At 38.3% G+C, this 60,948-nt stretch overlaps 2 protein-coding genes across 4 annotated transcripts in view; both read left to right on the top strand.

Annotated features, from left to right (window-relative positions):
• The first annotated feature begins 14,180 nt into the window (after positions 1–14,180).
• Positions 14,181–46,860, top strand: ccdc190 (coiled-coil domain containing 190). Of its 3 annotated transcripts, none has more exons than XM_077220500.1 (4): positions 14,181–14,472; positions 39,786–39,965; positions 40,039–40,168; positions 46,118–46,860. In XM_077220500.1, exons 2-4 carry the CDS (start codon positions 39,788–39,790, stop codon positions 46,614–46,616), a joined length of 807 nt encoding a protein of 268 aa, XP_077076615.1. In that variant the 5' UTR covers positions 14,181–14,472; positions 39,786–39,787; the 3' UTR covers positions 46,617–46,860. The 3 variants fall into 3 exon arrangements, with proteins under 3 accessions (XP_077076615.1, XP_077076617.1, XP_077076616.1); XM_077220502.1 differs by lacking the exon at positions 14,181–14,472 and adding an exon at positions 39,245–39,518; XM_077220501.1 differs by lacking the exon at positions 14,181–14,472 and adding an exon at positions 39,245–39,539.
• Positions 46,861–57,814: 10,954 nt separating this feature from the next.
• The window catches only part of echdc2 (enoyl CoA hydratase domain containing 2), a 17,250-nt gene continuing 14,116 nt past the window's right edge, over positions 57,815–60,948 (top strand). The window contains exon 1 of the mRNA XM_077220496.1: positions 57,815–58,402. Coding sequence (XP_077076611.1) covers positions 58,189–58,402 — 214 coding nt within the window. The 5' untranslated portion in view covers positions 57,815–58,188. The remainder of the gene's footprint in view (positions 58,403–60,948) is intronic.

The raw sequence follows: 60,948 nt of genomic DNA, 5'->3' as shown, positions 1-60,948 counted from the left end.
ATTTGAGAAATATCCTGAAATTAAGAAAAGAGAAAAAATAAACAATCAGTAAACAGCAAATACTTTTAAATTAAAAGTTAATCAATTTGCATTCACATTATAAAATTTCACTCATGCCAAATCATATCAAAAACATTAAAAACATCCTGCATGACCATACTCTCCTAGCCATTTCTTCACATTAAAGCACACAGCATACAGATACATTTATTTATCATGGCTAAGAATTAGGAATTTGAGAGTAACTTATGCCTAAGTTACTAATTTTTCACTCGTCTTGATTTAAATAAGGCAACTAATTATTGTCATTTACAACGTGGTCACCATTTAGTAAAAGCAGGGATCATTGAATAGATAGTATGCACGATTTAGTAAATGAATGAGGGAATGAATTATATTGTGCACGATGAGGGAACGAAAACCTGCTCACTTTTATGATGTGTTCACACCGAACGCGAATAGAGCGTCAAATACGCGTCTATTGCGTCTAGTTAGACGCTTGAACATTCGCTCGAGTTCAAATTTTTCAACTTGCGCGGAAGATGTTCGCGGCAAACGCGTCGCCCAATTCGCGATGCGTCTATTCGCGTCTTTGTATTGACTTTGTCTGTAATCTACTCACGCAAATAAGTTAATTAAAATCGCGTTCGGTGTGAACACACCATTAGGCCTATTGTTAATACGTATATTTACAATATACGATATTTGATACGATATTTGTCATCTATAAAGAAAATTGCACACGAAATAACAAATATTAAACGAAAAGATCATGATTTAAGTAACATATTCATGGTTTTTAGACGTAATTTACTTGTGTAAAACGTAAAGTTTAAAACAGAAGAAAAAATAGGCCTGTGGCTAACACGTCGAAAGCTAACGAAGCTAACTTGTCATTAAAGGTGCAAAACGCAAGTCTCTGAGTTTTTGCAGAACTACGCCCCCTCTGGCGACAAGCGAAACTGCAACCATAGTTGTGCACGCTCATGGACCACACGCACACGCACGCATGCACGAGCACGAGCTGTTCATAACTAAAGGAGCATCTGCCGCACAGATCTTTGGTGTACAGCCAAAATGTCTTCAGTGGTAATAAAGTTATAAATCTGCAAGTCATTTCAAAAATATGGAAGGAAAGACATTTGAGTAAATTACTCTTATGTGTGAGGGGAAAAACGGGGGTAGTAGAAAACTTTGTTTATGTTTTTACTGTATCCACCTATGATTGTATTGTTATGAAAACACGTTCATGAACAATATAATTGATTACTTCGCAAAAGCTCAAAATAATAATCATACCATACACAGTTGGTCAACAACGTTCACTCAAATGTCTCAAGGTAATAAACAATCAAATGTCACCATGACGTTTTCATAAAAGCCAAACAGGCTAATCCGCCGAAGACTTGCGGGGTTCAGCCTGTTATTGATCTGCTAAGTAGAATATTCCAATAAAAATACATCCTTTTTCTGTTATAATTTACTCAAAATTTCTGTCTAATTATCGGTCATTTTATCAGCATGTTATATCACACTCAAGAATCTTGAACTGTTTTGCTAATCACTAAACTACATGTAGCGCTGATTTATTTAGTAGATATTTTGACAGGGACAATACACACTGACAAACATTAATGTGAAATGTGTCAATACTTTATTTAGTAAATAGTTAGTCTGCTAAACAGTATGAGTAAAGTAAAAATATTTACCCCTTTACCATTGTATTTCCCTTCCTGCAATGTTCAGAATAAAACATGTATTTTATCACAATACCAAAATATTTTACGTTTTCCTCGTTTTGATAGAATACGAGCTCCCACATACCTCATATATACTACATACAAAATGTACCACATTCACGGGAACAATTTACTATTTTTACCGAAAAATACAATATAGCCAATGCAACGGCGTTCTTCCTTGTTGGTCAATGACATGAACACCTTAGCAAGTTAGCAATGGACACAAGGCTAACGTTACCGGTAGGCCATACACAAAAACATAGTTAGCATCTTTTATTGGATATGTTTTATGTTTCATGTTGTACTATTCTTCCGAATACAATTCCTAGTTTATGAAACTGTTCACTAACAATGGTAGTAAAACCAATTCTGATTGTACATGTATCTAGCTTACGCTAAAGCATTACACATTTTACGCATCGTCATTTGTTGTCATACATAGATTGGCCGTATCAAACATTAGAGACTGGGCTATATCTTACCGTTTTATCAAGAAAAAAGCCAACTGAGGATCCCGTTTGAGACCAAGAGCAGACCGGAGATCTCTCCATTTGTTGAATGCCTTCCCGAGGTAGACTCTCGTCTTACTCCGACGCCTGTCTGACTCCAATTTGGACCTTTTGGTGGCACTAGACGACAATTTTCTTTTCTTTACTTTACGTGGAGTTTGCGTTGGGGTTTGGAATGGACTACAAGCCGGTCTCTTTGAATCCATCTTCTACCTTTGACGCACGAGTTGTCTTCGCTGATGCGGAGAATGGCGGCGCCGGCGAAAACACAAACCTGCGACACATAGCCTGGTGAGCGTGAACGCGCATGACGTCACGCCCAGTCTCAAATTCGAACCCGAATCCCTCTTATTTATTTTACTGTACAGGATTATAGAGGCAATTGCAGTGATCAGAGAAGGGCTCATTCAGTCCATCAGGCAATTGTTTATGCATGTATGGGTTAGAAAACGTGTATTTTTAACATGAATTGTTGCGCAATGCACCTTTAAGAACATTAAACTTTTCAAATGTATAGAATTAAGTGATGAAAACACAATGGTTGATCGTAGTTACATTTACTGAATAAATTACATCTAAAAATCCGTAATATACTGCAGTTTTTGACTGTTGCTTAACTGAGAGCAGATGGAGTGCTGATTGGAAATCCAAATCCCTCAATGATCGCGGGTTTTCATCTTTCCGCGCATGCACAAATTCCTTTCTTCAATGACGTAAATTTTACTTCATTTTTTTTACATTTGCTTCAAATACTTAATTAATGCGTGCAAATATGCCAGAGAGTCAGAAGTCAAATTTACTTGTCTGTTGGATGTATAAAATTTACAAGTAAAAATTGAGTATATAATTAGGATTTACTTAATATTCTAAAGGTTTCATTTTTACAAAATTATTCTTACCAAAGATACATGATTTTTCCTGTTTTATTTACTTTGCCATAAAATCATTTTTTACAGTGTAGAGCGTTGCATTGGCAAGCCCAGTGTTGTGGGTTTGATTCCTAGGAAACACACAAAATGTATACTTTGAATTCACTGTAAGGGGACATTCACTTTAAATATGTTTATTTACTTATATAAACTTATTTTAACTTGAGTGCCCCGTTTTTAGAACTGCATATCATGATGTAGACTGCAAAAGACGTGAGCGCAAGAATCAAATACATCTGTGCATGTTTACATAGAAAAACAATAGAAAAGTAGTGCAGTGAAATGCAAAAACATGTTCTGTGTGAACCACCTCTAAAACATTTTAGAAAAATGTACATGTCAGTTGAATAAATATAATCTTGCAGAGCAGCTGTATTTGACATACATATCACTTTAAAATCCTATCTATCACTCAGCGCCCAGGAATCCTTTGTGGTGACCTGTAACGTGTTACAATTTGAGTTTAGTCAAATAATTCGCTGTATAATTGGAGCAGGGTCAATGTTGGCAGATACACATCTTGAACAAACAGCGACCACATTTATCTGACTGCTGCTATGTGTGTTATGCGGTTGCAATTGCCAGTGTGTCGTTCTGTTCCTTGTGTGTGTGTTATACACTGTGAGGTGAGGGATTTGTATCATTATCACTGAACAATTATATTCTAAATATAACCATGCGTGCACTCTGACGCACACACATGCACAGTGACCCTCGGGCCAATAAAGTGTTTTGCAGAGTATAGCGGAGCTGAAGTATGCAGATAACCCAAATCCATCAGCGTCAGTAAAGACAGAGGACTGGCTGCCTTAAATCTAAATGTTAAAGGCCTCAACTATCTACCCTTGCTTTATACCACATTTAAATTTACCTGACGCTTTTATCCAAAACGACTTACAATTGCTAGATTTGTCAGAGGTCGCACGCCTCTGGAGCAACTATGGGTTAAGTGTCTTGCTCAGGGACACATTGGTGTCTCACAGTGGATTCGAACCCGGGTCTCTCACACCAAAAGGCATGTGTCTTATCCATTGCGCCATCACCACCCCACCCAGCATACCACCCAGCTTACCACCCAGCTCTGTAACACAGTAAACTAAACTAGTGTCAAAAACTTGGCAAAACTTTATTTTGATGTCCCCTTTGAATATTCTGTTAAAATAATTAAAGTATTAAAAGTAAAGTGAGCTTTCCTGTAGCTCAAACAGTAGAGTGCTGGCACTTGCAACGCCAAGGTCATGGGTTCAATTGCCAGGGAAAGCAAGTACTGATAAGAATTTAAAATGTGTACCATGAAATGCAATCTAAGTCGCTTTGGATAAAAAAAAAGCGTCTGCCAAATGCATAAATGTAATGTTGCAACTACATGTCAACCAGCAGTCATTAGAATAGACTGTTTGCTTAATATCTACCTTTTTATTGTGATGCTCCTCCAACAGACATTATACTGACTATAAGTAACTTTGGCAACTACATGTCAACATATTCTACTAACCCTACCAGTCTATTAATACTCTAATGAGAGTTAGATGACATGTAGGTGCAACATTACTTATAGTCAACAGAATGTAAAAGGGACCATCAAAATAAAGTGTAACGAACAACTACGTATTAAATAGCATCCCACATAATAACATTCAGAAACTTTGGCCTGGCTTCACAGACAGGGCTCAGATTAATCCAGGATTAGGCCTTAGTTTAATTAGGACATTTAAGTAGCTTTTATAAACGTGCCTTAGGAAATAACACTACTGATCTTGAGACAAATCAATGGCACTGACATATTTTAAGATGTCAGTGTAAGTTGCTTTCAGTTAAAAAAGCTCAAATGTGCATTTTAGTCTGGGACTAGAGCTAAGCCATGTCTGTGAAACAGGGTTAGTGTATCTATCAAGCATTTGGTAACATATCAAATGTTTTATCCATGCATTTAGGTTAATGTATTAATATGTCTGGTTAATAATGCATTATTAAAATGAGTAAGTGTTGATTTACTTATTTACTTACCTTATGTCGTCATGTTCTTTCAAACCTGTACGCTGTTATTTTTTTCAGTGGATCACCCAAAAAAAATGGTGTACTATATATGTTAAGCAGGCAAAAAAGCACCCTAAAAGTAATGACTTATGGACATTACACACCTGAAGGTAGGTAATGGCATTTTGGTCAATTATCCCTCTAAGAATGAATTTAGTATAGTTTATTAAAGTCCTCACAGCATATGGCTTAATGTGATTTGACAGTATTTGTACTGGGAATGTATTTGCTCATGTCAGAACAAAAACGTGTGTCAGCAATTGGTCATCCAACATGACATCAGCTATTTTGTGGTTTACCACATTATCAGCAGTGTGAAATCATTATGAGTATAGTGACCGGATTACAGACGTCACAGATTTAAGATCATTACTGTTCTTACCCAGCCTGAACCCAATGCAGAGAGAGTGTATTGATGGCAAGCTAAGACAATACGACAAGATGCATGAAAACATTCATGGTATGACTAATGCATTAAGACAAAAGTGAGAACAGGGACTGGTAAAGGCACATATATTCTGCAACCTGGTGGACTGCATGGTGAAATGAGACAGATCTTACTGCACTAGATGTGCTGCAGTTCACTTGTGCTTTATTGCTGCATTGTGTCAAAGTGGGCGTGCAAGAGTGTTTGAAGAACTTTTGCTCTCTTATTTTATGCTCTCTTCTCTATAACTTGAAGCGCTGAATCAGCAGAAACTTCCAGCATAGTGAAAGACACTGACCCAATCTCTCTCTTAAGGGAGACCGAGGAGTGTTGAAACATGAGGTGAGTCGTAACACTATGTTTAGTGAATTAGAATCTATAGGGGTCAAATCAGAACATATAATCACCACCCTCCTGGGGGTCGAAATTGAGTATTAGAAAAATATATATAAGGGAACATTACATCAAAGTTTGAGACATATAGCACAAAAAATCCAATTAGATGTTGAAACAAAATTACTTTTTATTTTTAAAAAACACGGTATGGAATGAGTGTAACAAGCTTCCAAGAAACTTTACAGTTCTCCAATTATTGGATCAGTGTTTAGAGTTGTCTAACTAAAACTATTAAAAATGGCTTTCATTAATTTAAATAAAGGTTAACTATCAGATTAAAAACATACACATAGAGAATAAAAATTAGAAATGTTGCCAACCAACTGAAATATAATAAGTTTAAGTAGAACTAAAGCTAAAACATGACAAATGACAAAAGCACATAACAAAATTATTAAAATGAATATATAAAAAAGCCAATTCAAAATAATGATCTATATAAATAATGATCAAAATAAATACTATAATAGTATATAAATAATATTATAATATGTCAGGGTTTGGGTTGATGAAAGTCGCGAGGGCACAAATGCAGAGTGATGGGCTTTTTATTAACCATAAAAAAATAATTTTTTTTTAGCATATTTTTTCCTATATCCGTTTTACACAGCAACATTGCCTCAACCAATGATGTGAGTTTGGGGCGGGATAACACTGTAAAACATTATATGATCAATAAGTTGTGACAATATATGTTTTTACATTAGCTTTAACTCATCATATCAAGCAATTTTCAACTTTTTATTATGTTATGCAATATTCAACATTTTTTAAGACAGTTTAATATCATTTAAATTGAAATAGCTTAAACATCCAAGTTGATTGTACTTAAAATTGAAGGCAGCAACTTCTTTTGTGTATATAATATATAATACGTGAACACAAGTCCTAAAATTGCATTGCATGCAAGTCTTTTCACAGTGACTTCAAAAATGCATCAAATCAATCCATCTCTTTTAATTTATTAAGTACAGGCTATTAAGCACACAAGCCCGTTTCAACCTACTGCTTGGAATAATCTGTTCATCTCAGGCCCTTTTGGCGGAGATACTGTAATAGTGTATAAAATTAGCATGAATCTGTGTTCACATGCACATGAAAGCTTCTGGGGGTAGCCGAGAGAAAGAGAGAGAGGTGGGGTTAGAAAGCTCGCCCTGCGCTGCAGGCGTGTGCTAAAAACAGGCTTGTTGTTCCATGCTTTCAGGATCAATATGAGAACAGAGTGAGCTAAGAAGAACCGAAGATTAAAAGGCGTATATCCCACTGATGGGCCCATCACTCATTCTTAAGGGAATTAAGTATTGATTTGGATGAAAATATAATTGTTTTTGTGGGCGAGGCTGCGTGCTTGTGTGCGAGCGCTCTGCAACTTTTGGAACAAGTAATGGGCTACAAGTTTGAATAGTATTCCTATATCTGATCTTTATGAAAAAAGAAATACAGGTTTTAACTGACAGATCTGTACAAAATGTTTTACTTTATCTAATGAGCTCCTGTTATGTTTTAAGTCACTATGAAATCAAAATATCAACTCTTGTTTTTATAGACCAATGCTACTTTTGCGTCATCGAAAGGTAACGCCCCTTTTTGGGGGAAAACAAACGGTTTACAGAGGTGTCCCTTTGAAATGGTCGAAAACTGGATTAATGACCCCACGCAGTGGTCAAATATGGACTATTCAGACATACCACTATCTCGTGGAATCACCAAATTGTTGCCTATTTTTTTTGTCATTAACACACTCGCAGTATGACAAACTAGACGATGAGGCCATGAGGGATGTTCCATTGTGGCGGTTTGTATTTTGGTGAAGAAATGATTTTCTTCATCTTCCGAGAATTTAACACCCGTAAATACACTATTATCTCAGACCATGCCTCTGTTTGTTCAAGATAGCTTGTGAAATGATATATTAAAGATGTTAACCACACCTAAAGTGATGGAAAAGATGAGATGCCAGGAAAGATTAGGCTATAATAGTTTTTGCGTTTACTTGCATAACTTTTGTGTTGATATAGGCTATATATTTCCTACCAGCTCTTTATTTCATTCTCCAAAGTTTCTCTGGGGAAATTTTTCGTAGAAATTTTATGACCGAATAAAACTTTCTCGGGCAATTCAAAAGTTTTGCAAGTGAAAGCAAAATAGAGATATAACGTTAATTTGTTAGGATCATATAGACCAACGCTACATATTTTGCCGTACAATGTAAACCTTTTTACAACTTTCAGTGTCCTAGCACTCTAGACACAAGCAGAAACCAGCCAAGTGCACTTTAGTCCTAGCCTGCCATTATTTCAACAGTAAAATCAGTTAACAGCCAAGGTAGCGTGCCTAGTGAGAGCTAATCACATACCTGCTAGCAGCTAACTAGTATAGCTAGTCGACAACAAAACTATGTCAATCGCTTAAATCAAGTTAAATATGATTCATGGCGACATGGCCTCATCGTCTAGTTTGTCATACTGTGAGTGTGTTAATGACTGAATATTAGTGTGTAGATGTCTGAATAGTCCATATTTGGCCACTGCGTGGGGTCATTAATCCAGTTTTCGACCATTTTAAAGGGACACCTCTGTAACCCCGTATCCAGTATAGCTTCTTTAAATACCGCTCACGGTCCTCGGTCGGCAAAGAGAGTGTGTGTGTTTGTGCCATTTTTGCTATCAAGAAACTTTGCAGATCTAGAGCGAGTTCTGTTCTCAGAGGAATCTGTTTGTTTTCCCCCAAAAAAGGGGGAATATAATGTTTTATAATTGATTTATAAGTATTGTCTGTAATGATTACATGTTGGTAGTTGGTCCTTATTTTGGTATTTATTTGTTACTTTTTAACACAAATCTGCTCTAGGGTTTGTAATGTTGTTGTGGCATGAAAGTCCCATCCTCCTGAGTCTAATGTTATCTTTCCTAAACATGTGCTGTTCATGTGCCCTAACCCTAACCATTAATCCACAGCTTGGCATGACAGTGTTTCAGGCTGGCTTTCTGATAAACACTTGCGCTTTTGGCTTTTTCTTTTTTGAGATGCTCAATGGGACTAGAGATTTACCATTACAAGACTGACCCAAATTGGTCAGATCCTATTATAAGTTAGCCTGAGGCTGCTAATGTTTGAAGAGAGAGGTGTCACAGGCTGAACTTCATACCCAGCTCACTGGGAAACACATTGTGTGTTCAAAGGTAATATGGTCATTAATGCAGAAAATAACCTGAATTAAACTTAAGAGGGATGTTAGTAACTCTTCAGCTCATGAACTTTCAGCAATGTTTATGTCGGTTGAAAAACCCTCATACAGCTGCTGGAGTATCAGATTTTATCAAAGAGGATCAACAGAAAGAAAACTCTGTCATGCTTTAAATTAACTTACAAGATATTGTTAAGTTATCAGGAACTAATAATGTACTCTTACATTGTTTTTGCAAGTGTCAAAGACAAATTTACATCTATATCAAACTGAATGGACAAAATAATCGCACATGTTCAGGATCCAAAACTCTTTGCCACTGTGTCCATGCCAGGGTTATGTTAAGTCTGTTTAGTTTCATTAGTTTAGTTTTCTATGTTACCATTCTTCCTGTGTTCCTGATCGTTATTAGGGTATATTTACACGACAGTGATGTACTAAAAACAGACGCCAACGTTGTCAAAACGTTGCTCAACATTCAAACAAATACCGGTAGTGTTGCTTAGTAGTCTGCAGTGTGCTTCAGAAACCCTACACCTTCCCCAGCTCCACCTGTATAGATCTGCTACGGTGGTTAATTCATGGACAGTATGTTACATGTGCAGCAGCAGCAGCATGTCTTATATGCTCACAGAAATGTCTCGATACTTGCTCTGCAGCAGCGTAGCAGATTTATTCTGCCAAGTCCAAATACATTAACATTGCAACATGACATCATGACTTTGCGTAAACATACACGCCACTTTCAAGTCAAGTGGCGTGTTATCTATACGCATTTTGAGCTATCCGCGTGTATGTCCACGCCGAAATCTTTTGCGTGTATGTCTACGCCATTAAATGTCCGAGTGATTCCGCGTGTATGTGTACGCCGTTAAATGTCCGAGCGAAACGAAGCAAAATCTATATCTACATCTGTGGAGCGATCTTTTTTTTCCTAGGATGGTAGGAGAACACTCATAAATGGTATTAACCCCAGTGACGGGTAGGTTTAGGGACGGGGTTGGGGTAGGTCATATATCTATATATACATAATACAGTAATATAACGTTAAGTCAAAGGCGTTGATAAACACGCTGAAAAGCGATTATGCGTGTTGATAGCACGCCAAAAATGGAAATACGAATTGGCGTGTCATACATACGCCATTTCATGAGATCAGTCTGAACATTGCCATATCCATTACCATTCTAATCTCTATTACTCTATCAATCTCCGGAGAGTTGTCACGACAGAAGGACATTTATAATGTTACAAATATTTATTTTTCAAATAAATTCAGTTCTTTTGGACTTTCAATTCTAATAATAGTTTTCACAAAAAATATTAAGCAGCACAACTGCTTACAACATTGATAATAATCAGAAATCAGAAATAAAAGGATCATGCGACACTGAAGACTGGACTAATGATGCAGAAAATTCAGCTTAATCAATTGCGTTTTAAAATATATTTAGAGAGAAAAGAGCTATTTTAAATTGCAATAATATTTTAATGCAACAATATTTTAATCAAATCAATGCCGTCTAAGTGAGCATAAGCGACATTCAGAGGTGGAAAGAGTAATAAAATATTCTACTCAAGTAAAAGTACTACTACTTCAATGAAACTTTACTTAAGTACAAGTAAAATTACCGGTCTAAAAATCTACTCAAGTAAAAAGTGGCTCATTTAAAATTTACTCAAGTAAAAGTTACTGAGTTACTTTTTTAACAGTGGGGGGTGGGTGAACAGTGTAGGACTCTCCCGTGTAGGGTTGTAATGGTATGAGATTTTTACAGTATGATAACGTCTCAGAAAATATCACGGTTTACAGTATTAATCAATTATTAAATAAACGGTATTATTAAATTATGGTTATTATTATTATCATCAGTTAAAATGACAGTTAAATTAAAGAAAACAGTTTTTTGGGGGTTGAACAAATGCTTTTAATATAACAAACTTGAAACCATTTGTTTGTTTTGTTTATTAAAATTTCAATAGAACATGTCTAATCAATTAAATTCAATAATTGATAATGAATTAGATTAACAACTCATTTTTAACATTAATAATTTTTTTTTAAAGAATAATACAGTCCTCTGAAATGCATTTTATTCAGAAAACGAATGTTTCTTTTTATGATTTAATCCAAATATATTATCAAAAACGGTGGCAATCAAATGAAAATTTAAACTTGTGTCATTTTATTTTTTGGGGAAGAGCTGCAAAAAACAGATTTACTAAATTAAACCATGGACAAAAAATATATGCCTTAATTAATGTTTAAATAAATTGTATTATTATTGTTGTTGTCATTATTATTATTTTGAGAAGTACGTTCTATTGAATGCCTACAATAGTAATATATATCTGTCATAATTTCTCCTAGTTAAACCAAACTTTTATTTTGACGGGTTGTATTGAAGACCTGTTTCAAAGTGTAAGCCCATTTGACAATGACTACGTTTACATGCAGCCAATTTTCGGGTTATGGTCGGGTTAAGGTCACTATCCAGGTTTCTGAAACATTAGGAATAACCCGTTTACATGCATGAGCAGAGTGAGTTACTCCTGTTCACATGGAATTGCAATATCCCGATGTAAACGGCGACGTACGGACATCCTTAAGATGCAATATGCGTCATTTCCGATTCTTCTTCCTGTATCCAAAGACAACAGCAGCAGCACGCGGATAATGAATAGTTCGGGGCAGATAGTGATCGCCTTTGTTTGCGATGTGGTGCTGGTACTGACCTCGCTCCAAATGTATGCAGTGCTGCGTCTCGCCATGTTTACTTCCGGTATACTGCACGCGGGTTTCTGTATGCGCCGAGAAGTTCCTCTACTCAAAAGACCAAGATTCCTTGCGAATAGAACATGCGCAGAACACAAATCATTACGGGGATATGCCGATACGCGTTTACATGACCAAAAATTCGGGTTAGAAAAAGGGTTACCCCAGGTATCATATCCCGGTTTTTAAAATCCGGGATATGAGCATATTCGGGTTTTTGCCGGTGTTTACATGACCGTGCGTGACCGGGTTATTGCTAATATCCCGGTTTTGAACAGGTTATTGGCTGCATGTAAACGTAGTCACTGGTTTTTCTCAAATAAAATGATGAAATGCTCATTAGGCGTTCTCTCAGAGCAGCTCTGGAAATGTTCATGTATTCAAATTGTTTGTGAGACGCTGAAAACACCACACGAGTATGTAGTAGAAAAAGTGGAGCAGCTCATTCACACCGATTCACAGAAGCGCAGAACAAGCAGGTTATATATTTACATAGCAGTATTTTTGCGCGTAAATATTCACAGACCATGTCGTGATTCGATTTATTGCACAGTTCTACTTTCCATGTATTCATCCATCCATCATTTTGCGTGTTTTACGTGACATCTTCTGCGTTATGCAAATTCCATTTTCATGACTGGATTCCGGGATTCCCTCTGCATCCAGTAAATCATTCGGCCTTACGTTATAATCGGGACACACCTTTATCTGCAGGAGGGATGGTGTCCTATGTATCCTCCTTTTGCAGCCACTTTGTGTACACATTTTCTGCAAATTGGATATCTATCCTCGAGGACAACCAGACTTTTTTCCAAAGTATTTCCATACTGGCCATAATTCGCTTCATAAAAATTCGAGGGCGCATCGCTTTCAGCTTCAGCTGGGTCTGCGTCACCTTTTTTCGTGTTTGTTCTCCCGCCCTTCAATCAATGCAGTAGTTTCCGGAGTGGGATTTTTTTTTCTCCCTTGAATTATTATTTTTTACTCAGTAACGGATATGATTTCAAATGTAGCGAAGTGCAATACTTCAAACAAAACGTACTTAAGTAAAAGTAAAATTACAGATTTTAACAAACTACTTTAAAAAGTAGAAGTACACAAATAAACGACTCAATTACGTAACGCGAGTAAATGTAATTCGTTACTTTCCACCTCTGGCGACATTTTTCAACAACATGAAAAAAAAACTACTTTTTTTTTAATAGTTTTGCCTCTTCTGGTGACCCTACTTATGGCAATTACATATTAAAGAATAGCATATGACCAAATTTATTACTTTTGTAACTAAACTGTAACTTTCGTAGTCATATCTCATTACATCCAAGTAATAATTATCTCCTACAGAATAAAGAGTCTGTGAGAAGGAACCCATCCAGACCAGATCAACCAGATCAGATTAGACATGTTTCATCAAGCCTTAGATGATAAATACAAATTATGAGACTGCACTGTAAAAAGTGATCAGTTGACTTACTTTAAAAAATGTAAGGAAACCCATTGCCTTATAATTATTAAGTAAATAAACTTCATTAATTATTAAAAAACATTAAGTTATGTGAACCTGACAATTCCACATAACTTATCTTTTTCAAATACGCATCCCGTTTCATTAATCATTTTAAGGCCACGGGATTCCTCACTTTTTTAAGTCAAGTCAACTGATCACTTTTTACAGTGTGGAGAAAATGAGTGAAAACTCTATTAAGAATTGACCCACCTCAAAAACACTTTTTTTTTGCTTTGACAAAAAGGCACTCAAACCAAACAATTAATCTTAACTTGGGGTTTCCGAGTAAGGCAAATGTGGATAGTACAGTTTACCAGATTTGTACAATTAAGTTAAGACATTAAGTAAAAACTAAAAAAGTGTTAGTTAGAATTATTTGGACTTTACAGTGTTACAATGGGTCAATATTGGGCAGGAATTTGTCACATTAGATAATGACATTCACTTAAAGTGTTAAATGCATTGTAGAACATTTATGCACACTTATAATACAATTTGTAAGTTACTAAGCATAAACGTTTGCCAACATAAAAGCTTTGAATTAGATCTGTCTGAAAAAGAACAGTCTATAAACATGCTTTGATCTTTACACATGTTGGCCAATATACATGTGTGCTGGTATCCATGGTGAGCTCGTCATTGTCACTGGTCATTACTTTGTCAAGAGCCATAGTTACCCTTAGGAACCGTCTGGGTGACAGAGGAGTCTGAATAACAAACTAAAGAGAAGACATTGTGTGCATCTCAGACTAACTGCAACCCTGATGGCTCACGCATGCTCTTCATTTAGTTAAAACTAACACTAACGTGGGATTATTTGCCATTTTATTTGCCATTGCTTTATATTAAGGGTCAATGTGTTCACTTTTTTTACTTCTCCAGCACTGGAGGATGAATCCTATTGCTTAGTTAGAAATCTGCCGCTTTTCAGGACTGACATCAAACTGGACTGACCCTTTACAGTAAGTTATTATTTTCATGATTTTTTCCCCACATTATGAACTGTAATGCTACAAATCTTACCATGATTTTTATGCAAAAAACAGGATTTAAGGTAGTAGGATAAATATTTTATGAGAGCACTTCAACAACTGCTGTGGTTTCCCAGCTGTGCCCACAAAGGCCTTTTTAAATGGAGTCTGTCATAGAAGCTCTTTAAGCGCGTGGGGGGAAGCCAGTTTTTCCTATTGTTATGTCTTTGTGCGACTAACTTGACAGGTGAAAGATATGATTGCAAATGAGGATTATATTTTGCATGTTTGTAATGATCATTAACTAAAACAGTTGAAAATGATTTTCCTGTTCTTGCTGGTATCCATTCACGTTTGAGATGAATTGCTCTTCATGGCCTCTTTAAACATAATTCAATCCGCTTGTGCCATTTTCACTGATGAATAATATGCTCTGTTGGAAAACAAAACAAAACTCAAATCATTATCATGTTTCATAATCTTTATCTTTTCATTGCTGTAGGTTGGAATTTTTCATGCTTTATGGTCAATTAATTTAGAGTTGTGAGTGTGTGTTAAAGTCAACATGCAAACAGGACTGACCCTATTTTTGTCTTATTGTGAACATCATTCCAATAACAAAATAAATTAAAGCTGCAAGCAGCATTTAGCGGTGTTCAAGCAGTTAAGGCCTTTAAGGCCGTAAAGCACAAAAGCATCAAAAGACATTAAGTTTTATTTAGCATACATTTAAACACTGACATAATAGATGGAAAATACCATTTACAGCCAATACAGGCAATTTTAGCATGATTTACCATGATATACCCCATTTCAGTGTGATTTTCATGATTTACCATGAATCTAGCATGATTTACCATAGTTTACCATGGTATACCAAGTTCTAGTATGATTCACCATGATTTACCCTGTTCTAGCATGATTTACCACAACTGAACACATTCTAGTATGATTTAATATGTTTCTAGCATGACTTATCTTAGTTTACCTTGATTTACCATGTTATAGGATGATTGACCATGATATACCACATTCTAGAATGATTTATCAGGATTGTAGCATGATTTACTATGATTCATCACATTGCTAGCATGATTTACCATGATATACTGGTGAAAATCAAGTCTGTCAAAATGAGAGTGAGCCAATAAGTGGTCTTCTACTGCCCTCTGCTGGCCATTATACTTATCAATAAAGTGTTTTCACAGGTGTTTTTGTGACTCATATCTAGACACACACACAAGTCATTATGAAAATATATGAAATGCTTATAGACCATTAAAATATATGTTTTTGCAAGCTATTAATCAGATTATTCAGGATTTATTCAGAAACATGGGACTACACACACACATTCCGTTGTAGATAAAGTGATCTGAACTGTGTCTCATTCAGGATTAACATTTGTCCGTGACACAATGGTCAATAGTAATACTTCAATAGATGAATTTTGACAAAATGTGAGTGTAAATGTTAAAATAGTGATTATATAAACTCTAAATAAGAATTATAGAATATTAGTAGTTAGTAGCTTGACAAAATGACTATTTTAAACAGCAGGGGGCAGTAGAATACCACTTATTGGCTTAATATGCCATTATGTTATAACTTTAACCTTTTAACTGTTATAGATGCATTATTTCTTATCTTATTTAGAGTCACATGTTCTGACTTGTTTTTAAGAAGATCTGAGCTTTCATTGAAGAGATGTAAGCTTTCTTGGTAAAGGCTTCATATTGAAGTGACCCTATTATAGCCATCCAAATGAAGAAGTTATAACTTTTCTGATAATTATTGATCTAGAGAGTCCAGAGAATTGTCCTAGACTGGTCTGGTTCCGATCAGGCAAAAAACCAGGGACTAGTTCGCAAAAGTAGGTTTTGGACAAAATTGGCAATAACAAATAATAACACTTCGTGCTTGAACACCTAATAATAGGCGACCTTTTTGACAGTTATAGCGCCACCTATGGTCCGATCTCCATGAAACTCTGCATGCTTCTTCACCATGTCATGACACATGTGCTCATCAGTTTTTGTGAAGTTCTGAGTTTTTATTTATGATTTATAGGCTTTTGAGTGTATTTTGACACGCCCCCTTTTCTAAACGACCCTGTTACAGTGAACCAAAGGGCAAAGTTCAACTTTATTTTGATAATTATTGATCTAGAGAGTCCAGAGAATTGTCCTAGACTGGTCTGGTTCCGATCAGGCAAAAAACCAGGGACTAGTTCGCAAAAGTAGGATTTGGACAAAATCGGCCATAACAAATTTTTTGTTGCTCAAATCGAGAATCCGAGATAAACATATTGTCCGCCTTGAGCCAAGGAACACAGTGGTGCAAAAAGCTTGATTCCAAGTCAAACGGTCTAGGAGTTATGAGCAATTTAGTACTTTTGGTTGCTGTAGCGCCACCTATGGGCCAATCGGGGTCATACTCTGATAGGTTCTCCCCAAACTGAGGCCCTACCACCTGGCCAGGTTTCAAGTCTCTAGGCTAGCGTTTCTCAACGGGGGCGGTACCGCCCCCTTGGGGGCGCTTGGACAGTGTCGGGGGGCGTTGGGAACGAGGCAGCTGAGAGGGGGGCGCTCAGGCACAAATGGGGGGCGTTATGTCTGACTGTGGCACTATATACTCACTGTTATTATCACAACTTTTTTAAGCCTCTGACAACACATACAATGTTAATTTGAATGCATGGGCGTTTTAGGTACAGCATTGATTTCCACGCTGCTGCTCAAATCCATTCCACCTTCATTCGGAGTACCACCAGGCCAGACGATCCAATACGCACGTGCAGTCCCAAGCGCGAGTCTCAGGTTCCTATGAGAATATTAATATAATATATCATATCGTAGAACATGTAGCCTACCGGTATATGAAATAGTAGCCTAGGCGTCATTTAGCCTACAGGGCGGTTTTGAAACACTTTTAAAACATCTCGCGGCACGGATGTACCAATACAAATAAAACATATCCAGTTAACTAGCAGCATTCGTTTCATTCGTTTGTTAAATATGAGACGATCTAGCGCTGAAATGTGTTGTCTTCACTCGGACGCGCACTTCAGTCCGTTACGGAAAGTGAAAGTCTCCCTAAAAGATGTAAGAAATAAAAAAGCGAAACGGATGTTTTTGAATCCCTTTCTTTTTGGAATTTTTTGTAATGTTTCCCCTTATAGTTTTTTTTTCTTTCTGTCTATTGTTTCTTTGATGCTATTATGAATGTAATAGATATAATACTATGTGATCCTCCGTATGTGTATGTTATATATTGTTCTTGTTATGCAATAAAAAAAAAAGAGAAAAAAAAAGAAAGTGAATCAGGACATCATCACATCTTTGTATACTTTTTTATTTATTTACATCAGTAAGCTAACGTTACAAGACATCGTCTTTCAAAACATTACCTGCGCAAAAGAAAAAAAAAAAGAATGAATGAGTCATTCGCACTTTTGAAAATGCCCTTCCGAATGCGTCTCTGTCCGACATAATTCCATAGCGTCCATGTTTTAATGTAAAATAAAATTATGTCTGTGTTAATTAATTAATATTTAAATGTTGCTTGTAGCCCACTCAGACTTGTCCCGGCTAGTTACCGGCAAATTATCTCCATGGCAACGCTTAAAAACAAATGCCGCAGCCGGCAGAGTGGTAGAAAGAATGTGTCCAATCAAAATGTACACAAGCTTCGCGGTTTAAGATTAATGTGTCCAATCAAAATGCACACAATCACGTAAACTAAAACAATTTTGACATCAAAACACATTTAAACATCATGGCGGAAAACAAGAAGAAGTGCAGACAGTATAGTGTCGAGTATATTAAATATGGATTTATTCCCTCACCCACGAACATCCAGCTCCCTATGTGCCTGCTTTGCCAGCAGGTTTTTTCTAACGAGGCAATGAAACCGTCCCGTCTTAAGGAGCACCTTACTAAAATTCACCCGGATAAGGCATCCAAGGATGCTGCGTTTTTCCAGAACATCAAGGAGCAGCTTTCGAAACAGTCCATCTCCAAGATGTTCGCTAGGAAGGTAAACCAGACAGACAGTGGGTTAGTGGCCTCCTATAACATCTCTCTTATGATAGCGAAGTCCGGGTTGCCATTTACAGCGGGGGAGAAGCTGGTTATCCCAAAAGCACATTTTCTTGTTATTGTGAGTTTAAATAAAAGTTGCAAATTATGTTTTTTTTTTTTTTTTTGTATGACCAGAAATTATATAGCTAGTATTTTCAGTTGTTTCCACTGTTGATAGGAAAATGCACGTGATCGTGCCTGCATGCAGCAAGCGCCACACTCCGCACACACACTTGGATATGCGTAAACATCTTGTGTTTATTTGTGATAATCTTACTACTAACTACTAACTTGTATTGTGAGAGACATTTGAAGAATTGCTTTGTTGTTCTTCTTTTTTTTTTGGATAAAAGCGTCTTCTACATAGCCCAAATGTAATAATAATAATGGTAATAATGGTAATTATTATTATTTGCGTTTATAACTATAAATTAGTTAACTGAAGACATAATATGTTAACCGACGCCTCGGTTGAAAACATCTCAACTTTTCAGAATATGCCGCAAGTGCACAGCAAGTCATAATGACAAAACCCATCTGATCAGCTTCGGCCTTTCCGTAACAACATCGAACGCTCGGCCGGACAGCTGATCATAGCTGTACAGGGCAGGTTTTTTTTTTTCTCATCTCCATAAATATATCTACTAGTAAAGCTAATGCAAGGGCTAGAAATCAATCAATCCTTTGTATCAAATGCAATGAATCCTCGTCATCATGTCATGGAGAGCGCAGTTCATGCTTTCTTAGCAACAACAGACGGGAGCGCAAGCGCTTGTGGAAAGGAGAAAACGATGCGGCCCTTATGTACACTTATTAGGTGTACTTTAGTAATTCAGAATAAGACAAAAGCACGGTTTTGAAAATGGATATACTGACTCAATACATAAATGTTTCACAATTTAAATACTTAAAGTTACGGATTTCATAATAATAATAATGATAATTATAATTTTAAGAAGAAAATAAGGACGTCAATCATACACATTATTATTGTTTTTATTATTATTATTATAACAGAATGATAATCAGCATACATTCAATAAAGACATTTAGCCCTTTTTTGGTGGTGGTGGGGGGCGGTCAGGGTTCTGGATCTTGGAAAGGGGGCGCTGGGCCAAAAAAGGTTGAGAACCACTGCTCTAGGCCTTACGGTTTGGGCTGCACGATGCGTTTTAGGTTTTTTTTTTTTTTTCAAATAGCAATTACAATAGGTTTTCAGCACTTCGTGCTTGAACACCTAATAATAGGCGACCTTTTTGACAGTTATAGCGCCACCTATGGTCCGATCTCCATGAAACTCTGCATGCTTCTTCACCATGTCATGACACATGTGCTCATCAGTTTTTGTGAAGTTCTGAGTTTTTATTTATGATTTATAGGCTTTTGAGTGTATTTTGACACGCCCCCTTTTCTAAACGACCCTGTTACAGTGAACCAAAGGGCAAAGTTCAACTTTTTTTTGATAATTATTGATCTAGAGAGTCCAGAGAATTGTCCTAGACTGGTCTGGTTCCGATCAGGCAAAAAACCAGGGACTAGTTCGCAAAAGTAGGATTTGGACAAAATCGGCCATAACAAATTTTTTGTTGCTCAAATCGAGAATCCGAGATAAACATATTGTCCGCCTTGAGCCAAGGAACACAGTGGTGCAAAAAGCTTGATTCCAAGTCAAACGGTCTAGGAGTTATGAGCAATTTAGTACTTTTGGTTGCTGTAGCGCCACCTATGGGCCAATCGGGGTCATACTCTGATAGGTTCTCCCCAAACTGAGGCCCTACCACCTGGCCAGGTTTCAAGTCTCTAGGCCTTACGGTTTGGGCTGCACGATGCGTTTTAGGTTTTTTTTTTTTTTTCAAATAGCAATTACAATCAGCACTTCGTGCTTGAACACCTAATAATAGGCGACCTTTTTGACAGTTATAGCGCCACCTATGGTCCGATCTCCATGAAACTCTGCATGCTTCTTCACCATGTCATGACACAGGTGCTCATCAGTATATAAATAAATAAAATATAAAATAAAATCTCCCACAACCTGTTCTGTTCTAATGCGTACACTTTTTACATTCCAATAAATTCTCAATGGATCGATTCAAGCCACATTAAACGTTTTTTTTCTTCTGGATTATTATCTACTTTCAATCAGAAATGCATCTAATGCATAAGTAAAATGGATTGTGACGTTTGTTGATTTTGACATAAGTGTATTTATCAATCAAATATTGTTTAAATTAATCTAAAACAAAACTGAACAATTATCACTGGTCATAATGCCAACACAGATCTGTTCTTTGAGATTGGAAAAACAAAGATTAGCTTTTGACTCAATCATTAACAGACATCTCATACGTGATGGCCAAAGGCATGGATGAACTGGTCTATGAGGTAAATAATGCCACATAGATCTGGTATGAGCAGAGCAGAGGGGACATGGAAGAGGAAGAAAGAGGAACATTTTACTGACACAAAAATGTTGGTGTTTTAATTAAAGATAGCTGGGGTTAGGGGAAGTTTGAGAATATCAACAAGTTATTAACTATCAAAGAAACAAAAATGTTAGCTTACAGAAATGATTATGATAACATTCCACTTCACACACACAAAGGCAGTTTATCAAATGCTTTAAGCATTGATCAATCTTTTATAATTAATATACAAATTGGTAGAATTCAGTCTTGCATAGACTTCAGTATATTATCCAATAGCAATAAGCTCCTGTAATCAACCCCCGTCCTCAGACTTTAACTGATCAAACTTCTGTGACTAATGGATATAAACTTAAATAGGACAAAGAAAAATGCTTTATCAAGGTGGTTTTAATATGTATCACCAACCCTGCTCAGTTACCAAGGCCAGCAACATCTGATTTAAGACCAGACACCGATAGTATATTTGTAATCAATTTCAAGCTAATAGGGCCGATGAAACAGAGAGATTTAGAGTTTTATTGACAGTACCTCTATTTTCCTTTATTCAAACCCATTACTCATCCCCAATGACCCAAACAGGCTGAATGCAGCCTCCTTACGTTTAACTGATGAACACTGGGGTGGAAGTGCTTCATCAAAGCTTTTATCTCCTGCTGTGGACTCGGTCTTTCTCTTTCTCTCTTGCATAAAAGCATCCTGACCATTCCGTCAACATGACATCATGACTTTGCGTAAACATACACGCCACTTTCAAGTCAAGTGGCGTGTTATCTATACGCATTTTGAGCTATCCGCGTGTATGAACACTCATAAATGGTATTAACCCCAGTGACGGGTAGGTTTAGGGACGGGGTTAGGGTAGGTCATATATCTATATATACATAATACAGTAATATAACGTTAAGTCAAAGGCGTTGATAAACACGCTGAAAAGCGATTATGCGTGTTGATAGCACGCCAAAAATGGAAATACGAATTGGCGTGTCATACATACGCCATTCCATGAGATCAGTCTGATTCCGTCAAGAAATTATTAGGTGTTTAAGAAAATAAATATAGTTAAAGACTATATTTTATTAATTTTCTAATTTTCACAGAAGCCTGTCAGTGGTTGTCCTTGGTAGTGTTATTTTAGTATTATTTATATACTTTTATTTTTTGTATTTTTTATGTAACTTTTGTAATTATGTAACTTTTTATTGTTCAAAATATACAATATTTAAATGTAGTCAATACATCATCAATCCTTCTTACAAAACATGTTTTTGTCTTACCCTGATTCACTATGGTATTAGTGAAAAGGTCAGCCTATTATAAATGTTTATAGTTTAGACCTAGCAAGATGGTTTTTGAGGGAATTGTGTACATGCGTCACTCACCAATGAGTGTCTCGTCATATCCGTAAATAGATAAAAGTTGCTTCGGCTACTTTTACACGTGTATGGTGGCATAGGTTAGTGTTCAAAGCGAGCGAGAAACGTTGACATGGTCATGCTAAAACGGGAACATTTAGGGAATCACTCGTTTAAAAAAAAATGCCGAACAGAAGAGAGTCTGCTGGCAAAAAGAGAATGCGACAGAGCTCCTAATGAAATGAGAATCAACAGTGTCTTGGCTTTTCGAAGATGGCGAGAACTCAGAGATTTTAAATGTTGTAAAAGCGACATGGAGATGGTGTTTTTATTACTCAACAGTAGGGATGTAACGATTCACTCATCTCACGATGCGATACGATTCACGATACTGATTTCACGATACGATTTTCACACAATTTTTTTAACAAATGAGATTTAAGACAAATTATAAATGAAAAAGTGTCCTTTTTATTATTTCTCAAACAAAATGCTGTAAGGGGTGTACAGTTAAAGACCCAGAACCAGATATGAAGAATGAAGACCCAGAGTCAGAATTATAAAAAATTAAAGAAAATATTTACTGAAGAGAGTTTGCAGTTTCATCAGCAGAAGTCAGCTTCAATACTCGCACAGGAGTTCGTAGGCCGCCCCGCTTACAGTTACAAAGATCACAGCAGTTATACGATTTCCAAGGTCTAAGCTACGTCATTGCTTACAGGATGAATGATTCTCATTGGCTATGAAATAGATAAACACGGTAATTTTCCACACATATACAGATAGACTGAAGCATATCTCCATCGATTATGCAGCTGAAGTTAGGCACGTCATGACCTTCCAGGTCGCAGATTTGGGTTGCTGGGCGCCAGCATGTCCAGAACAACAACTCAGTCAATCTCCAATAATGCCAGTGGTTCCTTAACCTGTAACCAAGAAGACTAACACACACACTGACACACAGCTTTTCCAAGGTTGGATTTGGCCAGGCTCTCACTATAAACAGGAGAGTCCTCTCAAAACATCAAGATAATGCGTTCTTTCTCTCAAAGATAGCTAAACTTTAGTCTAACTGGAAAGAAAGGCTTTAACAAAGAAATGGCCCCTTAAACTATTGGCTTCAATGACCCCTATAGGTTTAAACACATTGAAGACCTTTCTCAAACACAAAACAAGTCCCTATTTCATTTCTGGAAGCTGGGTTAAATAAGCAAGCACTGCATTCAGATATCAAATACAGACATTAAAGAATACATGAAAAGAACATTTCAGTAATCACAATGGTAACTTATATAAATAAAGTAAAATCTCCAGAGAAGTCATTCAACTCATTTGATATTTAGAAGGAAAAATATTGATTAATACCTTAATTATAATCAATCATTACATATACATTGAAGCAGCAGTGGATTCCAATCCACCCCCTTCAGTCCCCCGTTTTAGACCAATGTGGAGTCCTAAACACCACATCTGGTCTATCCATAAAGAGGCTGCTTCAAAATGTTAGGTTTCTGACCCATGCTCCTCTGTCAGGTTAATTTTTATAAAACAAACAATATCTTTTTCCTTCAATGTCTTAATATCAACAAAATATCCCACATACTATAATATTGATCTCCAGAACCTTTGGACATAGCTGTCTTTACATGTCTAACACAGCTATTATTCATCTGGGCTAATTTGGTTTCATCATCAAATTAACTGATACAATACAAGTACATATTTATTCTCTGGAAGCCGGCTAAAGAAGCAAGCACTGTTGCTGTATTCCTAGCATGGGCTAGACCCGCAGTCACTACTCAGATCCCAAATACAGACATTGTCTATAATCATAAATACCAGGATATATGCACTAGTTTTTATAATTTCCAATTCATTTTATAATAAACTACGAAGAATAGTTAATCCATTCTTTTCACTACTCCCCTTTATAGACCCAAAAGGTTCAAAACACTGGTTGAAAACACAAAGGTCGTCAAACTGAAAATAAACAACATAAAAAAAAAAAAATAAGACCCATAATAATCCACTTTTAGTCTCTCCATGAATTCATCCTTCAGTTTACAGTCACCATCTTAATTATATAACATCTTATACTTTTTTTTACTCTTTTCAAAAATAGAAATAAAATAAAACAAATTCACATCATCATTTCAGTCATTATTTTACCACTAAAATATAGGATCGTTCCCCATTCTGCTTAATAAAGCTTTTGTTCATTCCTTATCCTTATATCACTTGAATCCCTGTCAATCATACAATGTTTTATTATTTTTATTTTGAAACTCACTTTTCCATACCATTTAAACTTAATTTGACTTCCATAAATTCTATCAGAAATTGTATTTTCATAACATTCATTTTTTTTCTACTATATTTCTTCCATCTTGCCCTACATGCCAGTTCCTTCTGCATCCGAGTCTCTCACCACTGTCAGCCTAGTGACACTTAAAGTTCCCTCGTTAGGGAAATCATGGTATTTTATTAATTCTTCAATACTCTTGTTTTCTTATCATTAACTTCAACTTTATTTTTCATTATAACTACTTCTCACAGTATTTGTCTCAGTTCCACTTATCTTTACAGTTTTACAGAAACCAAAATATTATGTTACTCAGATCCCAGCCCACAGCCATATAGCTGCTTTCTCTTTTTACCTTTATTAAATTGTAGTTTTCTTAGACATCTAATGTCATACATATATTTAATGGATGGAGAAATAAAACCTTTTCTTTTTAGAAGTTATATTCACTCCTCCTTTGTTCGCCCTCCGGCCTTTCAATAAAAATGAGGGAGCTCACTCTGGATAATTTGGATAGTGACTTAGCCAATGTGTCACTTTGTCTCTCTGCCGTCAAGTCTATATATATATATTTTTTTTTTTTTTCCTACGTTTATCCTTATGATCCTACCTAGTTGTCTATTTAAATTTAGACCCTCAGTTGAATTTAGACAAGAGTTTTACCCCAGAATGGACGGCAATCTTCTTTACAATTCCAATTTATATAAAATACTAATCCAGAGAGTAATTCAGTTCAATATCATAAATGACAAAAACATTCATAATTACCAATAGCAGACAGAGCTGGAGAACCACTCCAATTAAAGCTCGTCCCATGTTCTGCATTGTCTTTTCATCAGATTGACTTAGAATTATCAACTTTTTTAAAGTTGGTCATTTCACTTAACCCATCTGTAATGATAAAACACTCATTCCAGAGGTTAATGACACAATATCCTCAAAATCAGGAAATAATAGTACCCCAAACTAATACATACAAGACATAAAGTGCTGTCACCATCACACGCACTCATACTAGACACACATATGTTAACTGTTCATTTTCAATGTTCATTTTTCTTTATATTATTGCTAAAAGATTTAAATTTTAAATACGATTTTAAACTTCCCATTTTCCTGTAGCTTCTACCTAATTTTACATGGTCTCTTAACCAGTTTCAAAGCATGCCTGTTCATTATTCATTAGAACTTAACAAGGTCAGCTGGGTTGTTTTGTTTCATTATCATTATTTTGCTTCAGCTTGCTCTAGCAGGCCGATGACAGAAAGACAGACACAGTTACCATCCCTTCCTCCGCTCAAGCAGTCTCTCTCACTATAAATAAATTTCTAAGACTGTAACTTATATAAAATGTAATATTAAATTCGTTACAATAATCTTTGACCATTCACCTTTGTTATCCAGACTTTTCTTAAATCAAAAGCTGTCTTCATCTTTAGCCACCACCATGCCTAACGACCTTCAGGAGTTAAAACTATGTTATAAACATATTAGCTCAACATTAACTCTTCTATACATTTTACTTGCCCATATGGCAACCAACATCATGTCCCTCATATAATTAAGTTTTGTTACTGTCTCCGCAGCAAATAATGGCAATCACCTCATGGAATCAGCTGGCTCCTGAAAGCCCTCTCCCGTTATCTCTTTATCTCTAATTTTCTTCTCTTCAGGGTGTCGTCCCCTGGCATAGTTGCAGACAGTTGTCACAATGAAAAACAAGCCATACAATCAATGCGGTTTCTGGTGAGTGGTATAGAGGAACTCACATTTCTGGGTCAGACTGCCGTAACTTCTCACAGCCCATCTCACCTCTCAATGCTCTGCTGACCCCGGTGGCCTCCAGTAATCAGCGCTCAACTCTCATACCTTTCTCACAAATAACACCTGCATCCGGAGGTGCCCAGTGTTCGTGACCCCCTGCGTTGGGCTGTCCCCTGGCCAGGAAGATCATCCCGTCATTGAGTAGCCACTCGTACACACGTACACACTGGTGACCGCTCTTTCCCAATACAATCAGTTTTCTTCAACAGAACTCAGCTGTTTGCTGGAGCTTAGGAAAGGCACGTTCAAGAGTCACCAGAGCCATTCCGATTGCCTAATAGTGTTCACAGGGAGACAGGTTAATAACAACAGTATTTAATCACTTAAATCCAGTGTTGGGAGTAACGCGTTACAAAAGTAATGCATTACAGTAACATATTACGTTTTGCTGTAACGCAGTAGTGTAAGGCATTACTAATCAATTTTCAGTAATATTTTACTCGGTACATGTTCGGTAAGGCTTGCGTTACAACAGACTTTTAGTTTTAATTGTAAAACAAAAAAACAAAACAAAAACAGCAAGACCGCCAGACATTAATGAATGAAAGATGCAAGTAGGCTAAATTACCTGTTCGTGGTCAGTCAATAGCCGCGGGTGGTGTACAAGTCTGTAATTAAAGACTAAATGGCAGCGTCTGATATATTTGTATAGCGATTTATTTTTGACAGGAGTGCCGTGAGGTATGATTTCGGCCTCTGTGCTCGCGCTGGCCTGAGGAAAAGCGGCTAATGGTGAAGATGGCATGAAGAAGAATACATTCGCGAGATGGACGTATGCGCATTAGGCTATTCCTTCTGTGTTTTCTTTCTAAACAGTTAGGCTATGTTTATGTGGTATTTTTCATGTTTTCATCACGTAATCATGTTTTTGATGCGGTGGTGACGCGTTCATGTAAGGGCGGCGGCGCTGCCGATAAGCACCTAAAAGCTGTCACAAAGAACCGGCAAAAGCCATGATTATAAATATGTCAAATATAGCAAGGAGACATGTTAATTGTTTTCTTAATAAAGTCAAGATGAAGTTGACGATGCTGACTCGCGATCTTCGCAGTAGGCTGAATGCACCAGAGAAAAATGCACATTTCATTTCATAAGCAGACAGCAGTCTGTTTTCTTTCGTTTTGAATTGTTCTGTTTACAAGTAGACATTTCAATATAGATATATTTTTCAGGTCCGTACAATTAATACAAAACGAAATTCACTTTAAAGAAAGCCTTCGTGTCTTCTGTGTAAGGTGTCTGTGAAAGTTTTAAAGCAGTCTTTTAGTGCCGCTTCAGAGCGGTCGCGTCCGTAACGGAGAACTGTCACGTCTGTAACATTGTTTTTTCCTCATAAATGCGAACACGAAAAATAAAGTAAAATGAATATTTTATGTTCTGTGGAGAGCCAACCCTTCTTCATTAGATTTGCGCAGTGTAATTCACAGAATTACAACAAAAAAAATCGTTGCCTCCTAAAAGTTAAAGATTTTTTTTGTCACACATGACTGTCGATTTCCCTAATATTAAATATAAAACGCATGTGTAGACTGATATTTTTCTAATGTCTGGACTCCTTTCTTGGAGGAGCCTATGGATAAACAGACGTTTCAATATTTTGGTATTAATGCATTTTCTGAGAATTTATATAATTATATAAGTTTTGACTGCAAGTCTGCAAATGTCATGTCCATAACGCTGGAATTCCCAAATTGTAATAATTTTTCAACTAGTTTTGTGGTGTAGGTCTACATATTTTATACTGTTAAGTTAACTTCAAATAATACTAATAGTAATTTAAAGATGTGGTAGCATTGGATCTGGATTGTATGGATAACGCTTGGAGCTGTACGGGGTGTGTCCCGATTCTTCAGGTTCGTGGATCTGAGTGTCGCGATTTCGGTTTCATATGGCATATCGTTACAGCCCTAGTCATTTTAGAATGTTAAGTTCTACTTCTGTATATTTATTTTGGTGAAAGTAACTCAAAAGTAATACAGGAGTAATGTAACGCATTACAATTCTGAGACCGTAATATTGTAAGGTAATGAATTACTTTTAAATAACAGTAACAAGTAATATATAATGTATTATAGTTTGGAAGTAACTTGCACAACACTGCTTAAATCCATTAACTATCTTAAAAGCAGCAACCTAGCTACTTAGACTATACTCAGTGAATTTAGATCACAACCGTACATTCAGTGTACTTCATCTGTAGCCGGAGCCATCGGTCCTGAATGGTGGAGACTAAAATGAGACAAAGTTGTTACTGGTCCTAAAATACGCTAATCAAAATGTCTCCTCTATCGTTTAAGGTCTGTATTATTATTTTAAAGACTTCTTTAAAGTCATTCAGTTTTACATTTAAAACATTTTTAACATTTAAATACAAATTGCCCTCTGAATGGTAATGATTTCTTTTAACATCTCTGTGTCTCTGGTTTTCAACTGAAACACTGTGCTTTACTATCAATAACTTATTTTCACTTATGACACAGGCTCAGATAACAGCTTTTAGCTGACATTGAATGAGAGAGAGACTCTGAGGCATTCAGGACTGGTACACTGCATTGTCATGAACGTCTAACTTTATCTACCATCTTTTAACTCTATCCCAGCTTAAGGCATCTTTGCCAGATATTACATACGGTTTCAAATAAACATATTATTTATATTTGTCTTTTGCCCACACATCAGGAAATTTAGGCATTACAAATTTCCACTCAGATTGAGTCTGTTGCACTGGCTGTTTCAGCCACAGCACACATCAGATTCAGATAAGCAAACTGTTTCATTACAGCCAATAACAACCTTATCCTTTGAAAGCAAAACATCAGCTTCTAGTTCTTTCATGGTCAACTTTTCAAGCTGTTTGTTTAATCAGCATTTAGCAACTGTTAATCCAGTACTGCTTCTGCTTATTTGTTCTTACATAAAAATAATTATTCTAGTTCTCAATAACGTTTCACATTTCTCAATCTCAATTTTAATTGTCAAGTTCTCAACCATAGTTTAATATTTGACTTTAGTTTTCTCTTGGAGTTTATCAATCTCCAATTAGGATTCACACTATAAGTTTGACGAGGCAAGCACTCTCTGCTTGTGATACTTTTGCAGTTATTGTAAATCATCTGTGAGATTAGTATCTCTATATCATCTAAAACCTTTTTAAAATGTTTAATTACAACACAATCATCCTTTTAGTTACTTTGATATATTTTGCAACTCACATCTGTTGGAGTCATTAATTTTACATCAACCTGTATTCATCAATTCACTTATAAAAATTACTATTATAGAAATTACTATTATAGATATTTTCTTCAAAAGGATTCACTTTAAGACTTCAATCTTTTGACCTTTTTATCTCTTATTTCTCAGACGAAAAATGTCACTGTCGTCATTTAAACACTGATCTACTTTCAAACCAATATTATTACCAAAAATGTGTTGTCATTTTATCACATTTTAAACACCTTCTCGTGGGCATTTACAGTTACGTATTAAATGGTCCTGATGACCACCATTAAAACACTCCCGGCTCCAACTTACTGCACACCCTTGAATCAGTGTGTGTCCCAAACAGGAATGCAAACCGAGCTGATAAGCAGTTCTCTGTATTCTTTTACAGTCCACCAGTGGCGGGTTCAATCACAATAGCCGAATCATAAACTTCATCATTATTATTGGCAGAACATTAATTTTCATAAGCTGCAAAATATTCTAAGTTGTTTTCACAAAGTGTCTGTTTAACTTTAGTCACACTTGTCCAAGGAAATGATCTTCGACCCATAATTTAATATACTTGCTTTTTGTAATCATCGTAAGCAATACAAGGCTAAACATTTTAATTTTCCAGTTTCTTTGTTTGTTTGTAGCCAGTCAAGTTGTTGTTTAAATTTCCAAACAGAAGGAAAACTTATCAAGACAACCATTTACTTAATAATTTCTGCAAATTTCTCTGAAGTGAGGGCTTCAGAGCACAGCTGCTTACAGCGTTCGCTCTTTTGTCTCACTATTAGTTTCAGGACTGTTCAGGTTACTGATCAAGTTACTCAGTTTGTCTGCCATATCTTAATAACAGTTCAAACTCACCTGAAGTCATTGCAGAAATGGAGGCGGCGATCTTTGAACAACACAGCTTGGCTTCTCTGTGATGAAACTGCAGAGTATACTCCAAAATCACAGTTACATATACTGGTCCATGCCAATTTGGGTCACAATTTTTGTTTCTTTTTTTTTTCTCTCGGGATCGTTCCTGATGCATCCCTGGCAAACAACCCTATTTTTGTTAGTATCCCTAACTGCCTGATTCACTAAATTCGGGGATCCCCTATCTGAGATGGAAGAGATTGAGCAGGTTTACGGTGCCACTGGACCTCCCGTCCAGGGACGTACTCTGCTGGGGTGGTGCTACACCATTAATGCCCAGCGGGGCCCCCACAGAGCACGCTTCGCTTGCGCTGTCTGCTGCCGTTACCCTCAACGACGCTCTCAGCGACTTCTTATCCTCTCAGCAGTACAACTTACTCCTTCACTCGCCTCATCGGAGTGAAGGCTACTTACTCCTTCACTCGCCTCATCGGAGTGAAGGCTCTCCCGCTCTCCTTCAAAATCTCTTCCAGTCAGACAGCCCTAACAATTAATAAAAGCTTACTACCTTCTGTGTTGATTTGCCAGAGATGTCACCACGGAATGATTGCTGCCCGCATCCTCCACCAAACTGTAAGGGGTGTACAGTTAAAGACCCAGAACCAGATATGAAGAATGAAGACCCAGAGTCAGAATTATAAAAAATTAAAGAAAATATTTACTGAAGAGAGTTTGCAGTTTCATCAGCAGAAGTCAGCTTCAATACTCGCACAGGAGTTCGTAGGCCGCCCCGCTTACAGTTACAAAGATCACAGCAGTTATACGATTTCCAAGGTCTAAGCTACGTCATTGCTTACAGGATGAATGATTCTCATTGGCTATGAAATAGATAAACACGGTAATTTTCCACACATATACAGATAGACTGAAGCATATCTCCATCGATTATGCAGCTGAAGTTAGGCACGTCATGACCTTCCAGGTCGCAGATTTGGGTTGCTGGGCGCCAGCATGTCCAGAACAACAACTCAGTCAATCTCCAATAATGCCAGTGGTTCCTTAACCTGTAACCAAGAAGACTAACACACACACTGACACACAGCTTTTCCAAGGTTGGATTTGGCCAGGCTCTCACTATAAACAGGAGAGTCCTCTCAAAACATCAAGATAATGCGTTCTTTCTCTCAAAGATAGCTAAACTTTAGTCTAACTGGAAAGAAAGGCTTTAACAAAGAAATGGCCCCTTAAATTATTGGCTTCAATGACCCCTATAGGTTTAAACACATTGAAGACCTTTCTCAAACACAAAACAAGTCCCTATTTCATTTCTGGAAGCTGGGTTAAATAAGCAAGCACTGCATTCAGATATCAAATACAGACATTAAAGAATACATGAAAAGAACATTTCAGTAATCACAATGGTAACTTATATAAATAAAGTAAAATCTCCAGAGAAGTCATTCAACTCATTTGATATTTAGAAGGAAAAATATTGATTAATACCTTAATTATAATCAATCATTACATATACATTGAAGCAGCAGTGGATTCCAATCCACCCCCTTCAATGCTGCACATTTTTTTTATTTTAAAATATATTTGTCAAATAATAAAACTACATTAACCTGTTAAAAACAGATGCCCCCGTTACCGGGGGGCAACAGGGCTTAAAAAAATTCCCTTCAAGGTTGTTTCAACTCAGTCTTTCTGTCTGTCTGGTCAAGAGGCTGGACACTGGTACCTTCGCTATGTAAAAGACTGAGTAAAATTAGCAGGGCCTACCACATTGACAGGGGTTTTACATTGTAATAAAGGCAAGATTCTAATTTTGTTATAATTTGTATCATTACACTAGTAAGAGTTAAAAAAAAAACAGAACACATTGAGAAAGAGATAAACCAGATTCCTGGTTGCCACGGAAACACTGATGCATCTTGTGATCTCCGTGGCTCTCGCACTTGTCATATTAATGACTTTTACATGAAAACGGAGGTGACTGGTGCTTCTCACGGTGGTGATCATTATTAATCTACGGAAAGTCAAAATGCCGCCACACCTCCGATTTGAATGAGTCAATGTCAACCTCTACGCTTGCCATCGCCATGTGTTTGACGGCGTGAGCACACCAGTCTATGACACACACTGGCGCGGCGTGAGCGGAGCAAACCGAGCATTTTCAGTTCATTCCTGTGGAAGTTGAGTGCTCACACAAGCTCAAATTCCATGAATGAAGTGAAAACACTCGCTAGCTTCGCGCCAGTGTGCTCGCTGCTATTGTGCCTGTAAAGCGAGGTTCACAACTTCACAGTAGGCTATTCAGTAAACGCGCCATGCTGTTTAAAACGTGTATCGCAATTCGTTTAACATTTCAACCGACTTGAATCGTCACACAATTTTATCGATTTTCAACAGGTTGCGAGTGAATCGTTACATCCCTGCTCAACAGGTGAGTAAGGTATTTTATTGAACTGATGAATATGTATGCCATATTTACTGTAGCTCTCTAACAGAATTCATTGTAAAGCATTATCTATTGTGAAGGGTCATATTCATCTGCAGTCACGCAGAGCTGAAGCTCAACCAAAACAATTTTCTTCTACAAAATGCTTGCAGTTTTGTTCCCTTTGCCATCAGCTCATCCAGTGTCCAAGGCTTGTGCGAATACACTCCCAATTTCGTTTGCTGGTGAAAGCCTGTGACGTCATAAGTGGAGCACCGAGAAGTATGAGAGGGTGCCCATAGTACACGCCATCACCTTTTTTGTCTTCAGGAGCCATTTGTGTTGTTAAAGTGTGGTGAGGGCAGTGTCCAGAATGAAGAACCTTAGCAAGTATTTCGGGAAGAGTGTGCCTCCATGTCCCAGATATTTGACACCTGAGGACACACCCGATGAACTGGATAAATATTGTGAAAGCTCTGATCCAATCTGACTTCTGACCTATTATGCCGCCTAAATCATAATCATACACTGCTGGTTTGTTGGCCAAAGGAGGACTGGCACCCCGACTGAGCCTGGGTTCTCCCAAGGTTTTTTTTCTCCATTCTGTCACCTGATGGAGTTTTGGTTCCTTGCCACTGTCGCCTTTTTTTTCGCCTTCATTCGCCATTTGGTTTTGGCTTGCTTAGTTGGGGACATTTAAAATTTCATTTTGAATTTAACAATACTCTTACAACTTTACTTTCCTGTTATCTCTGTAAAGCTGCTTTGAAACAATTTGTATTGTAAAAGCGTTATATAAATAAAGGTGACTTGACTTGACACACAACCTGTGAGTTTATTGCCTAGGCGAGGAGCATGCACATTTAGTTTGTGAGGGTTCTGAGAAAGATCTGTTTGTGTTTGTCCTTATTTTCGAGGGATGTACAGCAGAGGCTTAGGTCATGGGGATCTCAGGTTGTGCTGGCCGAAGAGTTCGAGAAAGGTTTGGCCCTTTCATGCTCCTCGGTCGCAGGCTCCAGCAATCTGTTGGATCAGGATGTGCGGTCTCTCGAGTCCGCCAATCCAGCAGATAACTCATGTTGTTGGCACCATCTAGCCAGGAGGAGGCGGATGCAGTTGAAGAGGCAGAGGATACTCAACCTGCCCAGCCATGCATATAAGGAACTGGTGGACAATGTGGCCCGCACCACAACTAGATTGGATCTGTTATGGGGGCATGAAAAATGGAAAGTCGCTTGTAGTAGACTGGACAAGTACTTTCTTTCAGGCCATAATTCCCACATGCGCTTTCCCTTTCTTCCCAATCTCCAAACTGAAGTAAAGATATAATGGAGGAAGCCATATTCGAACTATGCAAATGTGGAAGGGTTGGCTGAGAGAGGATATGTGAGGATGCCCCTGGTAGAGGAGATGTCTTTCAGGGCAAGTCACCCTCTCTGAAGGCTGCTGCCCTGCCATCAAAGCTGCTTCAAACCACCTTGCGTTTGAATGGCAGGGCATATGAGGCAGGAGGTCAGGCTGGGGGGGAACTTGCACACCATGGCGGTGCTGCAGGCAGATCTGCTGAGGGATTTGGATCAGGGGCAGGGATTGTCCACAGACTTAGCCCTCCGAGAGAAGAATTTTCTCCTAGATGCCCCGGTCTCACCCTCCAAGCTTTTGGGCCCAACTGTAGAGAAGGTGGTGGAAAAGTTTTGAGAGGCGAGGGCGCAATCGGCGGCGCTCAGGAAATACATCCTACACTGATCCAGTTCTACCAGAAGACTCGGGATAATAATACTGTAACAATACTTATTACTTATTAACAGCCCAGCAAGCAATATATGACAAAGTTATTTGGCGTAGGCCCCGTAGATTTTCTTGCGTATGAAAAAAAGTAACCGACTTCCCTTGTAGGCTCCTATTTAGTCCATTCAAGTGCTCAAAAATGTCAGACAGATATGCCAACTTGGCAAGCCAGTCTGCATCATTGAATTGATGCACCTTCCCTCTTGACAGCCACTGGAACTCGATATGGAGCAGCAATTGTCAGTGCTCACTGCCCATCTCGTCGCATAAAACTGAAAACAGTCTTGAATTCAGTGGGCGGGCCTTGATAAAATTGACAGTTTTTACTGCTTCATCCAGAAAAGTTTTGAGATCAGGTGGCATTCTTTTGGCTGCGAGAGCCTCTCTGTGGATGTAGCAGTGGATAGATTTCGCTTGCGGAGCAACTGCTTGCACACGTTTAGCAAGGCCACTGTGTTGGCCTACCATGGCTGCTGCCCCGTCTGTGCTTATTCCCACGCATCTCGACCAATCAATCCCATGTTCTGTGATGAAACCGTTCGACATGTCAAAAAGTGCCTCTGCGGTTGTGCGTGTCTGCAAAGGTTTATAAAAGAGAAATTCCTCCTCTATTTCTCTGTTGTATTCATACCTTACTTAGGCGAGCAGGTTGGCGAGATTCGCTATGTCAGTGGTTTCGTCCAGCTGAAAAGCAAAAGATCGACTGGCTTTGATCCGTGATATTAGCTGGTCGTTCACATTGCTGGCCATCTCCTCGATTCTGCGCTGCACAATGTTGTTTGATAATGGAATCAAGTCCATTTGCTTTCCTGCTTTGTCACCCAGCATGATACCCACAGTCTCTTTAATTGCTGGCAGCACCACCTCCTCCCAGAGTGTATGTGGTATCCCTTTTTTCACAATGATTCGGGACACCCAGTACGAGACTTCCACTGCTTTAGCAGTGGCACCACCGGCAGATGTCGATTCTATTACTTTTTGCTTGTGCGTTATTCCTGGAGCTTGCTTTTAAAAAACTCAACTGGCTTGGACTTAAAGGGATAGTTCACCCAATAATGAAAATTCTGTCAGTATTTACTCACCCTCATGTTGTTCCAACCCCGTAAGACCTTCGTTCATCTTCGGAACACGAATTAAGATATTTTTGATGAAATCTGAGAGCTGGATCACTCCTCCATACTAGTCCAAAGGCTTTTTCAGGGATTGAAACTCGCCAGCCCCGAAAAGTTATTAAAGACATTGTTAAAATAGTCCAAGTGACTACAGTGGCTCAATCTTAAGTTTATCAAGCGACCAGAAAACTTTTTGTGTGCAAAAACAAACAAAAATAACGACTTTATTTCAACTATTCATTTCCTTCTCTATGGGCCTCTAGTCAGTTAACTTAGTGTGATTCCATAGAGCTACGTCACACGTAGGCTCACTATTGGCCGACGCTGGTCATGTGGGTGATGCGTGTGACGTACAACAACAAAAGCTTACGCTATTATACTAGTGAACTGACTCGAGGCCCACAGAGAAGGAAATGAATAGTTGAAATAAAGTCGTTATTTTGTTTTTTTTGCACACAAAAAGTATTCTCGTCGTTTGATAAACTTAAGATTGAGCCACTGTAGTCACTTGGACTATTTTAACGATGTCTTCAATAACTTTTCGGGGCTGGCAAGTTTCAATCCCTGAAGAAGCCTATGGACTAGTATGGAGGAGTGATCCAGCTCTCAGATTTCATCAAAAATATCTTAATTTGTGTTCCGAAGATGAACGAAGGTCTTACGGGGTTGGAACAACATATAATGAACTTTCTCTTACTATGGTAAAGGCTGGTAAATGAAAAGAAAAAAACTATGCGCTGGCAATAGCAGGTCATAGAGGAATTTTGTACCTAAACAGGGTCAAAGTAAGGCTTGGCTACCCTGTGGCACCCTTGGGTTGAGTCTTTCTCTCGTGTTGAGGCTCCCCCTTAAGGAGGCAGCAAAATTAGAGATGGTAGCTGCTGAAGGGTGTTAAATAACATTGCAGGCTCCCTTTTAAGCTGCCCTTTTTGAGCCATACATCAGGGTCGAGCTGCCTTCCCCTGACTTCAAGGGTCTTGAAGTAAGAAAATGCTCCCCTGTGGCACCCTTGGAGTTGAGCCGTTCCTTGTGTTGAGGCTCAGCCTTGGAGAGGCAGCAACATCAGTGATGGTAGCCACTGAGAATGTTTTCACCACGGGCTCTCTATAGCAAGCTGCCCTTTTGAGCCTTAGGGCTGAGTGAGGTGTTCCCTCCCTGACCATTTCGGATATTAAAGCAGGATCCCTTGCTCCCTTCCTAAAGCCCCAGTTATCCTCGTTATTCTGCACTTATTCTTTTGAATAAAGTAGTGCATTGTACCTGGATTCTAATTAATCTAATGAAACTACTGAAAATGCTCTTGAAGAGACATGGGTCACTTTAAACCCTGCGGCTGCCACTGTAAATACTGAAGTAATGGTAAGGCTCTATATCTCATTGTTTTTAGCAGATAATGCTACTACAGTGTTTTCAACTATTCAGCATTAAGAATCTATTTAGCTGACCCGGTTGTCAAAAAGCAAATGTGGATTTGAGTGAATAATATGCTTTGAATAATTATATTCTCTTGGCAAGTGAGACGGATCTGCTGAATACGGTTTTGCATAATGATAGAATGAATAACATAGTCAAGCTTGACATTTCAGAGAGTCCATTGGGAGAATATACAATGCTGTGTATGAGAGCATGTGTATGTAGGTGTATGTATTTTCCCTAGTGCTCTTATGTTAGGCCTACAAATGGTTTATATTTTGGATTGTGTTTTTGAAAGACGGACAATTATTAATTTGTTGCTGATGTTTGGTTTGATCTTTTTGTTTGTGTATGAGTTTACTGTAAATATTGTTTTATCTCTTCAAAGACCGAGAACCAGGGAGATATTGGAGAAATACTGTAGGAAATGGGAGAAATTGTGAAGACTGTATGGAAGCCCCTCATTTTAGTTAAAAGAGCCTATCCCCTTTATGCATGTATATTAGCTGGACCAGTGTAAGGCGGGTGCCGAAAAGTCTGGGCCACCCCTGGTGGAAACAAAGACTCTCCTGAGAATTAACATTTGAACCATCCCTTGCATAATGATATAACAGCAGCATCTGAAACACAGCACAATGCAACTCACACCTCACTTGAACAATCTCCCCCTTCTCCTGCTCACCTGAAACTCACTGAAAACCCATGAAATGTTAAATGTGTACAAATAAGTAACTATGCATGTTTGGTATCATTTAAAGTATCTCAGTGCGCCTGGTAAAATGGTCTCATTCTTCCAACCATAATGGAAAGCTAAAAGAAGTTACAAAATATGAGAAGTAGTGTGTCCCTCTAAGGTGTTCCCTCCCCCAGATCCTCCATTCTGATCTCACAGTTGTGAGTCCCTCACTAGGGGACCAAATCTAATTATAATGACAGACACCACCATTTGGTAAGCAAATTGAATTATCTGGGTTTATAAGGAAAATGGGCAAAAGGTTCTGGGAGTCTGTAGGTTAACTGCCCACACAAACGCTGTGTGTAATTTTCATTGCCAGGTAATACTTTCTAAAAATTTCTCGATTTCTGTTGTGATATGATCAACTGATGATTTTATTCTCATGAATTGGATTTTGAATTATTGCTTCATTACCTGGTCAATAAATTGTAAACGTTTGATTTTACTCTGATTGACTCTTGAGCTTGTTCTCCCAAGGAGATTATCGGATTCGTATGCTCCCGCAATTCTGAGTCAGATTGGCGACGGCTAATACTTTGTCACTAGTTCAAGTGTACTTGCTTTGTAGAGACGAGGCATTCCGTTTAGGGGTAGCTAACGTGCTGCCTGACCAGCCTAAATTTGGGTAATTTTACCTCTGTCTTAATTTAATGTAACTTTAGATAAGTGTTCGTGAGAGATCACGGGCTTGGCCAGTCTAAACTATTATGAGGAAAGTATCGTTGGTCAACTCATACCTAAGGGCCAAAACCTCTACTAAAGTATAACTATTGAATTAAGTTCAAGCGTATGCAATTCAAGGGGACTAAAAGAAAAGTATCTCTGATTGTGTTTTGGGTGAATCCGACCGTCTGAGATATTAGTCAAAACCTCTGTTTAGTGACGAAACTGACGAGATTGTGATCGTCAGACCCGCAGAAGATGCGAGGACCTCTAAGCGGCATAGTTTCCTAATCTGAACGGGTAAAACATAATTAAAGAGTTTCAAAAGAATAATCAAACATTCGCTCACTTTTAATGATACCCAGATATCATTAAAACCCTTTTCATTTATGGAGTCAGATGAAATAACGAGTCAATACATATGAGAAAAATGTGTTCCATTTAATCTTGTTGTGTTGCGTAAAAAGAAAGACAGTAACCCGCAGATACCTTCACCTGTATTATTGGAAACCCTCATTGGACCAATAAACAGGCTTACACCAGCCAGAAAAAATATTGATGGATTGGACTAATTGATTAATTGATTGACTTAGTATAGCATGATTTGAGCTAAAGAATCATAATTTATGACTGTTGGTACATTTGGACTTTATGGACAATGACCAAGCTACGATGCAAGAACCCTTATTGTCCAACACCAATGGGACATTTCACTATTTTTCACAACTCTTTCCGCATGGTTACATGTTACGCCAGTAGGTGGCGACAAGTGACATTCAATTAGTGAGTAACTGGAACATTAACTGGCCCAACTTCATTAAGGTACTTGGACAGCACACAATGGTAAGCTTTATTGTAACTATGTTTAGACCTATTTTCATTGAGCAAAATGGAGCAATGGAGCAAAAATGAAGAAAAGTAACTGGCAATGTTGTGTCTAACATGACTTTTTGTTTACTGAACTGTTGAATGAAAGCAATACTCACATTTGTGCTGTTGGTCTGAATTCAGCTCAATTTTGGTTTTGTTATGATATTGATATTGTTTTATTAGTTTTGTTTAAATAAATTATTGAAACGTCATTATCAGATATGCATCGCAGAGACTGGTTACCATGGCCCGGTGAGGCTCAGAGACGAGAAGAGAAGAGGGCCGAAGCCAGACTGGCTGAGGATCTGCAGAGACTCGACCAGGCTAAACATTACCACCTCAACATACTGAACAGAGAGCAGCGCAGACTACACAGAGACCTCATCTCAGTCAAAACAGGTGAGCGAGTAATTACATTTCTTTAGACGAAGTTACAGCATTTCACATATTAAACATATCTGTTTCGTGTCAGGTAATCCCTGGAAAAGAGGACTCCACAGTTTAGGGCTACGACCCTCCAACCATGATGTTGGGCGCCCTGCTGCACCCTACAAGAGGACCTTATTACCCACCATCCCACTGGCAGGCAAGGAGGCAGACAGGTGAGGCTGAGATCAGGACTTGTTTGATTGCATTTTCTCACTATATTCAAATTTAAAGATTTATAATTTTTTAAATGAATATAATTTTATATTATAATTATTTTTATGTTGTGGCAAATGTTCAATTTCTATAAACTTTTGTTTAAAAAAAACAACTAAAATCAATAATTTTAAATACTACAGGTGAATTTGCAGTGAATGTTATTTTGAGATTTACAAAATATTCCATTTAACAGTGTTGTTAAATTATTAGTGGTTTTGTTAGGGTTAAATAAATAAACGTAAATGAGCACTAACAATTAAATAAACAATAAAAATAAAATACTATTACAACTGATACCAATAAATGAAAGTATCTCAACTATATGCTAAAACCAAAATAGTACTGATATATTGTGCATCTGTAACTACTGTATGATGTTTAAATTTGTTCATTATACACTCACCTAAAGGATTATTAGGAACACCATACTAATACTGTGTTTGACCCCATTTCGCCTTCAGAACTGCCTTAATTCTACGTGGCATTGATTCAACAAGGTGCTGAAAGCATTGTTTAGAAATGTTGGCCCATATTGACAGGATAGCATCTTGCAGTTGATGGAGATTTGTGGGATGCACATCCAGGTCACGAAGCTCCCGTTCCACCACATCCCAAAGATGCTCTATTGGGTTGAGATCTGGTGACTGTGGGGGCCATTTTAGTACAGTAAACTCATTGTCATGTTCAAGAAACCAATTTGAAATGATTCGAGCTTTGTGACATGGTGCATTATCCTGCTGGAAGTAGCCATCAGAGGATGGGTACATGGTGGCCATAAAGGGATGGACATGGTCAGAAACAATGCGCAGGTAGGCCGTGGCATTTAAACGATGCCCAATTGGCACTAAGGGACCTAAAGTGTGCCAGGAAAACATCCCCCTCACCATTACACCATCACCACCAGCCTCCACAGTGGTAACAAGGCATGATGGATCCATGTTCTCATTCCATTTACGCCAAATTCTGACTCTACCATCTGAATGTCTCAACAGAAATCGAGACTCATCAGACCAGGCAACATTTTTCCAGTCTTCAACTGTCCAATTTTGGTGAGCTCTTGCAAATCGTAGCCTCTTTTTCCTATTTGTAGTGGAGATGAGTGGTACCCGGTGGGGTCTTCTGCTGTTGTAGCCCATCCGCCTCAAGGTTGTGCGTGTTGTGGCTTCACAAATGCTTTGCTGCATACCTTGGTTGTAACGAGTGGTTATTTCAGTCAAAGTTGCTCTTCTATCAGCTTGAATCAGTCGGCCCATTCTCCTCTGACCTCTAGCATCAACAAGGCATTTTCGCCCACAGGACTGATGCATACTGGATTTTTTTCCCTTTTCACACCATTCTTTGTAAACCCTACAAATGGTTGTGTGTGAAAATCCCAGTAACTGAGCAGATTATGAAATACTCAGACCGGCCCGTCTGGCACCAACAACCATGCCACGCTCAAAATTGCTTAAATCACCTTTCTTTCCCATTCTGACATTCAGTTTGGAGTTCAGGAGATTGTCTTGACCAGGACCACACCCCTAAATGCATTGAAGCAACTGCCATGTGATTGGTTGATTAGATAATTGCATTAATGAGAAATTGAACAGGTGTTCCTAATAATCCTTTAGGTGAATGTATATAGGCTACATAATATCAGAATATCATAGTATTACTATTACCGTACTTTAAGTTATTTTTATCCAATAAACATTAATAGTTGGATCCAACTGCTATATACAGTAAGTGAAGCCACTGATAATTTCTGATGGAGTTCAAAGGAAGTGTGTTGTGCCAACATGAAGCTAATCTCTTTAGCACCTCATTATATAATATGGCCATCCAGCTCTGTCCTCCCCAGTATCCCAGCTTCAGCCGTGGTATGTGCCCCACTCAGCAGTTAGACAGGGGTTGGCATGGATTTCAATGAGGAATGAGAGAATTTATTCCACTTGATGCTTGACACAGCACAACTTCCAACAGAATGTGGAAAATGAATCTGTTGTAATTACGATCTCTCCTTCGGGGTACAATCTTGAAAAAGGAAACTAGACGCCGCCCACTCATTCTATAAATGTTTGATATTGTATCTTAGACCCACTTTGCATTCAAAAAGTTGCATGTAGGATAAGGACAATGAATATGTTTATAGATAAAGTCTGACAAATATCCCTGAAATATGTGTTCTGAGAAATTAAAAGTCTCTGTGACAGATGTAGGCTAAGATCTATCAACAGCAAAAACATATTTTTTACCAAACAATTGTCCCGCTGGCTCTTGCAAACAATCAGACTCGGCTATGCGATTCAGTATGCCAGGCACAGTTTTGGGCTACCGGACGGGACCTCGACTGCGTTAGCATACCTATTGTCTAGAGTTGATGGCAGTGCTGCAAGCCCTGATTCGGTTTCGACCGTTGCTTTAGGGCAACACTGCAATGGTTGTGTATATCAACCACCAAGGCGGTGTACGTTCACGTTGGCTCTCTCAACTTTCCCTCCATCTCCTTCTCTGGAGTCAGCAGCGGCTCAAGTCTCTCCATGCAATTTACATTACGAGCGAGCTCAATAGTGCGGCCGACACTCCCGGGAGAAAGGAGACTCCCTCCCCTGGTGGTCCCCCTGAGGCCTCCCAGGAGTCCTCCCACTTCTAGCTCTTTTGGATCTGGTCGACACCTAATACCTTTGCAATATTCAATCTCTGGGTGGAGTTTTTTTCTTCCCGTGTGTTGGGTACAAACAGGTAATGTGCAGAAAGGCTGACTTGATGAGGTCCCCACTGGGCGAACCTTGAATTAAGTTTCAGGCCCGGTACTCAAGATGCCCCATGTGTTGGCATTGCCCCTTGGTAATCCCATATGTGTATTCTTCCAGGGTACGTGTTCCCTATCTGTAAACCTGTGTCTTTCCCTGGGCAGATTTTACTGCCTCTGCGTCTGTAGTAGTTCCATTCCTGTCTAGGCAGGACCTACCACAGAGGTCTTGCACATATGGCACTGCCCCACGGGTCAGTCCATATGTGTATTTTCACATGTTCCTCCTTATGGGTAGGATGTGGCCTCCTTAGCGTTCCTCTGGACTGGACTAGGTATGCTTCCCCAGTGTTAATAACACTGGTCATGGCAAAAAAAAGGGAACTGAGAACCAAAGCACTCTCCCCATTAAATAACATTGTAAAAGGAACAGCAGCTACAACTGTCTTCATGGAAATGAATGCATCTCCTTTACTCGTAACAAGGTTCAGTGGTTGTGACGCTTTCTATAGGGTACCCATTTGTCAGTTGACAAAACATTTGTAGTGACTGATAGAAGAGGAATGACTTGGTTACTGATGTAACCCTAGTTCCCTGATGGAGGGAATGGAGATGTTATGCCCCCACCCCCCGCCACCGTTTCTTGCAGGAATGCAATACATCTGTGAGAGAATGCAAAAGCATTTACATAATATTTTCTTTAAAAAAAAAAATCCATCACCATGTACCTTTAAGGGCTTCATAGTATGTCTAAATGTGGGCTGATCAAAAATGTTTTAGTAATTAAGAGATACTACTTTGTACTCTTTACGTTCAGCTGGCAAATGTGCTTGATGAAACATTCTAGTGCGCGTTTGTCGAGCATCTGTCCCAGACAGAAACATAGTGTCAGCCCAGATCCGGCCCATACCGGGTACACGTGGATTCCTCTGGGCTGACACTATGTTGCTGTCTGGGGTGTTTGTTTGCGCATACTTTCCAAAGAAGTATACTTTAAGCGGTTAGGCATTCGGCTGTGTTTGTGTACTGTGGCCACTTTTTACATTTGATCCAATTTGATAATGTGTCTGTCTTATTAAATTATATTTTAGATTGCGATGAACTTATTTATCACAACCTATTTGTCACTTATTTATCACAACCTAAAATAACCTCACGTGGGGCAAACATTTAAAAACAGACAACAAGTTGAATAGGCATATACTAAAATACTGAATGAACGTATAATGAAAATACACACATTAAGGATGCAGTAAGTAGCATTTGATTCTGCATAGGCAAATTGGTATGATTGTGTGAGGGGATAAAATTCTGTTTTAGCAAAGCAGGGTGATGGCAAGCATGATAATAAATGTGTTTTTGTTTATGTGTGCATTTATGTGCTGCATCCTGCATGTATGTGAATGTTGGGTTGAGGGTCACTGGGAATTAAAGGACAATTCTGGCCAAAAAAGAACCTAGGGCTAAATAACAGATGGGTGCCGAGTCGACCGTTCTCTGGGATGCATTTTCATGATAATCGAATGTACCCAGTTTTAACGTTAGTTTTAGTTTAACCACAGATAAGCTTATAACGCTAGTGTATGGGGCATCGAATAAGTAAAAATAAAAATCGCTAGTTAATACCACTAACAAGGCTCAAAATAGCCCCACACTAACAAGGTAGCATAATTAGGGTACAGACAGTTTAATAAGAAGATACTTTATAAAGACAGTACACTTTGCGTATACAAGCAGGAGCCATCTTTGGGAAACAGTGTCGACCAGTCAAACCAGACTGATCGAGACTGTTTTGTGGTATTAACTAGCGATTATAAGCTAATCTGTGGTTAAACTAAAACTAACGTTAAAACTGGGTACATTCGATTATCATGAAAACGCATCCCAGAGAACGGTCGACTCAGTACCCATGTGTTATTTACCCCAGGTTCATTTTCGGCCGGAATTGTCCTTTAAAGCTGAATCAGATTGTGTGTTTCAAATGTGTGTGTGTGTGTGTTCAGATGTCCGTTATAATATGTATGTGCATGAATGCTTTCTGATTAGAGTCTGAAATGGGCATGTGTGATTGAAGGGATTTCCCCAGTTAACTGCACCAGTGAATCTGAAAATGGGTAATCACAAACACTCACAGATCCATCCATCCTCAAACACATACAAATTACTTAGTAAAAGATTTATTATGTTTTAGCCCCCTACATTGATATGTTCATCTATTAATATATTTGTTCCACTGTCTGCATCTCAGATTTGTCCTTTCTCAAATCTTCGATCAGCACTTTCAAAAAGATGAATGAATGAGAGCGAGGGAGGAGGGGGCAAAATATGTTTTAAAATGAGATCTGGGGTCAGTGAATCAAAGAAATGGAGAAAGGCCATGGTAGACTAACGATTCAAGATTTGGGCTTCTAATGAGACAGCGAGAGAAACCTCTCTCTTGCTTGTTCCCTTGAGCAAGACATATTCTCAAGATGCTCCACTGGAACTGGCCATTCAATTAGTGAAGCAAAAGTTTCTTTGGATGACAAAGCCTCTGCTAAATAGCAAGATAGAAACAAGAGAGATGAAATTAGGCCATCTCTCTCTCCCACAGCACACCGTCTGCACTTCTTGTAACATCTTCTGTCTGTTTGTTCTGTCTCTCTGTGGACCTGCAAGGAGGTTAGTGGTTTTTGTCTGCTTGTTAGGCAGACAGCCTGTAGGCAACCAACTAGTGCCTACTTCATTATACTTCCCCTTATTTCCTGTTTTCTATCTCTCTTTCCTTCCCTTCTAGCTCACTCTCTGACAGAGACACTCTTTCATGATTGTTTCATTTCATTTTCTCTCGTCTGCCTTCTCCACACTCCTCTGTCATTTTCCTCATCTTTCATTCCTTGCTTCATATGGTGATACTAAAAGTCTTTAAGTGCTCAGTCTGTGTAGCATTTGACCAGCTTTACATTGAACTTTTTACTAATCTACTGATCTTTTACTGAGTGCAAAAATGTCATTTGGTGTAACGATCACGAAAAAATTAAACCGAGAGCATCATTGTGGAGCCACCATCCAATTAGCGCTGTCCATTTCCTGCAGCTCCAGATTAATTGCTATGCGAATTCCCAGGATTTTTAATGCATGCTGACTTTTACACTTTAAGTAATTATTTCTCTGTATTTCTTCTCAATCTCTCCAGGTCCTCCTCTCTGCAGGCTCGTATTCAGGAGTTTATCAGCAGTGGGGAGAAAAGCTGTGAGACTCTCTGCCTACCGGACCTAAAACGGCAGCCTGTCACATCTCTAACTGCTACATGTACAGATACAGAAAGAGAGGAGAGCAAGGAAAGACAGATGGATAGAGAGAGGGAGGCACACATGGAGGTAGTGAGAGACAGAGGAAAAGACAGCCAGAAAGAGAGAGAGTGGATGCTGTTAAGGGAACGAGAGAAAGATAATGAAAGAGGAGCTGAGATAAATGGTAATAGGTGTCCATCCTCTCCTGTTTTATTCTCTTCTGAGATGTTAGCTCCTGATGGACATTTAAGAACAGTTCACACATTACCAAACTTTGCACAGGCCCTGGTCGAAGCAAGAAAAGCAAGATACATCAGACACAGAGGACACCCGTTGTGTGAGCGAGAACTCACCATACGAGAGATATTTTCCCAGGATTCAAGAGATACTCCCGCTCTCTGAGACACAAAAACAGTGGTTCTCAACTGGTTTTGCTTCAAAATTAGATTTTCATTGGACAGCAAGATGCGACCAAACATAGTGCCAACATTTGTATTGATATAGGTTGGTGCGGTTTTGGTGCATTCACGGCTGTTAAAAGCGCTTTATAAATGAAGGTGACTTGACTTGACAGCATATTTGTTTTGAAACAACTTGCCAATGCTAACTTTCCGGAAATGTTCGATTAGGCTGGTAAACACTTTTGAACTACTATTGGTCTGTGTCGATTATGTAATATAGGTGTGGATCTGATTGTGGAAATTATCTCTGGCTAATTTTTTCTGTTCGGTCCGACAAGAACAGATGCGAGTAAAAATTATGGAGCTCAATTTCAATTCTGAGTTTGCAAGTTATAATTATGAGTTCTATGAAGACTTGAATTATTAAAAGTTAGAATTTCATACAGTAATTACAGTAAATCTGACAAAGTGTAAATGCACCTTTTACAGACCTGCCAACCTTGAAAATATTTTTGGCGTAGCTTCAGCGGGGGGTGGGGGGTCATATTTTTGGCCATTTTTTATTCATGATTAATAACTAGTCTAAAATTAAGAAACCCCTAGAAAACAGTAAAAAAACAACAACAAATAGATGTGTACATTTAAGATAGGCTACTTAATTTATTATTCCGATATCCAAATATGATACTAAATCACACAGGAAAAAGGACTTTTATTTGTGACGTGCTGTCTTTGCATTTGAACATTGCACATTTTAAACAGGACACGCATTCGCTGAATAAACGTTAGCCAATACAAACATATTTTAGATGTATATTTTATACATATTTTAGCCAATACAAACATATAGAAAATAGTTGACAATGAATAGACAGGAGTCCAATAATAGCAAAACGAATCACTTATTCTAAAAAGAATATCAAGTATATAAGTTTAGATGAATCCGAAATATGGGGCTGTGTTAACAGTAAAACGTCTGTCTTTTAACGAATTTTAAAAACACGGATGGATAATACAAAATGCTTTGACATTTTGACAGAAAAAAACACAACCTAAAAACAAAATTTAAACTTAGCCCGTCAATTTACAATTATCTTCTCTCTCTCTGTGCGAGCGGTCTGTTTGTGAGAGAGAGAGAGCGCGGCACTGATACAACGGTACTTTTTAATCCATAAGTAACTAATAAGCTATAGTATTAATACAAAATAATTATGTAACATAATTAGGTACTTTAGTTATTATTAACAATAACATAACACATGCAGACTACCTTTCTCAACACTGAGAATGAATAAATAAATGCCTGTTTCTCCAGACTCGTGCTTATCAGTAATCCACAAATTACAAAACTTTCATAATCACTAAGCCATAGCGATTTTAATTTTATTTAGATTTCTTGTTCATTTAGATTTAACCTCCTGAGACCCTGCGACCTCATATGAGGACATCACATTTTGGTTGTGTGCAGCATAATACTTAAGTCTGTGTAACTGAAACATGTTTTTCACAAACGAGGACACTTACACTGCCATCTGGTGGGGTCAGAAGAGAAAAAAATTTAACATAAATAATTTAAGGATGGCGGAGAACACAGGTCACATGTCACGCAGCCACTCCAGACCAAAACGTCCACAAGATAAAAAATCTAAAAACATTTCATTGTTTCTTGTTAAGTTATGCATAGAAGAGTTGTATGATTAAAATGGCATGCACATTTGACAAACTTTTGTAACAATAAAGATTTACTATGCTGCTAAAGTTGATGTCCACATATGAGGACAATGGGACTTAGCTTTGTTGAAATTGTATAAGATGTTAGCAAAAAAAAATTGTAGTTGCATTGAGCTTCGTGACGCACACTGGCTCACTCACTCGAGCGCGCACACACACACACACACACTCAACGGGGCTTCAGGTCACTCACGATCGCACACACACACACACACACACACACACACACACACACATACATACACACACACACACACACACACACACACACACACACACACACACACACACACACACACACACACACACACACACACTCTCTCTCTCTGTCTCTTGCTTGTCGCTCGCTCGCGACACACACACACACACACAGACTCACTTTGCTCACTCACTCGCGCACACACACACACACACACACACACACACACACACTCTCTCTCTCTCTTGCTCACTCACTCGCGATCGCGCGCGCACACACACACTCTCTTGCTCACACACACACACACACACACAGGATATGAATTGTTGATATCAACAATTACATTTTTGATATCAGCAATTTAATTATTGAAATCAACAATAGAATTCTTGATATCAACAATTGAATTCTTGATATCAACAATAGAATTGTTGATATGAACAATTGATTTCTTACTAGTAGAAATATAATTTTTGATATCAATAATTACATTGTTACTAGTAAAAATGCGAATTCCTGATATCAAAAATTCAATTGTCACTAGTTGAAATGTCTATTCTTGATATCAACAATTTAATACTAGTAAAAATTTTCATTTTTGATATCTGAAAATGTTTTACTGATATCAATACAATTTCAGATATCTAAAATGGCTTTCTTACTAGTAACAATTACATTCATGATATCAGAAATTAACATTGTCACTAGTGAAAATGGAATTATTGATATCATAAATGAACATTGTTACTAGTAGCAATTCAATTGTTGATATCAAGAATAGACATTTCAACTAGTGACAATTGAATTCTTGATATCAAAAATAAAGGTTTTTACTATAAGAATTGTATTTCTGATTTGTGAAATTGGAATTTCAACTAGTAAGAAATCAATTCTTGATATCAACAATTGATTTTGAATGGCAGCCTATGGAGACTTTTCACAAGTGAAAATACAATTACAGATATCAAGAATTATATTTTTTACTAGTTGAAATTCAGTTGCTGATATCAAGAATTATAATTTTAACTAGTGAAAATTTAATTGTGGATATCAAGAATTAGCATTGTTACTAGTGGAAATGTAATTTCTGATATCAAAAATTGCCATTGTTACTAGTAGAAATCTAATTCCTGATATCAATAACTATTATTTTAACTAGTGAAAATTGAATTGTTGATATCAAGAATTCATATCCTGAAAATGAATAAAAGTTAAAAAGGCTTGCCATAACCCCCAAAAAGCTAGAATAAATCTAAAATGCACGCCAAACCAAAACTCAGGTCTCAGGAGGATAACGTTGAGATAGACCCACTGTCCTTGCATGAGGACATCATTTTAAGCAAAAACTACTTCCTGTACAAAAACAAATTTTAGTTATTATACTTATTAGGTCCTACTTATACCAAATAGCAAGAAAAGTTATAAAATGCACACCAGGCAAACTCTCGGGTCTCAGGAGGTTAAAATGCATACTTAAGCATTTTATAATTTGCCTTGGCTGAATGATGTTTTCGTCTTATCTGAGTGACCATGAATGAAGGAGTATTTTAATACATGCGATCACTCCCGTATGATCATCGAATCAAGATTAAGTTAACTAAAAACAATATTTCAACTTTCCACATCCACCCCAGCCCGTTTACCTTCAGGAGTCAGAAGTGGTGTGACTACTGTACCGCTTATGAACTCAGTCAGACGTCGAGCCGCGGGAGTGGAAGAGGATCGGTCTTGCTAGCGATTTTCACTCTTTTTAGTGATAGGCTTTATGCATCTGTCAATCATCCCCGCTTGCTATTTGGGGAATGAACCCAGCGCTATGATTGGTCGAACTCCGCTTCTTTTGCTGTTGCTTAATTTGAGGACTGCGCGTGCACAGAAGCGTCACCAGGTTTTTGCGTAGTTTAGAGTGACAAATCGTACCACCGTACTTTGAGACCAAAATGCGTACCCGCTACGCAAAATGCGTACAGGTTGGCAGGTCTGCTTTTACTATCCCATTTACTATATTTTTTTCCCCTGCTGTCATCATTTACTCACCCTCTATAGTTGTTCCAAACCTGTATGAGTTTCATTCTTCTGTTGAGCACAAAGAGAATATATTTAACATTTTTATTATATATTAAAATTTATATTTAGAATATATTACAATTTTTTGGGTAAAGTTTCCCTTTAAAAAAGCACAGTAGGCCTACACGCTTCATTAGATGTTTTGCAGGCATATAAACACCTTTAATATTTATGTTTAAACTTAAATCTACATGAACCACACCATTTTAGGATGGTTTGTTCTTATCAGCTCAAATTATGTCAATAAAAACAATCAACAAAGCTGTTTTCTTCTTCATTTTATCAGGGGCCTGTTTCAGAAAGGAGGTTAAGTGAAAACTCTGAGTATGTTTACCCTGAAATGAGGGAAACTCTGGGTTTTCTGTTTCAGAATGGTATGTAAGTCAAACCTGAGAAAGCAGGGTAAGTCAAGCCCGTTTCTGAAAGAGAGGTAACTTATACTCAGAGTCAGTTACCATGGTAACTTACTCTGTGAACCTAACCTGGTCGGGAGCAGGTTTACTTCCGTAAACCCAGAGTTTATTTCGGTCTCCTCCCCTTTTTTAAAGAGGAACCAGTGTTTAAACACCTCATTCATTCTTTCGGTACATTTATTCATTGCTGTTTTTCCCCCCAATTTTTTTAATAAGATGAAGTCTATATAACTTCTTAACTGGCAACTGAAAATATTGTAGATTAGTGTTACATCATGTAGTTCTAAACAAATTCTACAGAATTAAACTGCGGCATTCAATGAAAATCTCTGAACTGTGTTCATCTGTGCACAAGAAGTTGATGGACCTTCCTCCTGCTGTTCTTCCACACTCTGGGGACGGGGGAGAGATAAGAATATCCGTTTATACTTAGATATAAACTTCGATTCTATAGGCTACTCCACATAAATAATGTGAAGAAATGTGAATGTGTAGATTGTTTGATGTGGACACATACTATTAACATTTCCTCTGTAGGCCTCTCTGTGGCGTCAGAAACTGTTTCTTCATCCCCATCGTCCTGTGAAGATGAGCATTTGGTTGAGCACATTTTATAATACTATTTGTCATAATTTCTGGTCTATTGAGTAGGCGACTTACAACTGTAAGGGTGTTCTATTGGGACAGGAGGCTCCAAAAGACAGATATTTCCATCAGAATCTGTTGGGAGCAACAAAAAACCCAACCCAGAGTAAAATATATGGAAATATCAAAAACAGCCTATATAAAAAATAACACATATGTAGACCTCTTACATATTATGAAGGCACTTGAATCTTCGGGAGTGACTGGCTCTGGTGAAGTCCCTCCAGGAATTCCCTCAGCCATTGGCCTTCATTCAGGCTCAGGGCCATCTCCATCTCCTCTTCATCTCCATCTCCTCTGCATCTCCATCTCCTCTGCATCTCCATCTCCATCTCCTCCGCATCTCCATCTCCTCTTCATCTCCATCTCCTCTGCATCTCCATCTCCTCTGCATCTCCATCTCCTCTGCATCTCCATCTCCATCTCCTCTGCATCTCCATCTCCTCTCCATCTCCATCTCCTCTGCATCTCCATCTCCATCTCCTCTGCATCTCCATCTCCTCTGCATCTCCATCTCCTCTGCATCTCCATCTCCTCTCCATCTCCATCTCCTCTGCATCTCCATCTCCATCTCCTCTTCATCTCCATCTCCTCTTCATCTCCATCTCCTCTGCATCTCCATCTCCATCTCCTCTGCATCTCCATCTCCTCTGCATCTCCATCTCCTCTGCATCTCCATCTCCTCTCCATCTCCATCTCCTCTGCATCTCCATCTTCATCTCCTCTGCATATCCATCTTCATCTCCTCTGCATATCCATCTTCATCTCCTCTGCATATCCATCTCCATCTCCTCTGCATCTCCATCTCCTCTCCATCTCCAGCTCCTCTGCATCTCCACTGCATCTCCATCTCCTCTCCATCTCCATCTCCTCTCCATCTCCTCTCCATCTCCATCTCCTCTGCATCTCCATCTCCTCTCCATCTCCTCTCCATCTCCATCTTCATCTCCTCTGCATCTCCATCTCCTCTGCATCTCCATCTCCTCTCCATCTCCATCTCCTCTGCATATCCATCTCCATCTCCTCTCCATCTCCATCTCCTCTCCATCTTCATCTCCTCTGCATATCCATCTTCATCTCCTCTCCATCTCCTCTCCATCTCCATCTTCATCTCCTCTGCATCTCCATCTCCTCTGCATCTCCATCTCCTCTGCATCTCCATCTTCATCTCCTCTGCATCTCCATCTCCTCTGCATCTCCATCTCCTCTGCATATCCTTCTCCTCTCCATCTCCATCTTCATCTCCTCTGCATATCCATCTCCATCTCCTCTCCATCTCCATCTCCTCTCCATCTCCTCTGCATCTCCATCTCCTCTCCATCTCCATCTTCATCTCCTCTGCATCTCCATCTCCTCTGCATCTCCATCTCCTCTCCATCTCCATCTTCATCTCCTCTGCATATCCATCTTCATCTCCTCTCCATCTCCTCTCCATCTCCATCTTCATCTCCTCTGCATCTCCATCTCCTCTGCATCTCCATCTCCTCTGCATATCCTTCTCCTCTCCATCTCCATCTTCATCTCCTCTGCATATCCATCTCCATCTCCTCTGCATATCCATCTCCTCTCCATCTCCATCTTCATCTCCTCTGCATCTCCATCTTCATCTCCTCTGCATCTCCATCTCCTCTGCATCTCCATCTCCTCTTCATCTCCATCTCCTCTGCATCTCCATCTCCTCATCATCTCCATCTCCTCTGCATCTCCATCTCCATCTCCATCTTCATCTCCTCTGCATCTCCATCTTCATCTCCTCTGCATCTCCATCTTCATCTCCTCTGCATATCCATCTTCATCTCCTCTGCATATCCCTCTCCTCTCCATCTCCATCTTCATCTCCTCTGCATCCCCATCTCCTCTGAATATCCATCTCCTCTCCATCTCCTCTGCATCTTCATCTCCTCTGCATCTCCATCTCATCTGCATCTCCATCTTCATCTCCTCTGCATATCCATCTCCATCTCCTCTGCATATTCTTCTCCTCTCCATCTCCATCTTCATCTCCTCTGCATATCCATCTCCTCTGCATCTCCATCTCCTCTGCATATCCATCTCCTCTGCATCTCCATCTCCTCTGCATCTCCATCTCCTCTGCATCTCCATCTTCATCTCCTCTCCATCTCCATCTTCATCTCCTCTGCATATTCTTCTCCTCTCCATCTCCATCTTCATCTCCTCTGCATATCCATCTCCTCTGCATCTCCATCTCCTCTGCATCTCCATCTCCTCTGCATCTCCATCTTCATCTCCTCTCCATCTCCATCTTCATCTCCTCTGCATATTCTTCTCCTCTCCATCTCCATCTTCATCTCCTCTGCATCCCCATCTCCTCTGCATATCCATCTCCTCTGCATCTCCATCTCCTCTGCATATCCATCTCCTCTGCATCTCCATCTCCTCTGCATATCCATCTCCTCTGCATCTCCATCTCCTCTGCATATCCATCTCATCTCCATCTCCATCTCCTCTGCATCTCCATCTTCATCTCCTCTGCATATCCATCTTCATCTCCTCTGCATATCCCTCTCCATCTCCATCTCCTCTGCATCTCCATCTCCTCTGCATCTCCATCTTCATCTCCTCTGCATATCCATCTCCATCTCCTCTGCATATTTTTCTCCTCTCCATCTCCATCTTCATCTCCTCTGCATCTCCTCTGCATCTCCATCTCCTCTGCATCTCCATCTCCTCTCCATCTCCATCTTCATCTCCTCTCCATCTCCATCTTCATCTCCTCTCCATCTCCATCTCCATTTTTGCGAGCCTCTTCCTTCTTTCTGTTGGCTGAATAAAAGTCAAATGAGAATGAACATTTAATTGTGTTAATTAGACCTATGTCAAAAATGCTGCTGCACGGCTAGACACCGGATGCTATTCAGTTATTTTAATATGTCAAATGTTTGTAAAGTCAAGTAGCCTACATCCATGATATGCTCAAGCCTTACCTGACTGAATTATTTTTTTATATTTCATTTTCAGCTTCTGCCATGTTCTTTTAATGCCTGCAGGATTGCACCTACATGAAAATTAAAATTAGGTTGAATAACATACTGTTCTTCCAGTTTCACCTCTGATATTATAACAGTTGGGTAAGTTACTCTAAAATAGTTATTAATTACTAACTAAAAATGACATCTTCAACAGTGATTAATGTAATAATTACTATCTCTAGAAAGTATTGGTCTACTTATATGGGATTTATAAAGTAATTAGTAATATCAACCTCAACCAATTGAACAATACAAAAAGAGACAATAAACTGCGCTTTTAATGCTTTCAAGTTAACAATATACAATTGCATGAATTATTCTTGAATTGACCAAAGTGTGTAGAGAGAGAAGATTACATTAAAAATATACATTTAAAAAATGTTATGTTAAATCCACTATTTTATACAGAATTGTTCTATAGTCTATGCCAGTGGTTCTCAAAGTGGGGTCCGGGGACCCCTTGGCGTCCGCGACCCTTTGCCAGGGGGTCCGCGAAATAATTTTAGAACCCTATGAACGGAATCGCGGAGTCCAGTCAGACCATCCGGGAAATTCTTGGCAGAGCGCTCCTGCTCTCTCTCTTTCTCTCCCCCACAAACGCGCGCGCATATCCAGAGAGAACAGTGAATCCGCGAATATTAAGTAGCCTAGCCTAGTTGTAAAATCAAAGTCAAGAGGCTAGGTTTAAATTTTTCAGTTCTTTTTTTTTTATCCTTCAGTTTATTTAAACTGTTTATAAATTAATATTGTTTAAGACGTTTAGTAGCTTGCCTATGTCATTTGTAATGGATGCCCGTTTCCGCCACTGAATACAAAAAAGAAAAGAAAAGGTAATTGTGACTTTAAAGTCAGATTTGTGAGATTAAAAAGTCTTTCATTCTCTTTGATAGGCGGCATAGGCCTACATGAGTAAAAATGTATGAGTCTTTTGCCTTTCCACAAGAGCGTCATCTCCAGAGCTGCTATGAGTCACTTTGAGAACGTTTCAGCATTTAATTTGATACAAAAATAGGGGCCGTTCTAGGGTCAGTGGATATTCGGGGCTTTAGCCCAAACTAAAATTGGGTATTATTATTTAAATTAATGAATTGATTATAAAAGTGATTTAAGGGAATAAAGAAAAAGAAAGGTTTATTGTATTAATGAAATAATTACAATTGTAAAATGTTAAATCTTTATCTAATTACATTTTACCAGGCGTTCGTTCATGTTAACATCTTTCTGTGAACGGTAAGCCCCGCATTCTTTAATCCTTTTGACATTGATGAGCTAGACTGCTGAACTTTTTGTCATCCAACAAACAGAGCGGTGCGTAAATGAGTAGCATTAGAGCAGAGCAGCATCAAGAATATCAAATACATTGCAGTGAATGTGATTAAGGTAATAATGACAGGTTTGCGAAAAGTGTAGAACTCGGTGAGCTCGCGCAAAACACATCTTCAGCACGCGACTTGTTTAAACGCCTCTGATTGGCCGATGCGTTCAACAGACATGTCTGTAATTGGCTACAATGCTCAACACTGCAAAAGCACGTTGTAAGGTATACCTTTAATGCAAAGGGAAAAATATAAACTGTAATATACACTTTTCATGATTAGGTAATCACAGCAGCTGTAATCGTATTCACATTTGTTTTTCTGATTAATTGTTTTGCTCTATGAGAAAGACAAGGTAGAAAAATATTTTATTCACTACAACCCACCAAAATAAAAGTTTGGTTTAACTTAATTACTAGGATGTGTTCTGCAACAGTGTTAATTCTGTTATGATTTGTTAATTGTTCTGCCATTGATATAAGGTGCAATTAGTTCATTAATTTAAAGCTGATGCACATAAAGTCACATTACATAATTAATATCATTTTAAATGGAAGGTTCACCCAAAAAAATTTAAAGTGCGTCACCATTTGCTCACCCTCAAGTTGTTCCAAACCTGAATGAGTTTCTTTCTCCTGCTGAAAAAAAAGAAGATATTTTGAAGAATGTGGGTAACCAAACAGTTTCTGGTACTTTAAAAAAAAAAAACATATGGAAGTCAATGGGGTTCAGAAACTGTTTGGGTTACTGACATTCTTCAAAATATCTTCTTTTGTGTTCAGCAGGAGAAAGAAACTCATTCAGATTTGGAAAAACTTGTGGGTGAGTAAATGATGACAGAATTTTAATTTTGGGTGAACTATTATTTTAATGTAAAATATTAATGTTTTAATTTTAATCTAGGGAATCTTAATGTTTGGTTTTATTAGAACAAGCCTGTGCTTGCTGTCTTGCTGTTGGTTTTAAGAAAACTTTTAAGATAAATTACTAAGTGTAAATGCTATTAAGTCCAAATGCAATTTGAATAAAAGACCCACTGTTTACCAGTATATAAGTGGTATTAACATGATTTAAACTGACATGTGTTTCTGTTCTATAAAACAGGTCTTAAGTTTTTAGGGTGAAAAAGATTACAATGCAATTAATTCCAATGGCATTTAAGAGTACAAATAGTTTTAAGCATATTAATCACAGACAGTTATTGTTATGAGAGGGGGTCCTTGGAAATTTTTCTCCGCTCTAAGGGGTCCCTGGTCCCAAAAAGTTTGAGAACACCTGGTCTATGCAGTGTTTAATGCAATGACATCATATTTTACTTTATATTACAAAAGAATTAAGAGTAATCCCTTTACTTAAAATACAGTATTTAGATTACTTGGTAATTACACCCAACACTGTATAACAGTAATTAAAATGTAAACGTACGCATTGACTCGAGCAACTATTTTCTCCCAAACTAACTCTCTCGATCTCCGCTGCTGCCCTGTTGCTTAAAAAAAAAAACCTGAAACCGAAAACTCAGAGTTTCTCATCTCAGGGTAAATCAACTCAGAGTTCAAGTTTTAATTCAGAGTTGGTTGAACCTCCTTATTGAAACGGCCGGGCCCCAGGACATCTGTTACAATCTATGAATACTTTGCCTCTGGGTACTTTCATTGTTCTTCGTTTCATCAGTAGACCTCTGCTGTAGTTATCAAACTTACCATAATATCACATTATGGCCCTGAGGTTCTTTATAGAGTGTTATATTACGCTACAAGGGACGCGTCGCGTCGATCGCGTAAACAAAGTATTTGATTGGTGAACTGGGTGTCTACGTCAAAATTCCGAGTTACGCGCTTGCAGTGTAGTCAAGTCGTTCAAATTTAGCGTCGCGTTACTAGAAGACTTTAAAATGTGTAAATAAACCTCGAACATTAAATATACAGTACACATATTAAACACATTAGGCTGTATTTCTGCTAAATGAGTCTCCCAGTAAGCGTCGAGGTGAAGAAGGTTGACAGTTTGTTTGAGGAAGTGAAGTGGAAAAATACACGATCCAACTTGACAGTCTTGATATGGCGTTTCGCAAAGCATGAATTTCCCACACGGCTTATTATTAACAGCAACAGCTCCGGTTTAATTCCGGGTTATACGGTTTCAATTCTGGTTTGGGGCCAACAAGATCGCCGTTACAATACTATCTACGAAAAGACCTTATATATTTATCATGAGTATAGTTCGCAGAGTTGCCATGAGGACTGGGAAGTTTCTCATCCAGCCCAGCGTGCAGGTGATGATGGCAGCGCGCTGTGTGTTTGCAGGGCCGATTAAGCGACTTTCCCCCCGGGTTAGTTTTACTCAGTCCCGCTCACGGTGCTCTGATGGGCCAGTTTCTGATCGCAATGAAGTCCGGCTGCATTGGCTGCATGGTGAAGACAACGGTAGGTGCATCAACTAGATTATAATATATTACTGTAACCTACGCTTGCAGACGCGTCATGTAAAACACACACGCACACACCTGTCTATCTTACTGGCGTATTTGTGCAAGGATTCTATAGACCTTATTCACATCAGCGCCATGTTTGATTTTAAACAGGAATGAAATCGAGGCTGTGAGGGATGGACATGCATCTCTTCAGTGTTATTACTGTTATTTAATGTGTGACAAAAAAACATAGCAGCAGCAGTGGAGCAGATCTATTCCGTCAAGACCAAATACATATTGTCGTATAACCATGCTAAACTGTCAGAGAGTTGTCATGTTAGAAATAAGATGAATATAGCTGCAAGCCGAGCACAATGAAGATGTGGTCAGATTTAGTGTTGTTATGCAAGTTTTTGTGGGTGAAATTCAGTCATTTCAACAGGAATCCCCACGATTGGGAATTTCACATCAGGGTGAAATATTTCTCAATGCAGATTTCACAACAAGTTAAAGCTTGTCACGCGTTAACCAACAGAAAGCTATGGGTTTGAAATTGACTTCTGTCTGAGCGGTGCTTCAAACAGTACATCACAACAACATTAACAATAGATCTGTATCGCCAGGACGCCAGCAAAAAAAAGCAGGGGGGGGGGGGGGGGGGGGGATAACTCGCGGCATATTTATTTATTGAATAATTTTCTTGTGTAAAAGGTAACATGCTAATTTGCCGTTCCTGTATTAGAAATAGATTGTGATACTTTTACTGATTTAGGCTACTTAACGTAAATGCAGCTGTTCACTTGACTATGCCATAATGACACAGCACTAGCGTAGCCAGAAAAGCGTCTCTGGGTGTGCATAAGAAAAATTGGGTGTCCCACATTTATTGTCAAATTAATGTGCAAAAAAGCATTGACCCCGCTTATCACTAACTTTACAGAATAGACTGGGCTGATGTGTAAAACTGGCTTGCCACATAAACATAATACTAGGCCTACAGTATATAAAATATAACTCAGGGCTCAACATTAAGGCTTTACATGTGCTTGTCCTTCGAACAAGTAAATCGGCCATTCTCTTGTCCAAGTAAAAATCCAGAAATCGGTTTAAATGTATGCTTCATCTTTCATTTTAAATTCTTAGATTTGATCAATAAATTCAATTGAAATAAGGCACTATGCTGTTACCAATCAAATTAATTAATTTACAATGAAAAATTACAACTGCATTAAATAATGTTATGAGATTGTTTTAAATATTTTTTGAAGATACAAATTTGACATATTGGAAAGAATTATAGCTTACTTTTAAACACGAAACTAAACCACCAGTAGGGGGCGGCAAGTGACCGTCTTAATGAGTGAGTTATTGAGTCATTTATTCACATGATTCGTTCAAACGGCTGAATCGTTAAGGAATGAGGCAGTTGTTTAATGGGTCATTGAATCTTTGACTCAATCGATTCATTCAATGCGCTGAATCATTCATTAATGCGGTTATGTGTTCAGGTGAGCTGCGCTGTGGTTCTTGGGATGTTTGTTTGGAACTATTTTCGCTGCTCAAATAGAACAAAAATAATCAATATTGTGTCTAAAATGTAAGTGACTTGATATTAATGACTTGTTTATTGAACTGTCATATGAAATCAGTGTCATGTTTTCAGTCGTGATGGTATTCAGCACTCGCGGTCACTGTGATGTTGCTTAACTGTATCATATCATATGTTATAAATATAAAAACTCCACATTAATTTTTAACCGCTCTATGTTCATCGTTAAGTTTCTTTGAGTGATCTGCGCTCATTTGTTTCCATTTCTCCTCATGAGGCGCGAGCCTCAACAGCACAACCGTATTACCAGTCAGCGGCTGTTTGCGGATTGGTTGGCAGTCCGAATGTCGGCAGATATTTTGTTAACGATAATAATTAAAAAAATTAAAATACATTTTGAATGTACAAATATTTTAAGTAAACAACAATAGTCCAAGTTTAGGAAACGTTTTTATTAAAACGTTAAAAAAGAATTCTGCATCTATTTTAGGTGTGCCAGCTGCCACTGTGGGTGGCACAGGCACACCCGTGGCTACGCCAGTGTGACACAGTAGTTAAATTAAGTGTTTAAACACTAGCCAGCAGTGGCAGCTTCCACTTAATACATTTTTTTTGTGTGTTCAATATCTTATGAAAAAAAAAAAAAGAACTTAAAGATTAATCAATTGCATCACTGTATTGGCACCTACATGCAGCAAATGTATTATGCACAATTCAACTATCAATACATTACACAATACAGGGTGGCACACTGGAGTTCAGCTTGCACCTTTATTCTGAACAGATTTCACATATTGGTGGGCATCACCAAAACTCACTATCCAAATTGTGTTTGCATTTAGCCTCTGATAACATCAAATTCAGAAACTGAGAAAATACAAGTGTGGTGGACTAACTTTGTGCTTTGATTCAAAAAGAAAAGAACAAAAACTAAAATAATAATAATAATCTCAAATTAAGTCGGAGGTGGTAAATTCCTAATAATGTACGTATTTTTTTTGGTATTTTAA

The sequence above is a fragment of the Siphateles boraxobius genome, unplaced genomic scaffold, assembly GCF_051911475.1.
Source record: "Siphateles boraxobius isolate OS27281-9 unplaced genomic scaffold, OSU_SipBor_1 8, whole genome shotgun sequence".
Taxonomy (NCBI): domain Eukaryota; kingdom Metazoa; phylum Chordata; class Actinopteri; order Cypriniformes; family Leuciscidae; genus Siphateles; species Siphateles boraxobius.
Note: the sequence above shows the minus strand (reverse complement) of the source record. Positions and strands in the feature narration are given on the sequence as shown.

Coding starts and splice junctions, on each gene's coding strand:
- ccdc190 (XM_077220500.1), top strand. CDS start 39,788: ATGCATCGCAGAGACTGGTTACCATGGCCCGGTGAGGCTCAGAGACGA. Junction 39,966..40,038: donor CCTCATCTCAGTCAAAACAG/GTGAGCGAGTAA, acceptor GTTTCGTGTCAG/GTAATCCCTGGAAAAGAGGA. Junction 40,169..46,117: donor GCAGGCAAGGAGGCAGACAG/GTGAGGCTGAGA, acceptor CAATCTCTCCAG/GTCCTCCTCTCTGCAGGCTC.